The following is a 72,089-nucleotide window of genomic DNA, read 5'->3' as shown; positions in this document are numbered from 1 at the left end:
AGATATTTCATCTCTCCTCTCTCTCCTGATTCAAGTCTAGTTCCAAAAAGTAAGCTAAACTGACCCAAAATGGTCAAAAATTGACCAAACTGATCTGGAAAATTCTAGAATCAGTCTGCTTGGTTAGAAGCTCACTTTTCCTATAAATAAAAGCCTCCCCCTTTGTAGAAGCTTAATAGTGTTTTATGCACTGTTACTCTACTACTCCACTCGAGAGCCAAAAACAGTGAATTTATTGATAATTCATTAGTTTTTGACCTTTCCCTCTTCAAAAGAATTGGTGGCCACTCTTGTTGCAAACAAGAGTAGATCCCTCAAACCATCAAGCCAAAGGAAAGCTCACAAAAATTCAAGTAAGCTAGAAATTCTACTTTTTCTTTATTCCTTTTATTTAATGGTTTTCTAATTTTTGTTTACTTTAAAATGAAAAAATGATGTCATGCCTTGTTGGAAAGGCTTTCCCCCTCTCTTCATTCTTAAATTCAGGCTTTCTTTATCCTAGATAAGTTATCAAAAGTAAGATTTAAACTTTTCATATTGTTTCTCTTTTAAAAGTGGAACTTGATTAGTTTAGAATGCTTTAAACCATTTGGGATAATTTTTAAGTAACTTGAGGATAGAAAAAATTAAAAAATGGTCAGCCATACAAATTGTTAGATTTAAACTTTTCATATTGTTTCTCTTTTAAAAGTGGAATTTGATTAGTTTAGAATGCTTTAAACCATTTGGGATAATTTTTAAGTAACTTGAGGATAGAAAAAATTGAAAAATGGTCAGCCATACAAAGGAGGTTATGGCAAAATTTTCTTAAATTTTGTAAAATAAGTTTTATCTTTTATTATTCAAAAAGAGTAATCCCCACCATTTGTGTATTCTAAAAGTGTTATTTTCATTCTAGACATAGAAAAATGCATAGTAGAAATATTTTATTATAAAAGTGTTATTTCCATTAAAATTTAAATTCTATGCATAGAAAGATGCATATGGGTTATTTTTTTATTATAAAAGAGATTTTGATTAGATTTAAATTCTATGCATAGAAAGATGTATATTGGTTATTTTATTATTATTATAAAAGAGTGATTTTCAATAGATTTAAATTCTATTCATAGAAAGATGCATATTGGTTATTTTTTTTATTATAAAAGAGTGATTTCCATTAAAATTTAAATTCTATGCATAGAAAGATGCATATTGGTTATTTTTTTATTTATAAAAGAGTGATATTCATTATATTTAAATTCTATGCATAGAAAGACACATATTGGATATTTTGTTAATATAAGAGAGTGATTTTCATTAGATTTAAATTCTATGCATATAGAAAGATGCATATTGGTTTTTTTTTAAATTATAAAAGAGTGATTTTCATTATATTTAAATTCTATGCATACAAAGATGCATATTGAAATTTTTTTATTATTATAAAAGTGTTACTTTCATCAATATTGATTTTTATGCATAAAATGATGCATGAAAGAATTTTTTTATAATAAAGTGTTACTTTCACCAATATTGATTTTTATGCATAAAATGATGCATAAAAGAATTTTTTTATTATAGAAGTGTTACTTTCATCAATATTGTTTTTTATACATACAATGATAGTGTTACTTTTATTCTATGCATAGAAAAATGCATATTAGAAATTATTTTATAATAAAAGTGTTATTTTCATTAGAATTAATTTCTATGCATATAAAGATGCATATTGGGAATATTTTGATTATAAAAGTGTTACTTTCATCAAAATTTATTTTTTATGCATAAATAGATACATAAAAGAATTTTTTTATCATAAAAGTGTTACTTTCATCAAAATTGATTTTTATGCATAAATGGATGCATAAAAGATTTTTTTATTATGAAAGTGTTACTTTCATCAAAATGGATTTTTATGCATAAATAGATGCATAAAAGAATACTTTTACTATAAAAATTTTACTTTCATCAAAATTGATTTTTATGCATAAATAGATGCATAAAAGAAATTTTAAATTATAAAAGCGTTACTTTCATCAAAATTGATTTTTATGCATAAATCGATGCATAAAAGAATTTTTTTATTATAAAAGTGTTACTTTCATTAAAATTGAGTTTATGCATAGAAAGATGCATAAAAGATTTTTTTTTTCGAAAGTGTTATTCTCCTTAAAATTGAATTTATGCATAAAAAGATGCATAAACGGATTTTTATAAAAGTGTTATTTCCCACTGAAGTTGTTCTTATGCATAAATAGATGTGTAAAGAATTTTTATATCAAAAATAATAATTCTCTTATATTCTATAAAAAGATATGATATGAATAAGATATATGGGAATAAATGGATGGATGCGATGAGAATAAGAGTAACGAGAATGTGAGGTGAATAGATGTGATGAGATGTAATGCGAATCAGATAGATGGGAAAGAATGGATGGATGGATGTGATGAGAATAGAAGTGATGAGAATGAGAAGTAAATAGATGTGATGATATGTGATGCGAATCAGATAGATGGGAATGAATGGATGGATGGATGTGATGAGAATGAGAGGTAAATACATGTGATGAGATGGGATGCGAATCAGATGGATGGGAATGAATGGATGGATGGATGTGATGAGAATAGTGACTGGCCTTCCTACTCTCTAGTCCAACGCACTAAATACTCACTAAAACAGTGAATGCGTCCTAAATAACAACCACACACAGCCCTAGAAACACACACCGAAAAGACATCTTTTTGTATGAGATAATTTATAATGTTTTATTTACACACACCCACACAGACACACAAATGGAAAAGAACAAACTACTATGACCCAACAAATCATCAAGACACAACTTCACCATTCTAAACTGAATAAAGAAATTTAATGTCAAATTGGTTTTGTGTAAATTGTTTCCAAGAATTTAATGAAAAAGAACCGATATTTCCAACACTTCCACGTTTCAGTCAATCTGCAACAGCATCACTGCATTCAACATTTGGCTAATCTTCACTTCACTCCACTCTTCACTCTCTCTCTTTCACACTTCAAAACTCTTTCTTTCTTTCTTCTCTCTCTCTCTTTCATATAAAAATTTGGCGACATCCAATGCCCTATCCGTTTTCAAAGGTTTAGCTTCAACCCACTTGGTCACATAATCCGTGCACACAAGAATGTATCGATTGGATCGATAACGAGTGGGTGGATCAATCGGACCCACAAAATCAATTCCCCATTTCTCAAAAGGTTTTAAAGCCAAGATTGGATTTAAAGGGGTCGCAAATTGTGGTGTGGGTCGACCAACCCGTTGACACTTATCACAACATTTACAATGCTCAAAAGAGTCTTTATAAATAGTGGGCCACCAATACCCTGCTAGCAATACTTTGCGAGCGGTTAATTCCCCCGCAAAATGACCTCCACATGGCTCATCATGAAGTGCACGTAAGATAGAAGGTATCTCATCCTCTCGCACACAACGACGATACACCCCCTCCCTAGGGAAATAACGATACAAATAACCACCAAAGAGGGTGTAGTGGCGAAATTGCAATAAAATTTTCTTTTTTTCATACTTGGTGGCGCCTCCTGGATAATGAGCAGTGCTCAAGAAATTTGCAATATCCGCAAACCAAGGAAGTGTACAATCGGTCAAAAATAATGCTGCATCAGGCAATTCATCATCCACTCCCTCCTCAATATCCTCAGTCAAAAGCTGAGAAAGATGATCCGCCAATACATGAGATTTTCCAAGACGAGTAACCACCTCAAAATATCACTCTTGAAAAAGTAACATCCATCGAATTACTCGCCCCGCAAGATCTGTCTTGTTCAAAAGGTATCTTAGTGCTTGATGATCCACATAAATTGTAAAAAACTTGCCCAATAAATAATGTCGATATTTATTCACGGCAAATACCATGGATAAACATTCCTTCTCCGTTGTGTAATTTCTCTCTGTCTCTGTCAAATTGCGACTCGCATAATAAATCGGATGGTCTACCTTCTTATCGTCTGCTTGACAAAGAACTGCTCCTACAGCTGTGTGGGAAGCGTTTGCATGAATATGAAAAGGTTTAGACCAATCTGGGGGTATCAAAACTGGTGCTTTTATCAATCGATCTTTGATCGTATCAAAACCCTCCTCACAATCTTGTGACCATTCAAAGGGTACATCCTTCCGAAGAAGAGTAATTAAAGGGTTTACCACCGAAGCAAAATTCAATATGAATCAGCGATAATAATTAGCATGTCCCAAAAACCCTCATAATTGCTTCATGGTTGTAGGAGCAGGCAGATCACGTATCTTATTGATTTTACTATCATCCACAGTAATGCCCACAGATGAAATCACGTGACCTAACAAGATTCCTTTCTTAATGCCAAAAACACATTTCTCCGGATTCAAGGAAATACCGGTTTGCTGACAATGATCAAAGACCTTAGCCAACTTCTCAGGCATATCCTCCTCATCCCCTTGAACTGAAAAATCGTCCAAAAAGATTTCCATCCACTTTTGTAAAAACTCTTGAAATGAAGCCATCATCACCCGTTGGAAAGTAGATGGAGCATTACATAATCCAAATGGCATCACTCGATAAGCATAAGTTCCCCATTCTATTGTAAAAGTGGTTTTTGGTTGATCATCTGGGTGGATTTGTATTTGATTATAACCGCTTAAACCATCTAAGAAGGAATACAATTTATGCCCTGCTACTCGGTCTAGAACTTGATCAGTGGTGAAAGGCAATGGAAAGTGATCCTTCTTAGTCTTATCATTTAGCTTTCCATAATCCACACAAATTCTAATCTTACGATTTTTCTTTGGAACAATTACAATTGGGGAAACCCACTCACTGTATGCCACAGGATAAATGAAACCCGCATCTAACAACTTTGTTATTTCTGCTTTCACAAGCTCTGCATAGACAGGGTTTGTGCGCCTTTGACGTTGGCATACCGGCCTAACGTTTGGCTCTAAATCAATGTAATGCTGGCATATCTCAGGTTTCACTCCCTGTAAGTCTTTATAGGACCAAGCAAAGACATGTTTGTATGTTTGTAGAACCTCTCTCAATCTAGTTAAGGTTTGTTCTTGCAATTGACTCCCCAATGTAAAGCATTTTCCCTCTTCAACTTCCCATCACTGAGTAATTTCTAATGCATCCGAAACAAAGGCTGATGGTCGACGAGATCTAGCTTGTATAGGTGGATGGTCTCTCACTTTGAAACAAACATTTTCTAGAAACTTTTGTTTGGTGTTACACTCCTCCTCCTCTTCGTGCAAAGAATGAGCACTTACAAGACTTTCATGGGTATGAGGTATCACCATTAAAGGGTCTATTTCCTCTTCATCATTGATAGGCTCCTCAATTTGGACCATAAAAGCATCCCTCACTACCTCAATCATCTTGGAATCAGTCCAATCATTGAACTCTCCTCCATCACCTCCTATTGTTTCATTGTATTGTGCTTTCAAGAACTCTCTGGAAAATGACTTATTTTTCCTTCTACTCATCTTTTGCAACGACGAGCCATCCTCACTCTTGTTATCTTTTTGCTTATATCTCTCACGATCTTTTTCTCGAAATAAGGCTTCCCAAGAAGTTTCTTCTTCATGACGGCACTCTTCAAGTTGCAAGGTCAAGCAAATGTCTAATTTTTATCTCAGCTCATCCCTTATCTTCCTCTAGCAGCTTCACCTTCCTTAATAATGCGTCCATCGACTCACTAGAAAAAACTCGTTCTAGCTCTAACTGCTCTTGCAATTTCTCAATAAGGGCATATAGCTCTTGGTGCCTTGCCTTATCCCCATCGTCTGCTCTCCTCTGCTTGATTGTATCCATGCAAAAGCAATCCACTACACACTCCTCTGGTAATGACAACCAATCCGTAATGTCATTGTCAGAGTCATTCTCCGAAGAAAAATGCACTCTATATTCTCCCATACCGGCATCCAAAGCAAAGTTAGAGCACTCTCTCTTTTGCATTATAGGCTCATCCGTATCAACCATTTGCATTTGATACCCATTTTGAATAAAATAAGCATACTTATCTTTATTTAATGCAAAGCGTTCTTGGACTACTTCCTCACCAACGGATGTATCACTTCCATATCCCGTCATTTCTTCGGTTGTAGAAGGTGGTTTAGTGAACTCCCTCAAGAATTCTTTAGACACAACCCTCAATTGAACTCTATCCGTGCGTGGACCTATGGTTATTATCCCTTTATGCCACTTTTGAACACATCAAGCTTGTAGTAACCAAGGTCGTCCTACCAAGATTGGAAACGCTGCACCATAGGAATGCGGTCGCACTACTAGATAGGTTACGCAAAACTCCAATCTAGCTATTATAGTCTTTACTCCTTGAAGAAGACCTAATGGTTACACTCGACGTTGATCTGCTACTCGCAACATGATATTTGTGGGCTCTAAACCCTTTAGCCCCAACTCTTCCATTGTGTGTTCAGTCATGAGATTCACCGCAGCTCCTCCATCTAGCTGTACCCCCATGACCTGATGATGTCCAATTTCTACCGTAATAGTCGGAGCCTTAGAATCCATAAACATATCAATTACTTGCACTCCTATTTCCAAAGGTTCTTGAGGGGTCACTCCTTTTCTCACCTGCAAACGTCGACGTGCAAGTCGTTGATACATCTACTTTCGACATATTAGAGAGATCTCCGCTAATGTAGGTAGACTAATAGACACCTCACACCGTTCCAATATATCCCATAAATCAAATTGAGGTTTTGGATCAACTTTAGCACCTATCCCGACCTTCTTAGCACGTGGTACTTTTAATCTATCAGGGAAAGGTGTTACACCAAGTTGGAAATGAGGGCCTTTTCCTACGCGTGCTATGGGAGGTTGATCAGACGATTGCTCATCCGACACTGGCTCTTGACTCTCTGCAACTTCCTCTAAAGATGCCTCCTTAAGCATGCTTACTTTTCCTCCTTCTAATTGGGTTGATTTCGGCACGCTTTCCGCAGTCCTTTGCACTTTCCCCTAGGATCTAGTGACAACTCCCACCATTGGATGATTATGAGAAAATGTCACCTTTCTTGTTATGAGAATATATTTTAAGTCGTCTAGAAAAATATTATTTATCCCCTCTTGAGTAATTTGGGGACGCCTAGATTACTCTTGCGTCATGCCGGCTAGGTTAATATCATGGGTGACACCACTATAAATATTAATACGTGCGATATATGACGTATGTTTGAGGCCACCTATGATTATTTCAGTTAGGTTTGTATGGCAGGGTGATTCCTGGGGTACTTACGCCTGGTAGTCATGAGTTGGTGATGATTTGTGCCTGTTTAATATTTGTGGGATTAATTTAATAATTAATTGGGCTTATATTTTCAGGTGATGAAGACTATGGGAATTGAAGAGTTTATTTTGAAAGAAATGTCTTGGCTCATCACATTTCATTTTTGGCAAGCATAGTAGCTTGTAACCTTATCAAATGATTTTTCCATTTTGAACTTTAGGAAAGATACATTTATTTATGTGGAATTTATTAAAGCCTATGGCTTTACCCTAGTCCCAATTTGACACTCTATTTTTGTTAAAGAAGAGTGCCGTGCTCTCTAAAAAGCACATCTTGTATTTTGGGGACTATGGCCTAATTTTGGTGAAAAAGAAAGCTAATAAAGAAATACTCTTGTGTGGGGAGAGGGCACGCACAAGAGGAGGGAAGATTGCACCCAATATGGTCTTTTTGGAGCTAAGTATTTTTGTTTAAGTGTTTAATTTTTCAATTGATTTGATTTAGTTGAAGCTTACTAGCAATGGTTTTTATGATTGAATTAATTCTCTACTTTTCCACAACCAATTCCTAGAATAAGATTCCGGTTGCAGTGGTATCAGAGCTTGGGCTAGGAGATTTGTGGAGAAGGTAGGAAAGGGCTTCAACTTCTCAAAAATCAAAAAAGTGCAGGAATTTATCCAGTGGATAGAAAGGTGTTTTGTAGGTCTTTACCCAAAGGTCAAAGATTCAAAACTAGATCTACTCTCAAACCCACTCACCACCCTGCAAAACCATCCCTCTCTATCAAAAAGTGGTTTTTCCAAATACTCAGTGAAATCAAAATCTGACCGTATGGATGAAATCCTCATAGCCAAAAACCTCACGGGTATCTCTTAGAAATTAGAAAGCTTCAAGGATGAACAAATCTATAATGGATGGAGCAGATTAAGCATGTAAAAAGCCATTAAATAAATCACACAAAGAAATTCCAAGGAGGAAGTGCACGGCGGCAGCCTGCCGGCGCAAAAACGCATGGGGAGGAGAATTTAAAAAAAAAATCCCAAAGAGCTTAGTCTCCATAAGCTAATCAACTCCCTAATCCAAAAGTTATTCAAGCTTACTTTTCCCAATCCCTATGCAAGTCACATCACTTTTTGAACCTTTACTTCTTCTATTTTCAAATTTGAAGAGAAATTCAAAGGTTTCCAATTCTGAAAATTTTTGGGTGTAGAAAAGTGATTTACAGGTTTTAAAAGGCTTGAAAATTGCCTAGAAAAGACCAAAAAATTTCGAAATCGCTTCTGAAAATTTCTAAAAATTTCAGAAAAATATTACAGAGATTGGGCAAGGTTTACAAGATTGTTTTAGAAAGTTTCAAAGTGCAGAAAAATTATTTCATCAACAATTCGACTAGCCCAAGACTCTTGAATCACGCGGAATCGTTCGGGATTTGTTTGAGGCGACGAGAATTCAATTCAGCCATTGAACAACGTCTTGTTCAGCTTCAACCAAGATCAAATTATGGGAGAAAAACAAGATAAGTACTCATTTTTGCTTTATTTATTTACATGAAATAAGGTAAAATTTTATTTATCTACATCATTTGCACAAGCACTATGGCAGATTTGCCTATCTCACCATCAATTCAAGAGCAACTCCTTTCTTTACAACATCAAATTGTAGAAGAAAGAGAGAAGCGTGTTGAATTGGAGAGACAGCTCTCGAGTCGTAGACGCAAGCGTGACTCTTCGCTATCTTTTGATGACGAAGATGACACTATTCAAAGGGCTGTAAATGCTACATTGCAAGCACAAAGGTCACAAAAAGAATCCAAGATTAGTCCGAAAGCTTTCACATTTCAAAATTATGATGGAAAGAAGGATGCTAGGGTCATTTTAGCTTGGCTTAGTCAACTAGATGACTATTTTTCTGGAGAAAAATTTTCAGAGAGTGATAAGATTAAATGTGCAGTCAATCATTTGGTAGACAGTGTAGCTTTATGGTGGAGTGTAATAAAGCAAGGTCGTGACAAGCCAGATTCTTGGAAAAGATTTCAACGGCTGGTTAAAAAGCACTTTTTACCCTCACAATTCAAGTCCAAAGTTAGGCACCAATGGGACACTTTGCATCAATTGGAAAAGGAAACTATGTCACAGTATGTAGAAAAGTTTTGGAATACTTTATTACAGGTGCAGGTTGTGGATAGAGTCAACGAGAAGGATCAAAAAAGGAAGTTCATATCGGGCCTTAGATCTACCATTAGGGCCGATGTGAATATGTTTCGACCTCATTCACTATCTTCTGCAATATCTTTGGCAACTAATTTAGAACGTAAAAATGGTTTTCCTAAAGAGATTAAAGCACATGAGGGTACTTCTTCTAAACCATTTACTAAATCTTTTTATGCTTCAAAGAAGATGTATAAACCAGGTTATGACAAAGGCAAGGACGAGGCTAAAGGCAACATGAGTACCAATAAGAAAGTTAATGGTGGAAAACCGAAGACATCTCCTATCAAATGTTTCAAGTGCCACAAAGAAGGTCACATCGCACCGAATTGTCCGGAGCGTACCAAGAATCCAGCAGCAACAGCTCGAGTCAACATGATTGAAGAAGACGACAATGAAGAAGAATCATTCGAGCAAGAGGGTAATTCCGATCCAGATTACTCAGAACAAGAAGGTAAATCTCATGTTCATTCTTTGCTTAAAATAAAAGGAACGATAAATGGACATGAAGTTCTTATTTTGCATGATGATGGTAGTACACATGATTTCATTTCTGAAAAGGTACTTAGAGTATTAAATCTTCATTCTTTACCTACGCACTATAAAGTCAAAGCAGCATTTACTGGAACAAAGTATAATTGCATGCAAGAGGTGAAAGATTTGGATCTATGCATCAAACCTTTAACAGAAAAGAGGGATTTCTTAGTTGCACCTTTACAAGGGGTAGATATAATTTTGGGTATGCCTTGGAGACACAAATACAATCCTATTATAGACTATGACACTCATAGCATTTCTCTAAGGAAGGAAAATGAAAATATTATCCTCCAGTGTCAAGTCAAAGGAGAAATGAGTCCTTTGTTGAGTCACACTCAAGCAAAGAGAGCTCTAAGAAAAAGAGACAAGACTTATATGGTATGGGTTAACCAGCTTGATGCTGAGTTGGACACATCCAAAAGACCAAAGTTTGATCTTTTTATCTCCAAATTTAGTGACTGTTTCATGGAAGATCTGCCTCCAGGATTACCTAAGTCTAGGCCTGAGGATCATAGTATTGACTTATTGCCTGGAAATTCCTCGCCTTGTAAAGCTCCCTATAGAGTCAACAATTTAGAGCAAAAAGAAATCCAAAGACAAATAGAAGACTTGCTAGAGAGAGGCCTTATTCGACCTAGTAGTTCACCTTTTGGAGCTCCAGTACTTCTTGTTAAGAAGAAGAACGGAACTTACCGAATGTGTGTAGACTATCGTGCATTGAATAAGATTACTGTCAAGAACAGATATCCTTTTCCTAGGGTAGATGATCTTCTTGATAAGCTTAGAGGATCAAAGGTTTTTAGCAAGATTGACCTAAAGTCTGGGTATCATCAAGTTCGTATGACTCAATCTGACATTTTCAAGACAGCTTTTAGAACCCAAACTGGTCATTATGAGTTTTTGGTTATGCCATTTGGTTTGACCAATGCTCCAGCTACTTTTAGCCGTACGATGAATCACATATTCCTTAAGTTTCAAAGTTTTGTTATAGTGTTCTTTGATGACATTCTTGTTTTCAGCAAGGATCGACAAGAACATGAACAACACTTGGAACAAGTGTTCAATCTTTTGAGAGGAAATGAATTGTATGTCAATCCTGAAAAGAGTTCTTTCTTTCAAGAGGAGATTGAATACTTAGGTCATATAGTATCGGCTGAAGGGATTCGTGTAGATCCTAAGAAAATTGAGTGTATACCTTCTTGGCCTACGCCTAGAAACATACATGATCTTAGATCTTTTCTTGGCTTATGTAGTTATTATAGGAAAATCGTCAAGAATTTTGCTTGTATTGCTCATCCTTTGACCGAACTCCTTAAGAAAGCTACAAATTTTAATTGGACAAAAAAGCAAGATAAATCTTTTGCAACACTCAAGAATGCTTTAACACAAGCACCAGTTTTAACACTACCTGATTTTCAAAGACCATTCTTTATAGTAGTGAGACTGATGCTAGTGGCAAAGGATTTGGAGCTGTTCTTATGCAAGACAACCATCCTATTGCTTATCAAAGTAGAAAGCTTAAGCCTGCAGAGCAAAATTATAGCACTTATGACAAGGAATTAGCAGCAGTAGTGCATGCTTTGAAAATCTGGAAGCATTACCTAATGGGCTCTGAATTTCTTATCAAGACAGATCAACAAAGCATTAAGCATTTGCTTACGCAACCTCTCATTTCAGATAGGCATATCAAATGGGCAGCTTTCATTCAAAGTTTCCAACCTATGATTCAATATCAACCTGCAAAAGAAAATGTTGTTGCCGATGCTTTGAGTCGAAGACCAAATATCAACAACATTTCTATAGTTGAAAGTGAACCATTTGTACTCATGAAAGAAACTTACGAAGTTGATCCAGATTTTTTTGAAATATGGATCAAATTGCGTGAAAACAATTGGACACCTCAAGGAAGTTATTCTCATAATGATGGCTATCTTTTCTTTGAGAAGAGATTGTGTGTTACTCAACCTTACAGACAGCTTGTCTTGGAAGAGATGCACCAACCACCATTTGTGGAACATAGAGGAGTTTCCGCAACACTTCAAGTAGTTTCTCGAGAATTCTATTGGCCTCATTTTAAGAATGATGTAGCTAAATTTGTAGCTGAATGTAACATTTGTCAAACAATTAAAAGCTACAAAGGCAAAGCTTTAGGATTTCTTATGCCTCTACCTATTCCTGATAGACCATGGGAACAAGTGTCTATGGACTTCATTACTGGCTTCCCTACTACTTCCAGTCACCATGACATGATTTGGACAATAGTGGACAGATTTAGTAAGCAAGCCTATTTTATTCCATGTAAAAAGACACTAACTTCTCAGCAAGCCGCGAACATATTTGTCAAGCAAATTTTTGCTCATCATGGACTGCCCAAAGTGATAGTTTCTGATAGAGATTCTAAATTTTGTAGTCGTTTTTGGGTTGCTCTTTTCTCAAACTTAAGCACTAAGTTAGATTTTTCCACGACTTTCCATCCGGAATCGAATGGACAAACCGAAGTCACAAATAGCACTATCTTAGATATGCGTAGAGCCTATGTTTCCCAGCAACCTAGTGCATGGGATAAGTACATACACCTACTCCAATTTGCTTATAATAATACTCCTCATACTGCTATTGGTCGAGCACCATTTGAGATCATCTATGGTAGAGCATTGCCTATTCCGGCTACTAGGCTCTCTCATAAGATTGAAGCTGCCGACCAATATGTTAGAGACTTTGATCGCATTCTATCTGAAGTGCGTGATTGTATTGCAAGATCTCAAGAGAAGTATACATCTCAAGCAAATAGGAAGCGCAAAGATTTTTCATTTCAAGAAGGTGATTATGTTCTTTTGAGAATTGAAAAGCGTCGATTAAAGAGTGTGGAAAAATTCCCAGCAATGAAGCTAGCGCCTAGATATTATGGGCCATTTAAAATCCTTCAAAAGATTAATGATGTGGCCTATAGACTAGAGCTTCCATCTAATTGGAATATCCACAATTCTTTTCATATCCATCTCTTGAAACCTTTTCAAGGAACACTTCCTACTCACCCAACATATGAGGAACCACCTCTTATTCAAGGAGAGAAAGAAGTACAAGTTCCTGATGCAATCATTGACCAAGAGATAACAACAACAAGGACATGTAATCAATACTTTAAGTATCTTTTGACTTTCAAGAATCATCCACAAGAAGATGCTAAATGGATGCCTGAGAAATTTTTCCGAGTTTACCCTGAAATTCTTCATTCTTTTCAAACCCAGCAAATCCGCAATTGAGGACAATTGCAAACTCAAGCAAGAGGGATGTTATGAGAATATATTTTAAGTCATCTAGAAAAATATTATTTATCCCATCTTGAGTAATTTGGGGACGCCTAGATTACTCTTGCATCATGCCGGCTAGGTTAATATCGTGGGTGACACCACTATAAATATTAATACGTGCGGTATATGACGTATGTTTGAGGCCACCTATGATTATTTCAGTTAGGTTTGTATGGCAGGGTGATTCCTGGGGTACTTACGCCAGGTAGTCATGAGTTGGTGATGATTTGTGCCTGTTTAATATTTGTGGGATTAATTTAATAATTAATTGGGCTTATATTTTCAGGTGATGAAGACTATGGAAATTGAAGAGTTTACTTTGGAAGAAATGTCTTGGTTCATCACATTTCATTTTTGGCAAGCATAGTAGCTTGTAACCTTATCAAATGATTTTTCCGTTTTGAACTTTAGGAAAGATACATTTATTTATGTGGAATTTATTAAAGCCTATGGCTTTACCCTAGTCCCAATTTGACACTCTATTTTTGTTAAAGAAGAGTGCCGTGCTCTCTAAAAAGCACATCTTGTATTTTGGTGGGGGCTATGGCCTAATTTTGGTGAAAAAGAAAGCTAATAAAGAAATACTCTTGTGTGGGGAGAGGGCACGCACAAGAGGGGGGAAGATTGCACCCAATATGGTCTTTTTGGAGCTAAGTATTTTTGTTTAAGTGTTTAATTTTTCAATTGATTTGATTTACTTGAATCTTACAAGCAATGGTTTTTATGATTGAATTAATTCTCTACTTTTCCACAACCAATTCCTAGAATAAGATTTCGGTTGCATGTCTAGATTTTTTGTCTGCCGATTCTTTCCTAGCACCTACTATAGGGACTACTTCCACTAAATTTGCTGAAGTACTTGGACCCTCATCTACAATTTGCTTCCCTTTGTCCCCTATTAATTTTGCATTACTTTTAGGGCAATCTTTCTCCTCGTGGCCCTCCTCACTGCATTGCTTGCATAAAGGAACATAATCTTGGTGTGCCCTTGCATTCGGGCAATATGCAGCAATGTGGCCTTCTTGGTGGCAGTTCCAACAAATCACTGTTCCTTGGGTAATTGTATTAGGACTTCCATATCTTTGATAACCCCGGCCAAAATATGGCCGATATGGTGACCCTGGCCTTTGTCCCCTCATTCCACCTTGCCCTCGCCCTCGTGGAAATGGAGGTCGGGCTTGTGCGGGTAATCCTTGCTGCAATTGTTGCTTATAGGGTTCTGGGATTCCTCTTTGCATGAAAGGTCAAGGTGGAGGTCCAATTTCATAAGTAATATTATTCTTATCCATGCAATTAAAATTAGTGTTCATCCCCTGCGCTTGCCTTCTCTCATGTGCTTGCTTAATGAAGCAATTTTCCTCTGTATGATTGTTTTTCAAAGCAATAAGTACAAAACAAGATTCGTGGTTGATCAGGTACGACTCGAGATACAGTAGGACACTCTGTAGCCAAGTGGCCATAGCCATGACATTTCCCACACCATATATTCGATTGGGGTGGACTTTGCGCACTAGCTTGCATAACAGCTGTGGCTCTATAGCCATAACATCCCTTACTGGAGCTCGCACAGCACTTAAGATCTCCTCTTTAAATTTTCCCAACACACTTGTCACAATGTCCCCCACCCTTGCCTCGCCCACTAAAGGTGGTGGTGGTGTTCCGGTCTGAAGCATGTATGCCGATGCAATCATATATGGGTTTGGAGGCATGTATGATGCTGGATTTGTATTAACAACCACTTGTGGTTGTGAGGGACCGGCAATTGTTGAGACCTCCTGGGGTCTCATAGAGCTAACCATAGGTGATGTCCCCATAGGGCCATAAAGTAATTCCCTCCGTCGTTGCTGTCCCAGCTGTACCTCTTCCCAGTTTCTAGCTTCTTGTTTGGCCGCGTTCAAATCAACAGGCCGACGAAGCCCAACATACTTCTGAGCCTCTGGATCCCTTAGAACATCAATCAAACGATGCTTTTGTGTGTCATCATTAGGGGCTGCTACTCCCATCTTCCTCACAATGGTCTCCATGCATTGTATGTAATGGTCAATGCTCTCGTTCACTCCTTGCAACAAGTAGTCTAATTGCTGGGCTAATCTATCTTGAAAACCTTGCCTTCTAAATTTGGCCAAAAAAGATGTTGATAGATTTTGGTACGTGGCCTTGGAGGCTGCATCCAAGTTGCCATACCAACTTGTTGCTTTCTCTTTAAAAGTTGTCGGAAAGATATGCAATTTTTAATCTTGATCAATTATCTCGTTAGCAACACATGTCACCTCAAACTTTTGTAAATGCGCATCAGGATCCTCGTCCCAAAGTCCTGCAAACTGCACAAAGTCGGCTAATCGGATTGTTGCTCTTTGTGCTGGAACAGCCATTTGGAAAAATGGTAATACCTCAAAAGTTGGATCGTCCCAGAAATTTAAAGCTCTAGGTCTTACCCTAGGTAATCGCGGATAGCTTCTAATAAGTCCTCTAGGCACACTACTGCTAGTGCCTGAAATAGTCTCTCTTTCTTCTCTTGCTGGGCTATCAACTTGTACAGGTCGATTGCTGACTCCTAAATCCCTTATTGTTTGGTCATCACACGAAAGATCTTCCTTGTGTCCTGTTCAGTTCTTGCTCTCTCAACAATAGGTTCACTAACTCTAATTGCACAGCGAGACGGATTTCAGATCGTTCAGCCCTCCTTTTCCTCCTTTCTTCCCTTGCTTGTCTTGGGTCAATTGTTCGACCCTGAGTAGACTCACTCATGCACTTCTTACTTCCTGAGGTTCTTCGTGATTCTCTGGATTATCTAGCTTGATGGACCTTAAAATTGCCTTGATAAACCACTTCCACCAAATTGGTGCATGGAACAAACCAAAGGGCTCTATGGATCTAAGATAATCCTTACAGTATGTGGCCTTGATCTTACGTATCACATCACTGGGAAACCGTGGGTAATATTCTTGAATGAATATGTCCTCCCACTCGTCCTTCTTCTTCGTATGGAACCCAGTTAGAAAACTCTCCAAAAAATCACATGTGTTTACCAATGCCCCTCTCTCATTTGACCCCTCGAGGCCACTCCTAAGTCCTTCTGAACCTAGGAGTCGTGTCGTTTTTTTTTTTGAACTCCTAAACCCTGGTTCTTACACGCAAAATATATGCGCCGAGATATCCCGTAGCTACTAACTAGCTAGTGATCTCCTGGCGAACGCACCAAAAAATGACTGCTTCCTACTCTCTAGTCCAACGCACTAAATACTCACTAAAACAGTGAATGCGTCCTAAATAACAACCACACACAGCCTAAATCCTCGAAACACACACCGAAAAGACATCTTTTTGTATGAGATAATTTACAATGTTTTATTTACACACACCCACACAGACACACAAATGGAAAAGAACAAACTACTATGACCCAACAGATCATCAAGACACAACTTCACCATTCTAAACTGAATAAAGAAATTTAATGTCAAAATGGTTTTGTGTAAATTGTTTCCAAGAATTTAATGAAAAAGAACCGATATTTCCAACACTTCCACGTTTCAGTCAATCTGCCAACAGCATCACTGCATTCAACATTTGGCTAATCTTCACTTCACTCCACTCTTCACTCTCTCTCTTTCACACTTCAAAACTCTCTTTCTTTCTTCTCTCTCTCTCTACTCACTATTCTCGTGAACTCTCTTCTTCTTCTTCTTTCTTTCTCTTCCTCCTCCTGAAACACAAACACAAGAATAATGCACACAATCTAATACATTCTCTCACACTCTCATGCTTTTACTTTTAAGTATGCACCATGTCAAAGTGATCAAATCTCTTTCTCTCTCCTATTTTGCATGTACACACATAGCGCATCCATATTGCCCTCTCTTTTCTTTCCTTTTTCTTCTACCCACACACAATGTCTCCTCTACTTGCTATGGTTCCCCACCTTCTCTCTCCTCATTTTAGCTTGAGAGCATGGAGACCTCCCACATGCACACACACACACACAAGGTACACATGACCTTGCAATTTCTTAACTCCCTCTCCATTATGCTATGAGTACTCTCATTTTCTACTTCCTAAATCTAATATTTCTCCAGTTTTTTACTATCATACGATGAGGCAGTGACCTCACCAAGGTTGAAAGACAAGTGTTGATTTGGATATACACGTAGAAGGTGGTCAAACTTGATCTTTACAACAAATCTCAAAGCGAAGGTTGAGAGACATGTGTTGATTTGGTAGAAGGTTTGATCTCTACAACAAATCTCAAAGCGTAGAAGGGTAATGACCGATAGAATTTGCATCGACCGAATGAGTGCCATTTTAAGCCCACACAGCCACCTTAGCATCATGCAAGGAGGCAAATGGTAAACTGTTTAATGGGGTTGAAAGTACTGCATACATTGTATATGGTTGAAGCAGCGAACAGACCACATCAATCAAAATATGCAGATCCACGATAAAAAAACACACACACACGCACTGTTAAGCGGCAGATCTACACTGTGAGGAGGCCTACTTGGGCCTGGCAAATTCAACAAGAGGAGAAGACGATGACCGCCAGAAGGTGCCGGCTAGAACTCGTAGGCCTTCTTCTTGTTGAGGAGGCCGCTTGGTAGGGTTCTGGAAGCGCCAAAATTAGGTCATGGGTTTCCTCCTGCCATGGCTGGCTGTATATGAACTGCTCATCTCATGGACGTGGTTCGCTTCGCACTCACCAAAACAGAAAGGGAAGCGGCACCTCAAAGGGTTTATTGCGCGCCCTTGTGGCTGGAGCGAGAGCGAACAAAGAAACCTCTGCTCCCCTCTCTCTCTCTCTTATATGCTTCTCAAGAGGTTGGCGGGTACCAACGGGTGCTACAACTACCCACCCTTCCATTTTTAATTTGAAAATTTTCATTTGTAACCACATTAAGGTCTCCAAACTTGCGTTCCCACCTAACCATCCTCAAAGCTTGAATTCGAAACTCATCATACTAACCCTCATTCTCTTCCCCTCGATCTCTCTCTTCTCTCTTCACTCTTACATACAACCTCCTCTTTATGTACAGTACAATGTTAATCGTCACCATTCCCGAGCAATGTTAACCCTTACCCTTTATCTTTTATCATGAAGGAGATGAAAGGCAAGAGGCTATATGAAAACTGAGGTTTCATGCAAAGAGAGGGAAGTGCAGTTTTTATGGTCTAATACTCAAATTTCAATTGGTAATTACTCATCACTCCGGTATTGGTTTCTAAAATTGATTATATGGCTAGGGATCTCTTTATATGATCTTTCCACTCATATAACTAATTTCTTATTCCTTTACTTCATTGATGATCAAAATTTCTCCCAAAGTTGCTAACTTTTAGGTGAATTTTGGCAGTTTTATAGTCTTGTAGTAAAATGCTCATAACTTTTTGCTCGGTTGCCCATTTTTGAACGTTTTTATATAGACATGAAGCTCTTTTCAAGATCTATGTACCTATGTAATCCTCTTATGTACACTCTATAAGAATTTAAAACTGCAATTATCTATGTATCTCTGTTTTTATAGACTTTTGGCCATTATTTCTTCTTAATAATAATTAATTCCTCTTAATCTCTTATCAAATCCCATGTATCTTATTCTCTTGTAAGCGATTGCTATATTCTTTTACTTTAAGATGTTACTTTAATATATCAAATTTTTTGTACTTTAATCATCTATAAAATAGCTATGTTTATACAATGCTTAATTTTTTGACTATTACACAAATAGCATCTTCTAAAGAGGAAAATTTCTTATGCTAAGACCAAGAGTATTTGATTCCCATTATCATGATAATTGTTTAACTTGATTTTTGTTGTCTACCACGATGCCAAAAGTATCATCACCATAAATCTATCCCTTATCACTTAAAAAGTTTGTAAGGAGAGTGCCAGTCACTCTCACATAGAGCAGTTCTTGGATCAACCCCTACTTTAGGTACGGTTTTTGTAGACACACCTTTCACATGTCCTTCTGTTGAACCCACGTGATACTTACATATTTATACGAGTGACCCCCCCGAGCTCAAGCTCAAGTCCAAGCTCAAGTCCATCTCTAGGACTCCAACCATAGTCCGGAATCTATGAAGCTTCCCTGCTCTTAGGGCTTTCATGAAAATGTCAGTAACCTTCTCCTCTAAGCTAACATACATGAGATCAATATCTCCTACTAAGACCCTCTCTGTGATCAAGTGATGATAGTAGACCTCTATCCACGAATGAAAGTTGGGTTCCTCTCGCCAACTATATACTAATAAGGTTGTCACAATAGATGACAACCTATATGTTAACATGTAGCCCCCAAAATCACCAAGTACCTTGCACAACCAAGCTATCTCACATGCTACCATTGTAGCAACCCTATACTCTGCCTCCGTATCAACAAGGCAACTTTTGGCTGTTTCTTTCTACTCCATGTCATAGCACAAACCCCAAAGGAAAACATAAATCCATTGGTAGATCTCCTATCTATGATACTACCAGCCCAATCTGCATCAGTGTATCCAAACACGTGTAGCTCTATACTAGCCTCATAAAAGAGATCATAGTCTATTGTAGACTTAACATAGTGTAGTGTGCACCTCAGTCCTTCGAAGTGTGTTTTCCGAGGAGCCTGCATAAACTAACTCTACAATCCAGCTATATAGTTCAAATATGGCATGGTGATTGTCATGTAGATCAAGCTATCCACTATCTTCCTATACTTTGTGGGGTTCTCCAAAATCTCACCTGCACCTGCACTTAGCTTACCATTTGAATCTAATGGCATAGAAATTGTCTTACAACCAACCATACCATATTTGGATAGCATGTCCAATGCATATTGCCTTTATGACAGCCATATGACCTTGGCCATCTTAATAGCCTCAATGCCAAGAAAGTACCTTAGCTCACCCAAATTTTTTATATCAAATTTCTACTTCAGGAGACATTTTGCTCTCTCAACTTCCTCCCACTATCAACCCCAACAATAAGGTTATCCACATAGATTGTGATGACCATAAGGCCCTTATCACTCTTTCGTACATAGATTGACATGGTGATAAGATATTCTAGCCAATTGTGATAAGATAGTGCTATCTTATCATGCCATGCTCTTCGTGTCTATTTTAAGCTAGATAAATCTTTTTACACTTTCCATATGAAATTAGGATGACCCACATCTTCATAACCTCGTGGTGGCTGATCCATATACACTTCTTCTTATGCAAATCTATTGAGAGGTGTACTCGTAGTGTTGTGTGTATGTGGGAAAGAACCCTAGAGGTGCAAGATATTTTGGTAAGATAAGAATGCCACATGTGATATTCTATGGTGTGTGAGTGTTGACCAAAATAGTGGAAAAGGGAGTGCCACAAGGATGATGATGTGTAAAGTGGGATAAGGCTAGAAAGCCTATATCATTGTATACTGTATTCTGATATGCAATAGAATTGAGTGTTGAGTGTGCAATCTCTCTCTCTCTCATGAATTTTTTTGTGTGGTATAACCCACCTTAATCTTATGCTTAATCTTGTGTCTATTACCATGATCAATCCCGTATTAGGATTTTTAACATGGTATCAGAGTTAGGGTGGGCTCTTGGTCATGGTGGTGGTGAATATTTATGGATAGATTCTTGGTTATGTGTTTATTTGATTAAGCATTTCATTATGTATTAGCATCTTGATTGAGGGAAAAAAATTATGCACACTCCTATTATCATTTATATTTGCATTTTTGAGGATTTAAAAGAGATTTTCATTAGAAGATGGATACTAGGAGCTGCCATTATCAAGTCTGAGAGGAGTTTTACAACATGAGGGGGTTGCAATGTAGCTACTAATGAAGGGTGAAAGCAAAGGTCTTGCATCATGGAATGTCCATCGTCAATGGAATTGCCTTCAAGAAGATAATAAACTATTGAAGGTTGGTTTTTGATGATTTTGCCTTTGATTTGGTGTTTGAGCATGGAAGAATGCTTAAGTTTGAGAAGGGTTGTTGTTATGTGTGGGATTTGTGAATCCCATGGCTCTTGAATTTGGGTAAGGAGTGTATATTGAAGGTGCGTGCTTGTCAGCTTTGGAACAACAAGTGGTGATGGGATGATTTGAAACTCATGTTGGAGCATGTAGTAAATGGCATGGCTTGTGGAATCCCTCATAAAAGATGGGCAAGTGGTGGTGGAAGCAACTAGGGCTTTCACATAAGTGTTTTGCACCTTGGAGGTTTCTTGGAATAGAGAAGTAAATGGAAAGAACCCTTGGTTGCATGAAAAAGAAGAGCATGCATATTGGAGCTCACTGGTGAGCTCATGTGGCCATGTCAATGGCTATGTGGAAAACCTCAACTTGGAGGTTAAGGAAAACTTTACTATTGGCAACAAGGAGAGCTGCGATTTGGATCTCACAAAGGTCATGATGATGGCCACGAAAAACCTCGTGATGGAGGTTTGTTAATTGAGGCAAAGAAGTTGCATGCACACATTGGAGAGCTCACTCAAGGGGTTGCAATGGAAGAAAACCTCGTGATGGAGGTTTGTTAATTGAGACAAAGAAGTTGCATGCACACATTGGAGAGCATGCAATTTTGGAGCTCAATGAGAGCTTACTCAAGGGGTTGCAATGGAAGAAAATGGCAAAAACATGAATATGAAGGTGTGAGAATAGAGAAGGGTCTACAACAAGAGTCTATGTGAAGCTTTGATTGAAGCAGCTAAAGGTCATCAAAACTTTGGACATGGCAGGAAAATCAAAGAGAAATTCAGTAGCAGTAGTTTAAAAGGCAGCAAGACCAATAGTATGAAGAAGAACCAAGTGGAGAGTTGAAGCTCAATCAAGCTATAATTGAAGCAGGAAGAAGGTAATCTAGTCTAGTGCATAGTCATGAGACTAATAAAGGCAACACACACACACACACACACACACACACACACACACACACACACACACACACACACTGGTGTACACGAGATGAAGTGGCAAATTGGAGCAGCCACTTTCAAGGCTATGGCAATTAATAGGAGCACTCAAATGGCTGCAATCATTGATGCTAAAAGGTGTGAAAGGGAGAGAGCCATATGCATTGTGGAGTCAAAGGACCCAATTAAATCTCAAAGGAGACTTTGCACAGAACTTGGTGAGGAAGGAGTTGACCTAGGTGGGGTCGAGTCTACAAAAAGGAGTTGATGGCAATTAATAGGAGCACTCAAATGGCTGCAATCATTGATGCTAAAAGGTGTGAAAGGGAGAGAGCCATATGAATTGTGGAGTCAAAGGACCCAATTAAATCTCAAAGGAGACTTTGCACAGAACTTGGTGAGGAAGGAGTTGACCTAGGTGGGGTCGAGTCTACAAAAAGAGAAGGTGCAAGCCAAAACCATAGGTATAGCTCAGAGAAGAAGGCTTAAAACTTGGAGCTCGGCATGATAGCATGGAGGATTTCTCACAAAGAACCATGAGGAAGAAGAAGACCAAAGTGGGTCCTCTACAGCAAAAAAGACCAAATTGCACAGAACAATTTACAAGTAAATTATGGCATGTTCTGCAGAGAAGCCACGTAGACAGGTGCAAAGAAGGATAGTTGATTTTGGGACATTATGGGCTACTACAAGCTCCCACGTTCATATTCAGCAACGTAAAAGAATTTAATTGTTGAAATATTGAGTTTTTAAAGCTTTTAACGAAGCATCCATTCAGACAAGAGTGTGGGCTAAAGCTTGTTCACACAGATGGATTCGCTGCCCAACTTGGCCAAAAGGCATTGTATTTGTTTCACCCATGTATACAAGGGAAACCGTGCTCGAGCCTGTGTGCTGAAAACGAGATGTGTATTCACCCATTGGTATGAGGGTTGCCCTGCCCAAGCTTACCATTAAGCTCAAACTGGTTTTCTAATAGTGTGCATAGGCGATGCACATACAAGGTGCATGTGCATGGGTTGGTTCCCACCTCAGGGGGTTCACCTCAAAAAATGTTAGTGTACCACGTGAGTTCAGCAGGAGGGGTTTTTTAATTAGATACATTGACAAAAATGAACAGGATTACATTAAACAGAAAGGGTTTTTTAATTCAACTTTAAAAATTTCCGTTAGTTCATAAGTAAAGATGGGTTGATTTATTGGGGGAAAAGTTTTAGTTAAGGGGTTTTTAAAATACCTCTTGAATGCATGTGTACCAAAAGTTTTCTAGTAGTGCACCCCCGAGATTCCCACCCAAACTTCCATGTTCAAATCGGACTCAGTTGGTTTTGCTGTGAGCGAGTTGGCTCAAAATGGACTCGGTGTCGAAGATGATAGACATGCGCACACATGTTCATTTTCACATTGAGGGGGAGTGTTGACTGAGAGATGCATTGCATTTGGCAATGCTACATTGATATGGGTGATCGGCGACGACGGTGAGTTGTAGAACACCTTGATTAAGAGGGGTTGTTGAGAGATGTAATCGTAGTGTTGTGTGTATGTGTGAAAGCACCCTAGAGTTGCAAGATATTGTGTTAAGAATGCCACATGTGATATTGTATGGTGTGTGAGTGTTGACCAAAAGAGTGGAAAAGGGAGTGCCATGTGGATGCTATGAGTGTTGACCAAAAGAGTGGAAAAGGGAGTGCCATGTGGATGATGATGTGTAAAGTGGGATAAGACTAGAAAGTGTGGAAAAGGGAGTGCCATGTGGATGATGATGTGTAAAGTGGGATAAGACTAGAAAACCTGGAAAAGGGAGTGCCATGTGGATGATGATGCGTAAAGTGGGATAAGGCTAGAAAGAATGGAAAATGGAGTGCCATGTGGATGATGATGTGTAAAGTGGGATAAGGCTAGAAAGCCTATATCATTGTATGGTTCATGTTGTGATATGCAATGGAATTGAGTGTTAAGTGTGTAATCTCTCTCTCTCTCTCTCTCATGGAGTTTTTAGTGTGGTAAAACCCACCTTAATCTTATGCTTAATCTTGTGTCTATCACATAACCAATCCCATATTAGGATTCTTAACAAAATCACCATGCAAGAATGTAATCTTAACATCCATTTGATGTAAAACCCATACTTTTGATGCAGCCATGCAATAATAGCTCTCATGGTGGTTGCCATCTTGGCAACAGGGCTAAATGTCTCCTCATAATCAATGCCATAATCTTGAGCATAACCTTTGGTAACCAATCTGCTTTATACCTGCTAATACTTCCATCTGAGTTGTGCTTTTTTTTTGTACACTAACTTTCATCCAATAGCCTTATTGCTCTCAGGCACACTGGCACCAACACTATTACAGTACTGATGTAAGATTCCTCCCCCAACCCCCTTTTGATGTCAAGTATCTTCCCCTGTAATCAATCCCTCTTCAGAAATATAAAGACCTTGTTTCTAACTCTCTTAACCTAGAGAGAGAAAATATTCTAGAGAGAGAATATTCAGATTATGAATATTTTTGGATAGAAAAATAACTCATCTTATTAAAATAAGTTCCCCTGAAACAGAAATTCAAAAAGAACTTTCCAATGTGCAATTGGAATTAATTGGAACTGGGTATAAAGGACCTTAGCCTAAGGGTCTAGATTTTCAGAAATTTTTGGATTATGGTCCAATTAAGGTTCCTATGGGCCAATAGCATCAATCCATGTGTAGGGAAGAGATAAATCCAATTTGTAAAAGAAGATACCCAAAAATGAGTAAATGCTCACATAAGATGAAGAGTTGAAAATGTACAAGGTTTATTAGTAAAAAACTATGAACAATATTAAAAATATGAGATATTTTGGGTATCCAAAAATGAGTAAATGCTCACATAAGATGAAGAGTTGAAAATGTACAAGGTTTATTAGTAAAAAACTATGAGCAATATTAAAATGATTCCATTATGACACATATGTAAGGAAGGGGAGTTCTTTAAAGGAGGTGCATATTTCACATAAGATGAAGAGTTGAAAATGTACAAGGTTAATTAGTAAAAAACTATGAGCAATATTAAAATGATTCCATTATGACGCATATGTAAGGAAGGGGAGTTCTTTAAAGGAGGTGCATATTTCACATGCTTGAATGAGTTTTAAACTCATAAAAATTGAGATATTTAATCTCTCCTGTAAGATCCCTGTTCCCACCGAGCAACGGATTCGGGGTACTGGCAGCGGAAGTAGCGCTCCTCGCGCGGGACAGGGGTCCCACACTCGGGGCCTTGCCCACGGATATCCGGATAAGAGACTAGTCCGTCGGTTGTTCCAAAACCGAACCCGGAAAAACTTCCTTTACCGGAAAGCACGGGCGATTCCACCAGGATAACTTTTTACTCTAACGTAGTCAAGATCATTTCTGATCGAGATGATCCAGTTACATCTATAAGGTACTTAGTCAGTTCAAGGAAGAAACTTGCACTTGGATCATTGGGATCAACGCTTTTTTCCCCATTCAAGAGGCACAGCCGTTGATTCCTATCCATAGAACAGTTACTATCCGGGATTTATTTTTTTTCTATCGTAAAAACAAAAGTTTGAGTCTCGATTTACGGATCCATCAGTCCAGCCTAACCCCATCCGATCCCATGGGTTAGCCAACCGCCCAACCACTGTAGTGATGGGATCCAATTAAAAATTTGGTTAGGTTTTGTCCCGGGTACCAAGGAAAAGAGTTCCAAGGCCCCCTAGCCGGATGTTCATGCAAAATAAAACTAGTCACGCCACTCACACACCCAATATGAAATTGCCCTTTTTCAATCAGATTCAACCAGTTTAAAACAATCCTTTAATAAAACCATAGTATCATTGATCACCATCTTCCAATTTATCCAATTGATTCTTAATTTCCCATCATTCCTTCATCAGAGTATCTATGGCATCATTGGCAACTAGAACGCTCAGGAGCCGTTTCGATAGTTCCTAGTCCATAATACTTGGCAATATAATCACTTAACAAGATGGACTCTCGTTGAAGATCAGCAAGATCAACCAACAGATCCATATAAGGAGCCATGGACTCATCCATTGAAGACCAGCAAGGTCAATCAACCAGATCCATGCTCGATTTCAGAAAACAACTCCAACTCTGTTCCAATATCTTCCTCGACGCACGCGTGGGTATCCTAGGCAACCCAGAGCCCGAGCACCGTATGGTCAGCACCCTCTAGGATCCTTCGCAGGTAACCTAGCGCTTCACGCATAGGCCGCTTCCTTGGCCCCTCATCCACCGTACCGGAAGCTCACCATTTTAATCGCACCGAGGCTGGTCAAGACCTCGGCCGACCTTGCTACGCGAGACGTCCTTCATTGACTCCCCGTCAGCAGTTGCAACTTTACCATCACGACTTTAATCACAAGACGGTCAAAATGCTCCCCCCAGCATTCTTGACATAAAACAATCATTTACAAACAGCATTTACAAACAGTTTACAGCACAATTTCTATTTTAACTTTAATTTTTCCACATTATCCCTCATCAATCTACATTACTTATTCCATATTCCATTTATATGTATACTCATCCCATCACATCATTTCTATCTCATCACTTCAGATTCCCTCACATCGCATATCGTATATTCACATCCATACATCCACATCTATATGCGTACATTCACATCTACATGCATACATCTACATCTCTATGCATACATCCACATCCACATTCACATTCACCTCCATACATCTACATCTACATGCATACATCCACATCTCCATTCACATCTACATTTATACATCTACATCTACATGCATCCATCCACCTCCACATCCACATCTACATCTATACATCTACATCTACATGCATACATCCATATCTCCATTCCCATCTACATCTATACATCTACATCTACATGCATCCATCTACCTCCACATCCACATCTACATCTATACATCTACATCTACAAGCATCCATCCACCTCCACATCCACATCTACATCTATACATCTACATCTACATGCATACATCCATATTTCCATTCCCATCTACATCTATACATCTACATCTACATGCATCCATCTACCTCCACATCCACATCTACATCTATACATCTACATCTACATGTATACATCCACCTCCACATCCACATCCGTATCTATACATCTACATCTACATGTATACATCCACATCCACATCTATACATCTACATCTACATGCATACATCCACATCTCTATTCACATCTACATCTATACATCTACATCTACATGCATCCATCCACCTCCACATCCACATCTACATCTATACATCTACATCTACATGCATACATCCATATCTCCATTCCCATCTACATCTATACATCTACATCTACATGCATCCATCTACCTCCACATCCACATCTACATCTATACATCTACATCTACATGCATCCATCCACATCTCCATTCACATCTACATCTATACCTTTACATCTACATGCATCCATCCACATCTCCATTTACATCCTCATCTACACATCTATTTCTACATGCATACATCCACGTCCCATGCATACATCCACCTCTACATTCACACTCACATCCATACATCTACATCTACATGCAACATTCACATCTCCATGCATAATAAAATTCTTTTAATTAATCTAGGATGATAGTTCCTAGAATATGGTAGGAATTCCTCTTTTTATGCTTTGAATGAATTTATTTTATGCGTAATTTTTATAAAAATTTTGCCATAGCTCCGCTACTATGACTGATAAATCTCAATTTTTTTCTAAGGGATAAAGCTCATTATTAAAGAAATAATTAGAATGGTCTCTAATTGGATCATCAATCCATAATGGTCTCTAATTGGATCATTAAGAAAACAATTAGAATGGTCTCTAATTGGGCCATCAATCCATAATGGATTGAATCATCAATGTGCATAAACTAAAAGCATAGCAAAAAGCCATTAATTTGGCCTCAAGCATAGCTTAATCTTGGATTAAGGAAAAGCTTTATGAAAAGCTTTATTTGGATTGAGAATGGTTCATGAGTATGACCATTTCTTGAGTGAGAGAGAGAAATTACATAAAAACCATTAGAATTTTAAACATAAATGGAAATTAACTTCTATAGCATTTATTAAATTATGTAACTCTTCACTACTATTCACCAATTAACTTCAATAGCATTTAAAAAACCATACTAATTAAACTTCTCAAGCTTGAGAGGGGTTGAGAAGAGAGAATCATTGAGAAATTATAGAAAGATCAAAATTCAATATACTTACCTTATAATTTGCTTGATTCTTTAGTCACGGTAGAGGCCCCCAACCAATCAATTGGTTTAGTATGTTGATGGAGCCACCAATGGGGATTGAAGAAAGAGAGAAGTATCAAAAACTAGTGAATTATTAAAGAATTCACAACTCTTGGCTTAGGTAGAGTAGAGTAACAATGCATAGACACTCTATATTTTGGCTTAGGTGGAGTAGAGTAACTAGCATAAGACTCTATCTAATTTGGCTTAGGTGGAGTAGAGTAACAAAGCATAAGAGACTATATTTTGGCTTAGGTGGAGTAGAGTAACAAAGCATAAGAGACTATATTTTGGCTTAGGTGGAGTAGAGTAACAAAGCATAAGAGACTATATTTTGGCTTAGGTGGAGTAGAGTAACAATGCATAAGACATTATATTTTTTTCAACAAGGGGAGGCTTCTATTTATAGGAAAATTTGAGCTCCTAACCAAACAAACTGATTCTAGAATTTTCCAAGTCAGTTTGGTTAAATTTGGACTAGATTTGGACCTAGTTTGGTTATTTTTTGATTCGGTTTGGTTCCATTTTGATTTGGTTTGGTTCAAGAGAGATGAGAGATAAAAATATCACATTATTTTTGAGTTTAAAACTCATTCAAGCATGTGAAATATGCACCTCCTTTAAAGAATTCCCCTTCCTTACATATGTGTCAAAATTTTATTGCTCATAGTTTTTTACTAATAAACCTTGTACATTTTCAACTCTTCATCTTATGTGAATTATGCACCTCCTTTAAAGAACTCCTCTTCCTTACATATGTGTCATAGTTTTTTAACTAATAAACCTTGTACATTTTCAACTCTTCATCTTATGTGAAATATGCACCTCCTTTAAAGAACTCCCCTTCCTTACATATGTGTTTATTTACTAATAAACCTTGTACATTTTCAACTCTTCATCTTATGTGAAATATGCACCTCCTTTAAAGAACTCCTCTTCCTTACATATGTGTTTATTTACTAATAAACCTTGTACATTTTCAACTCTTCATCTTATGTGAGCATTTACTCATTTTTGGGTATCTTCTTTTACAAATTGGATTTATCTCCTCCCTACACATGGATTGATGCTATTGGCCCATAGGAACCTTAATTGGACCATAGTCTAAAGATTTATGAAAATCTAGACCCTTAGGCTAAGGTTCTTTATACCTCTTTCCAATTAATTCCAATTGCACATTGGAAAATTCTTTTTAAATTTCTGTTTCAGGGGAACTCATCTGAATTATAAGAGATATTTTTCTATCCAAAAATATTCAAAATCTGAATATTCTCTCTCTAGAATATTTTCTCTCTCTAGGTTAAAACAGTCACAAACAAGATCTCTTATATTTCAGAAAAGGAATTGATTACAGGGGAATATACTAGACATCAAAAAGGGGTTGGGGGAGGAATCTTACATTCTACCCCACTTAAAAAACGCGAGATGTCCTCATCTCGCAACTTGGAATAATTTCGCAAGATGCACGAATATGAGACTTAGAGAAAAATTTTAATCATGATTAACCACCAAGAAAAGTCTTAAAGAGAGCAAGATTCAAAATAAGAACAAGATTTAAACTTTATTCATTCACGGGACTTATATAGTGAAGATAGAAGAACTCTTTACACTTCCATAAGCCCGTCCATCATATGGTCACAAAAGCAATCCTCACAAGCTGCACAAGTATAGGGTAACTCATCTATGGGAATGATTCTGCTGGTTATTGCCGCACCTATCTCAGTGGTATGAGGTGATCTAACAAAAGGACCTCTGAGAGGTAAGCCAAAAACGGGGTAAAGGCATATCTTCTCATGAGGAAGAAAACACGCCAGTAAGAAGACCCGCTCAGAAAACCCAAGATGCCTTGATCTCATGACGCAGTAGTATCGGGGACCCAAACCCAAGGCTTCGATAACCATGGCCAAGCGGACATTGTTACGAAAGTGCTGCTGTCCCCAGGGTGTTACCCTAGTTATGTTTTGATAGGTCCGCCATTTGGTCTGCGCTACAGAAGTTCCTAGGTGAGGAAAAAGTGAGCGCTCATACTGTTCTATAAAGTCTTTCTTCACAGACTCTCTTGCGTCTTGAAGGTGAGAAATCATCAGGGATAAAACTAATTCCTGTTGCCAAGCCATGAAGGAGATTAAGAAATAAAGGAGATTGATGGGAGTAAGATTACTGTGAGCGACAAGTAAAAGTTACGACTTATATAAAGGAAGGAGCTAGCGTAACTTAGAAGCCAACGGTAACTTGCCACTGAAGTTTTACCGTCTTTCCATGATTTGGGTTTGACACATTTTTCTATAGAAAGCATTAAGAATTTTGAGATGAGGAGATAAAAGAAGCTTGTAGGCTAAGTCACCTACTTTCATTGAATTCAGATATAAGGCTCACAATATCTGGGGGATAACTTCTTATACTTCCCAAGAGATAAAGAACTTCTTTTGGGCTGTACTCGAATGAAAAACCAAAACCTTGGTATCCAAAACACCGATTCTCACTTCTAAACTCATTGTTCTAAATCCTTAAAACAGGCGTGACTCCTGAGAAATATTCTAGGAAAAGGGTCTTCCTTTTTTAAACAGAAATTTTCTTTTATTTTAGAGAGGGAATAATTATAAGATCAGAAAGGAAGATTCGTACTCCAGTATACCTCGAAGGTTGGGGAGGAATCTTACATTCTACCCCACTTAAAAAAAATGCGAGATGTCCTCATCTCGCCAAGTAGAGGACAACTCTTTTTCTTAAGATCCAATTTATTCTGGGGTTCCTTATATTCTGGTCAACCCAACAGAACACTGGGATAAATATCCCTTATATAGAACTCATTATTAAATAACAATTCATTCAGATCATATCATTCATATCTTTAACATGATAATGGTCCATTAGACCGAAAAGTTTCCTTCGAAACATTCCTCCACGGAAATTTCAGTCAAGCAAGTTCTCAATTTGACATCCCTTAACTTGATCTACCGGTCAAATATTAACAGTAGCAATCTAACAGCACACCCATTAACCTCATAGTGATTTGCTGAATTCATTATCATCATTCTAGTTATGAATATCATTATAGGGATTCGTCCCATTCCCCCTCATTGTGGTTTCATTATATTTCAACTAATTTTTTAAAAATCAACATTTTTCAATCAGCATTTTCAATCAGAATCCAAATCAATTCATCCATTCTCAAACAGAATTAAAAATCATATCAATCACATGCAAAATCATCATCTGGATAGCATTAACGCTTATAATTTCAAGTCTTAGATTTACTCGTATATACTGTCAGTAAAGAGCTGCAGTATACTCTCGGTATATACGGGTAGTCACGGCCCCTGGAATTATAAGGTAAATACTATCATGTCTAGGCCTCAAGCAAGTCGGGGTTTCTATATAATTGCGGTACTTCCATCTGAAGAACCAATTACCAAATTATGAATTTCAGTTTGAATATCAAATTGTATGAGTTATATCACACAATCATAACCTTTTTGTGCTTCTTGATAAATTTTTGACATATTTGTCTTCTCAGTTGATCTTTATTAACCAAATGCTCTGATACCAACTGTAAGATCCCTGTTCCCACCGAGCAACGGATTCGGGGTACTGGCAGCGGAAGTAGCGCTCCTCGCGCGGGACAGGGGTCCCACACTCGGGGCCTTGCCCACGGATATCCGGATAAGAGACTAGTCCGTCGGTTGTTCCAAAACCGAACCCGGAAAAACTTCCTTTACCGGAAAGCACGGGCGATTCCACCAGGATAACTTTTTACTCTAACGTAGTCAAGATCATTTCTGATCGAGATGATCCAGTTACATCTATAAGGTACTTAGTCAGTTCAAGGAAGAAACTTGCACTTGGATCATTGGGATCAACGCTTTTTTCCCCATTCAAGAGGCACAGCCGTTGATTCCTATCCATAGAACAGTTACTATCCGGGATTTATTTTTTTTCTATCGTAAAAACAAAAGTTTGAGTCTCGATTTACGGATCCATCAGTCCAGCCTAACCCCATCCGATCCCATGGGTTAGCCAACCGCCCAACCACTGTAGTGATGGGATCCAATTAAAAATTTGGTTAGGTTTTGTCCCGGGTACCAAGGAAAAGAGTTCCAAGGCCCCCTAGCCGGATGTTCATGCAAAATAAAACTAGTCACGCCACTCACACACCCAATATGAAATTGCCCTTTTTCAATCAGATTCAACCAGTTTAAAACAATCCTTTAATAAAACCATAGTATCATTGATCACCATCTTCCAATTTATCCAATTGATTCTTAATTTCCCATCATTCCTTCATCAGAGTATCTATGGCATCATTGGCAACTAGAACGCTCAGGAGCCGTTTCGATAGTTCCTAGCCCATAATACTTGGCAATATAATCACTTAACAAGATGGACTCTCGTTGAAGATCAGCAAGATCAACCAACAGATCCATATAAGGAGCCATGGACTCATCCATTGAAGACCAGCAAGGTCAATCAACCAGATCCATGCTCGATTTCAGAAAACAACTCCAACTCTGTTCCAATATCTTCCTCGACGCACGCGTGGGTATCCTAGGCAACCCAGAGCCCGAGCACCGTATGGTCAGCACCCTCTAGGATCCTTCGCAGGTAACCTAGCGCTTCACGCATAGGCCGCTTCCTTGGCCCCTCATCCACCGTACCGGAAGCTCACCATTTTAATCGCACCGAGGCTGGTCAAGACCTCGGCCGACCTTGCTACGCGAGACGTCCTTCATTGACTCCCCGTCAGCAGTTGCAACTTTACCATCACGACTTTAATCACAAGACGGTCAAAATGCTCCCCCCAGCATTCTTGACATAAAACAATCATTTACAAACAGCATTTACAAACAGTTTACAGCACAATTTCTATTTTAACTTTAATTTTTCCACATTATCCCTCATCAATCTACATTACTTATTCCATATTCCATTTATATGTATACTCATCCCATCACATCATTTCTATCTCATCACTTCAGATTCCCTCACATCGCATATCGTATATTCACATCCATACATCCACATCTATATGCGTACATTCACATCTACATGCATACATCTACATCTCTATGCATACATCCACATCCACATTCACATTCACCTCCATACATCTACATCTACATGCATACATCCACATCTCCATTCACATCTACATTTATACATCTACATCTACATGCATCCATCCACCTCCACATCCACATCTACATCTATACATCTACATCTACATGCATACATCCATATCTCCATTCCCATCTACATCTATACATCTACATCTACATGCATCCATCTACCTCCACATCCACATCTACATCTATACATCTACATCTACAAGCATCCATCCACCTCCACATCCACATCTACATCTATACATCTACATCTACATGCATACATCCATATTTCCATTCCCATCTACATCTATACATCTACATCTACATGCATCCATCTACCTCCACATCCACATCTACATCTATACATCTACATCTACATGTATACATCCACCTCCACATCCACATCCGTATCTATACATCTACATCTACATGTATACATCCACATCCACATCTATACATCTACATCTACATGCATACATCCACATCTCTATTCACATCTACATCTATACATCTACATCTACATGCATCCATCCACCTCCACATCCACATCTACATCTATACATCTACATCTACATGCATACATCCATATCTCCATTCCCATCTACATCTATACATCTACATCTACATGCATCCATCTACCTCCACATCCACATCTACATCTATACATCTACATCTACATGCATCCATCCACATCTCCATTCACATCTACATCTATACCTTTACATCTACATGCATCCATCCACATCTCCATTTACATCCTCATCTACACATCTATTTCTACATGCATACATCCACGTCCCATGCATACATCCACCTCTACATTCACACTCACATCCATACATCTACATCTACATGCAACATTCACATCTCCATGCATAATAAAATTCTTTTAATTAATCTAGGATGATAGTTCCTAGAATATGGTAGGAATTCCTCTTTTTATGCTTTGAATGAATTTATTTTATGCGTAATTTTTATAAAAATTTTGCCATAGCTCCGCTACTATGACTGATAAATCTCAATTTTTTTCTAAGGGATAAAGCTCATTATTAAAGAAATAATTAGAATGGTCTCTAATTGGATCATCAATCCATAATGGTCTCTAATTGGATCATTAAGAAAACAATTAGAATGGTCTCTAATTGGGCCATCAATCCATAATGGATTGAATCATCAATGTGCATAAACTAAAAGCATAGCAAAAAGCCATTAATTTGGCCTCAAGCATAGCTTAATCTTGGATTAAGGAAAAGCTTTATGAAAAGCTTTATTTGGATTGAGAATGGTTCATGAGTATGACCATTTCTTGAGTGAGAGAGAGAAATTACATAAAAACCATTAGAATTTTAAACATAAATGGAAATTAACTTCTATAGCATTTATTAAATTATGTAACTCTTCACTACTATTCACCAATTAACTTCAATAGCATTTAAAAAACCATACTAATTAAACTTCTCAAGCTTGAGAGGGGTTGAGAAGAGAGAATCATTGAGAAATTATAGAAAGATCAAAATTCAATATACTTACCTTATAATTTGCTTGATTCTTTAGTCACGATAGAGGCCCCCAACCAATCAATTGGTTTAGTATGTTGATGGAGCCACCAATGGGGATTGAAGAAAGAGAGAAGTATCAAAAACTAGTGAATTATTAAAGAATTCACAACTCTTGGCTTAGGTAGAGTAGAGTAACAATGCATAGACACTCTATATTTTGGCTTAGGTGGAGTAGAGTAACTAGCATAAGACTCTATCTAATTTGGCTTAGGTGGAGTAGAGTAACAAAGCATAAGAGACTATATTTTGGCTTAGGTGGAGTAGAGTAACAAAGCATAAGAGACTATATTTTGGCTTAGGTGGAGTAGAGTAACAATGCATAAGACATTATATTTTTTTCAACAAGGGGAGGCTTCTATTTATAGGAAAATTTGAGCTCCTAACCAAACAAACTGATTCTAGAATTTTCCAAGTCAGTTTGGTTAAATTTGGACTAGATTTGGACCTAGTTTGGTTATTTTTTGATTCGGTTTGGTTCCATTTTGATTTGGTTTGGTTCAAGAGAGATGAGAGATAAAAATATCACATTATTTTTGAGTTTAAAACTCATTCAAGCATGTGAAATATGCACCTCCTTTAAAGAATTCCCCTTCCTTACATATGTGTCAAAATTTTATTGCTCATAGTTTTTTACTAATAAACCTTGTACATTTTCAACTCTTCATCTTATGTGAATTATGCACCTCCTTTAAAGAACTCCTCTTCCTTACATATGTGTCATAGTTTTTTAACTAATAAACCTTGTACATTTTCAACTCTTCATCTTATGTGAAATATGCACCTCCTTTAAAGAACTCCCCTTCCTTACATATGTGTTTATTTACTAATAAACCTTGTACATTTTCAACTCTTCATCTTATGTGAAATATGCACCTCCTTTAAAGAACTCCTCTTCCTTACATATGTGTTTATTTACTAATAAACCTTGTACATTTTCAACTCTTCATCTTATGTGAGCATTTACTCATTTTTGGGTATCTTCTTTTACAAATTGGATTTATCTCCTCCCTACACATGGATTGATGCTATTGGCCCATAGGAACCTTAATTGGACCATAGTCTAAAGATTTATGAAAATCTAGACCCTTAGGCTAAGGTTCTTTATACCTCTTTCCAATTAATTCCAATTGCACATTGGAAAATTCTTTTTAAATTTCTGTTTCAGGGGAACTCATCTGAATTATAAGAGATATTTTTCTATCCAAAAATATTCAAAATCTGAATATTCTCTCTCTAGAATATTTTCTCTCTCTAGGTTAAAACAGTCACAAACAAGATCTCTTATATTTCAGAAAAGGAATTGATTACAGGGGAATATACTAGACATCAAAAAGGGGTTGGGGGAGGAATCTTACATCTCCTCTCTCCTCATTCAAGTCTAGTTCCAAAAAGTTAGCTTAACTGACCTAAAAATGGTCAAATATTGACCAAACTGATTTAGAAAATTCTAGAATCAGTTTGTTTGGTTAGGAGCTCAATTTTTCCTATAAATAGAAGCCTCCCCCTTGTTGAAAAAAACATAGTGTTTATGCATCGTTACTCTACTCCACCTAAGCCAAGAACTGTGAATTCATTTAATAATTCACTAGTTTTTGGAGCTTCCCTCTTTCTTCAATCCCCATTAGTGGCTCCATCAACATACTTAACCAATTGATTAGTTGGGGGCCTCTACCGTGAACAAAGAATCAAGCAATTTGTAAGGTAATTAGTGAATATTGATATTTTCTATAATTTCTCAATGTTTCTCTCTTCTCAACCCCTCTCAAGCTTGAGAAGCTTAATTGGTATGGTTTTTTTTTTAATGCTATTGAAGTGAATTGATAATGTTAGTGAAGAGTTACATAATTTAATAAATGCTATTGAAGTTAATTTTCATTTATGTTTAAATTCTAATAGTTTTTATGTAATTTCTCTCTCTCAATCAAGAAATGGTCATACTCATGACCCATTCTCAATCCAAATCAAGCTTTTCATAAAGCTTTTCCTTAACCCAAGATTAAGCTATGCTTGAGGCCAAATTAATAGCTTTTTTCTATGCTTTTAGTTTATGTATATTGATGATTCAATCCATTATGGATGAATGATCCAATTAGAGATCATTTTAATTATTTCCTTAATGATAAGCTTTATCTCTTAGAAAAATTGAGATTTATCAGTCATAGCAGCGGAGCTATGGCAAAATTTTTATAAAAATTATGCATAAAATAATTTCATTCAAAGCATAAAAAGAGGACTTCCTACCATATTCTAGGAATTATCATCCTAGATTAATTGAAAGATATTCATTGTAATCATAGAGAAATTGATTTTTATATTATGCATAATTGATTTTCATGCATAGAAGTATGCATAAAAGATAATTTTTTTATATTAAAAGTGTTACTTTTATCATTTTTAATTTTCATGCATAGAAGTATGCATAAAGGAAAAAATTTTATATCAAAAGTGTTATTTTTACCATTTTTATTTCATGCATAGAAGTATGCATAATGGTTAAATTTTTATATCAAAAGTGTTACTTTTACCATTTTTATTTTCATGCATAGAAGTATGCATAATGGATAAATTTTTATATCAAAAGTGTTATTTTTATCATTTTTATTTTCATGCATAGAAGTATGCATAAAGGATAAATTTTTATATCAAAAGTGTTACTTTTATCATTTTTATTTCATGCATAGAAGTATACATAATGGATAAATTTTTATATCAAAAGTGTTACTTTTATCATATTTGAATTTCATGCATAAAGGTATGCATAAAAGTTGATTATTTTATTATAAAAGTGTGTCTTTTATTATATTGAATTTCATGCATAGAGGTATGCATAAAGGTTGATTATTTTATTATAAAAGTGTGACTTTTATCATAATTGAATTTCATGCATAGAGGTATGCATAAAAAGTTGATTATTTTATTGTAAGAGTGTTACTTTTATCATATTGGATTTCATGCATTGAGGTATGCATAAAAGATATTCTTTTTAAACTAAAAGTGTGATTTTTCTCATAAATGGATTTTACGCATAACTTAGATGCATAAGAGAAATTCTTTTATTCTAAAAGTGTAATTCCTACTAAATTGAATTTATGCATAAGAAGATGCATAAAAAATTGATTTTTAATTAAAAAGTGTCATTCTCATCTAAATTGAATTTATGCATAGGAAGATGCATAAAAGATTGAATTTTAATTCAAAAGTGTCATTTTCATTTAAAATGAATTTATGCATAGGAAGATGCATAAAAGATTGATTTTACTTCGGAAGTATTAATCTCCTTAAATGGAATTTATGGATAAGTAAATGTGTAAAGAAATCTTATATCAAATATAAGAATTCTCTTGTATTCCATAAAAAGATATGAGATGTGATAGGATGTGATAAGAGGTGTATAAGAGGTGATAAGAGGTGATAAGATGAATTAAGATGTGATAAGATGTGTATGGGATGAGGTAAGAAGTGTATGTGATAGGATAAGATGTATATGGGTTGTGATAGGGCAAGAATGGATGTGATGTAAAAGATTAGATGTGAAGGCATATGGGGTTATATGAATGGGAATGTGGAAATGGATGTATGTATGTGGATGTGTGGATGTGGAGATGGGAGTATGGATGTATGAATGTGAAAATGGATGTATGCATGAAGATGTATATGCATAGATGTGAATGTGGATGTAGATGTGGATGTATAGATGTGAATGGGAATGTGGATGTGAATGTGGATGTAGATGTGGATGTATGGATGTGAATGGAAATGTGGATGTGGATGTATGTATGTATGTATGTGGATGTATGTATGTATGTATGTATGTGGATGTATGTATGTATGTGGATGTAGATGTGGATGTATAGATGTGAATGGGAATGTGGATATGGATGTATGTGAATGTGGATGTAGATGTGGATGTATAGATGTGAATGGGAATGTGGATGTGGATGTATGAATGAGGACGTGATAATGGATGTATGCATGTAGATGTGGATATATGGATATGAATGTGGATGTGGATGTATGAATGAGGACGTGATAATGGATGTATGAATGAGGACGTGATAATGGATGTATGCATGTAAATGTGGATATATGGATGTGAATATGAATGTGGATGTGGATGTGGATGTATGGATGTCGATATGGATGTGTATGTATGAATGTAGATATGGGATATGGATGTATAAATGAGGATGTGAAAATGGAGGTATACATGTAGATATGGATGTATGGATGTGAATGTGGATGTATGGATGTGAATGTGGATATGGATGTGGATGTATGGATGTGGATATTGATGTGTATGTATGAATGTGGATATGGGATGTGGATGTATAAATGAGGATGTGAAAATGGATGTATGCATGTAAATGTGGATGTATGGATGTGAATGTGAATGTGTATGTGAATTAATGTGTCGTCGATATGAGGAAATGGATGAGAATGAGTACACATTGAATGGAATGTGGAAATAGTAATGTGGACTAAGGAGGGATAATGTGGAAAGACGAGAGTTCGATTTAGAAACTGTATTTTGTGACTATTTGTAAATGACTGTTTTATGTCAAGAATGCTGGGGAAGCATTTTGACCATCTTGTGGATTAAGGTCATGGAGACCTAACTGTTAAAGTTGCAACTGCTGACGGAGAGTCAATGGAGGACGTCTCGCGTAGCAAGGTCGACCGAGGTCTTGACCAGCCTCGGTTCGATTTAAATGGTGAGCTTCCGGTACGGTGGATGAGGGACCAAGGAAGCGGCCTATGAGTGAAGCGCTAGGTCACCTGCGAAGGATCCTAGAGGGTGCTGACCATACGGTGCTCGGGCTCTGGGTCACCCAGGATACCCACGCGTGCGTCGAGGAAGATATTGGAACAAGGTGTAAGAGTTGTTTTGTGAAACCGGGCATGGATCTGGTTGATTGACCTTGCTGGTCTTCAATGGATGAGTCCATGGCTCTTTATATGGATCTGTTGGTTGATCTTGCTGATCTTCAACGAGAGTCCATCTTGAATTTTTATAAGTGATTATATTGCCGAGTATTATGGGCTAGGAACTATTGAAAAGGCCCCTGTGTGGACAGGTGGTGAGCGTTCTAGTTGCCAATGATGCCATAGATACTCTGATGAAGGAATGATGGAAAATTATGAATCAACCGGATAAATTGGAAGATTCTGATCAGTGGTACTATGGTTTCATTAAAGGATTGTTTTAAAGTTAGCTGATGCTAAGAAAAAGGCAATTTCATATTGGGTGTGTAAGTGGTGTGGCTAGTTTTATGTTTGCATGAACTTCCGGCTAGGGGGCCTTGGAACTCTTTTCCTTGGTACCCGGGACAAAACCTAACCAAATTCCAAATTGGATCCCATCACTACAGTGGTTGGGCGGTTGGCTAACCCATGGGATCGGATGGGGTTAGGCTGGACTGATGGATCCATAAATCGAGATTTAATTTCTATTATTACGATAGATGTAAATCCCGGATAGAAATTGTTCTATGGATAGGAATCAACGGCTGTGCCTCTTGATGGGGAAAAAAGCGTTGATCCCAATGATCCAAGTGCAAGTTTCTTCCTTGAATTGACCAAGTACCGTTAAAGGTGCAGTCAGATCAGTTGATCCGTAATGATCTTGACTACGTTAGAGTAAAGAGTTATCCTGGTGGAATCGCCCATACTTTCCGGGTAAAGGAAGTTTTTCCAGTTTCGGTTTTGGACAAACCGACGGATTAGTCTCTTGTCCGGATATCCGTGGGCGAGGCCCCGAGTGTGAGACCCCTACCCGCGCATGATGTGTTACTTTCGCTGCCAGTATCCTGAATCCGTTGCTCGGTGGGAACTGGGATCTCACAGTTGGTATCAGAGCATTTGGTTAATAAAGTTTAACTGAGAAGACAAATATGTCAAAAATTTATCAAGAAACACAAAAAGGTTGTAATTGTGTGATATAAGTCATACAATTTGATATTCAAACTAAAATTCGTAATTTGGTAATTGGGTCTTCAGATGGAAGTACCACAATTATATAGAATCCCTGACTTGCTTGAGGCCTAGACATGATGGTATTTACCTTATAATTCCAAGGTCCGTGACTACCCATATATACCGAGAGTATACTGCAGCTCTTTACTGACAGTATATACGAGTAAATCTAAGACTTGAAATTATAAGCATTAATGCTATCCAGAGGATGATTTCGAATGTGGTTGATATGATTTTTAATTCTGTTTGAGAATTGATGAATTGATTTGGATTCTGATTGAAAAGTGATGATCCTTGAAATTTGGTTGAAATGTAATAAGCTGAGCGAAACCTCAATGAGGATGAATGGGACGAGTCCCTGTGATGATATTCATAACTGGAATGATGATAATGATTTCAGCAAATCACTATGAGATTAGTGGATTGTGCTGTCACATTGCTACTATTAATACTTAACCGTTAGATCAAGTTAAGGGATGACAAATTGAGAACTTACTTGACTAAAATTCCCGTGGAGGAATGTTCAGAAGGAAATTTTTCTGTCTAATGGACCATTATCATGTTAGAGATATGAATGATATGATCTGAATGAATTGTTGATGAGTTCTAAGGGATATTTATCCCAGTATTCTGTTGGGTTGACCAGAATATAAGGAACCCCAGAATAAAATTGGATCTTAAGAAAAAGAGTTATCCTCTACCTTGCGAGATGAGGACATCTCGCACTTTTTTAAGTGGGGTAGAATGTAAGATTCCTCCCCAACCTTCGAGGTATATAGGAGTAAGAATCTCCCTTTTGATCTTATAATTATTCCCTCTCTAAAATAAAAGAAAGATTCTGTAAAAAAAAAAGAAAAAAAAAAGAAGATCCTTTTCCTAGAATACTTCTCAGGAGTCCTACCTGTTTTAAGGATTCAGAACAATGAGTTCAGAAGTGAAATCGGTGTTTTGGATACCATGGTTTTGGTTTTCATTTGAGTACAGCCCAAAAAGAAGTTCTTTATCTCTTGGGGAGTATAAGAAGTTATCCCCCAGATATTGTGAACCTTATCTGAATTCAATGAAAGTAGGTGACTTAGCCTACAAGCTTCTTTTATCTCCTCATCTCAAAGTTCTTAACGCCTTCTATAGAAAAATGTGCCAAACCCAAATCATGGAAAGACGGTAAAACTTCAGTGGCAAGTTACCGTTGGCTTCTAGGTTACGCTAGCTCCTTCCTTTATATAAGTCGTAACTTTTACTTGTCGCTCACAGTAATCTTACTTCCATCGATCTCCCTTCTTCTTAATCTCCTTCATGGCTTGGCAACAAGAATTAGTTTTATCCATGATGATTTCTCACCTTCAAGACGCAAGCGAGTCTGTGAAGAAAGATTTTATAAAACAGTATGAGCGCTCACTTTTCCCTCACTTGGGAACTTCTGTAGCTCAGACCAAATGGCGGACCTATCAAAACATAACTAGGGTAACACCCTGGGGTCAGCAGCACTTTCGTAACAATGTCCGCTTGGCCATGGTTATTGAAGCTTTGGGTTTGGGTCCCCGATACTACTGCGTCATGAGATCAAGACATCTTGGGTTTTCTGAGCGGGTCTTCTTACTGGCGTGTTTTCTTCCTCATGAGAATATATGCCTTTATCCCGTTTTTGGCTTACCTCTCAGAGGTCCTTTTGTTAGATCACCTCATACCACTGAGATAGGTGCGGCAATAACCAGCAGAATCATTCCCATAGATGAGTTACCCTATACTTGCGCAGCTTGTGAGTGCTGCTTTTGTGATCATGTGATGGACGGGCTTATGGAAGTGTAAAGAGTTCTTCTATCCTTACTGTATAAGTTCCGAGAATGAATAAAGTTTAAATCTTGTTCTTATTTTGAATCTTGCTCTCTTTAAGACTTTTCTTGGTGGTTAACCTTGATTAAAATTTTTCTCTAAGTCTCATATTCGTGCATCTTGCAAAATTATCCCAGTTTGCGAGATGAGGACATCTCGCATTTTTTAAGTGGGGTAGAATGTAAGATTCCTCCCCCAACCCCCTTTTGATGTCAAGTATCTTCCCCTGTAATCAATCCCTCTTCAGAAATATAAAGACCTTGTTTCTAACTGTTTTAACCTAGAGAGAGAAAATATTCTAGAGAGAGAATATTCAGATTATGAATATTTTTGGATAGAAAAATAACTCATCTTATTAAAATAAGTTCCCCTGAAACAGAAATTCAAAAAGAACTTTCCAATGTGCAATCGGAATTAATTGGAACTGGGTATAAAGGACCTTAGCCTAAGGGTCTAGATTTTCAGAAATTTTTGGATTATGGTCCAATTAAGGTTCCTGTGGGCCAATAGCATCAATCCATGTGTAGGGAAGAGATAAATCCAATTTGTAAAAGAAGATACCCAAAAATGAGTAAATGCTCACATAAGATGAAGAGTTGAAAATGTACAAGGTTTATTAGTAAAAAACTATGAGCAATATTAAAAATATGAGATATTTTGGGTATCCAAAAATGAGTAAATGCTCACATAAGATGAAGAGTTGAAAATGTACAAGGTTTATTAGTAAAAAACTATGAGCAATATTAAAATGATTCCATTATGACACATATGTAAGGAAGGGGAGTTCTTTAAAGGAGGTGCATATTTCACATAAGATGAAGAGTTGAAAATGTACAAGGTTTATTAGTAAAAAACTATGAGCAATATTAAAATGATTCCATTATGACGCATATGTAAGGAAGGGGAGTTCTTTAAAGGAGGTGCATATTTCACATGCTTGAATGAGTTTTAAACTCATAAAAATTGAGATATTTAATCTCTCCTCTCTCCTCATTCAAGTCTAGTTCCAAAAAGTTAGCTTAACTGACCTAAAAATGGTCAAATATTGACCAAACTGATTTAGAAAATTCTAGAATCAGTTTGTTTGGTTAGGAGCTCAATTTTTCCTATAAATAGAAGCCTCCCCCTTGTTGAAAAAAACATAGTGTTTATGCATCGTTACTCTACTCCACCTAAGCCAAGAACTGTGAATTCATTTAATAATTCACTAGTTTTTGGAGCTTCCCTCTTTCTTCAATCCCCATTAGTGGCTCCATCAACATACTTAACCAATTGATTGGTCGGGGGCCTCTACCGTGAACAAAGAATCAAGCAATTTGTAAGGTAATTAGTGAATATTGATATTTTCTATAATTTCTCAATGTTTCTCTCATCTTAACCCCTCTCAAGCTTGAGAAGCTTAATTGGTATGGTTTTTTTTTTAATGCTATTGAAGTGAATTGATAATGTTAGTGAAGAGTTACATAATTTAATAAATGCTATTGAAGTTAATTTCCATTTATGTTTAAATTCTAATAGTTTTTATGTAATTTCTCTCTCTCAATCAAGAAATGGTCATACTCATGACCCATTCTCAATCCAAATCAAGCTTTTCATAAAGCTTTTCCTTAACCCAAGATTAAGCTATGCTTGAGGCCAAATTAATGGCTTTTTTCTATGCTTTTAGTTTATGTATATTGATGATTCAATCCATTATGGATGAATGATCCAATTAGAGATCATTTTAATTATTTCCTTAATGATAAGCTTTATCCCTTAGAAAAATTGAGATTTATCAGTCATAGCAGCGGAGCTATGGCAAAATTTTTATAAAAATTATGCATAAAATAATTTCATTCAAAGCATAAAAAGAGGACTTCCTACCATATTCTAGGAATTATCATCCTAGATTAATTGAAAGATATTCATTGTAATCATAGAGAAATTGATTTTTATATTATGCATAATTGATTTTCATGCATAGAAGTATGCATAAAAGATAATTTTTTTATATTAAAAGTGTTACTTTTATCATTTTTAATTTTCATGCATAGAAGTATGCATAAAGGAAAAAATTTTATATCAAAAGTGTTATTTTTACCATTTTTATTTCATGCATAGAAGTATGCATAATGGTTAAATTTTTATATCAAAAGTGTTACTTTTACCATTTTTATTTTCATGCATAGAAGTATGCATAATGGATAAATTTTTATATCAAAAGTGTTATTTTTATCATTTTTATTTTCATGCATAGAAGTATGCATAAAGGATAAATTTTTATATCAAAAGTGTTACTTTTATCATTTTTATTTCATGCATAGAAGTATACATAATGGATAAATTTTTATATCAAAAGTGTTACTTTTATCATATTTGAATTTCATGCATAAAGGTATGCATAAAAGTTGATTATTTTATTATAAAAGTGTGTCTTTTATTATATTGAATTTCATGCATAGAGGTATGCATAAAGGTTGATTATTTTATTATAAAAGTGTGACTTTTATCATAATTGAATTTCATGCATAGAGGTATGCATAAAAAGTTGATTATTTTATTGTAAGAGTGTTACTTTTATCATATTGGATTTCATGCATAGAGGTATGCATAAAAGATATTATTTTTAAACTAAAAGTGTGATTTTTCTCATAAATGGATTTTACGCATAACTTAGATGCATAAGAGAAATTCTTTTATTCTAAAAGTGTAATTCCTACTAAATTGAATTTATGCATAAGAAGATGTATAAAAAATTGATTTTTAATTAAAAAGTGTCATTCTCATCTAAATTGAATTTATGCATAGGAAGATGCATAAAAGATTGAATTTTAATTCAAAAGTGTCATTTTCATTTAAAATGAATTTATGCATAGGAAGATGCATAAAAGATTGATTTTACTTCGGAAGTATTAATCTCCTTAAATGGAATTTATGGATAAGTAAATGTGTAAAGAAATCTTTTATCAAATATAAGAATTCTCTTGTATTCCATAAAAAGATATGAGATGTGATAGGATGTGATAAGAGGTGATAAGATGAATTAAGATGTGATAAGATGTGTATGGGATGAGGTAAGAAGTGTATGTGATAGGATAAGATGTATATGGGTTGTGATAGGGCAAGAATGGATGTGATGTAAAAGATTAGATGTGAAGGCATATGGGGTTATATGAATGGGAATGTGGAAATGGATGTATGTATGTGGATGTGTGGATGTGGAGATGGGAGTATGGATGTATGAATGTGAAAATGGATGTATGCATGAAGATGTATATGCATAGATGTGAATGTGGATGTAGATGTGGATGTATGCATGAAGATGTATATGCATAGATGTGAATGTGGATGTAGATGTGGATGTATAGATGTGAATGGGAATGTGGATGTGAATGTGGATGTAGATGTGGATGTATGGATGTGAATGGGAATGTGGATGTGGATGTATGTATGTATGTATGTGGATGTATGTATGTATGTATGTATGTGGATGTATGTATGTATGTGAATGTAGATGTGGATGTATAGATGTGAATGGGAATGTGGATATGGATGTATGTGAATGTGGATGTAGATGTGGATGTATAGATGTGAATGGGAATGGGGATGTGGATGTATGAATGAGGACGTGATAATGGATGTATGCATGTAGATGTGGATATATGGATATGAATGTGGATGTGGATGTATGAATGAGGACGTGATAATGGATGTATGCATGTAAATGTGGATATATGGATGTGAATATGAATGTGGATGTGGATGTGGATGTATGGATGTCGATATGGATGTGTATGTATGAATGTAGATATGGGATATGGATGTATAAATGAGGATGTGAAAATGGAGGTATACATGTAGATATGGATGTATGGATGTGAATGTGGATGTATGGATGTGAATGTGGATATGGATGTGGATGTATGGATGTGGATATGGATGTGTATGTATGAATGTGGATATGGGATGTGGATGTATAAATGAGGATGTGAAAATGGATGTATGCATGTAAATGTGGATGTATGGATGTGAATGTGAATGTGTATGTGAATTAATGTGTCGTCGATATGAGGAAATGGATGAGAATGAGTACACATTGAATGGAATGTGGAAATAGTAATGTGGACTAAGGAGGGATAATGTGGAAAGACGAGAGTTCGATTTAGAAACTATATTTTGTGACTGTTTGTAAATGACTGTTTTATGTCAAGAATGCTGGGGAAGCATTTTGACCATCTTGTGGATTAAGGTCATGGAGACCTAACTGTTAAAGTTGCAACTGCTGACGGAGAGTCAATGGAGGACGTCTCGCGTAGCAAGGTCGACCGAGGTCTTGACCAGCCTCGGTTCGATTTAAATGGTGAGCTTCCGGTACGGTGGATGAGGGACCAAGGAAGCGGCCTATGAGTGAAGCGCTAGGTCACCTGCGAAGGATCCTAGAGGGTGCTGACCATACGGTGCTCGGGCTCTGGGTCACCCAGGATACCCACGCATGCGTCGAGGAAGATATTGGAACAAGGTGTAAGAGTTGTTTTGTGAAACCGGGCATGGATCTGGTTGATTGACCTTGCTGGTCTTCAATGGATGAGTCCGTGGCTCTTTATATGGATCTGTTGGTTGATCTTGCTGATCTTCAACGAGAGTCCATCTTGAATTTTTATAAGTGATTATATTGCCGAGTATTATGGGCTAGGAACTATTGAAAAGGCCCCTGTGTGGACAGGTGGTGAGCGTTCTAGTTGCCAATGATGCCATAGATACTCTGATGAAGGAATGATGGAAAATTATGAATCAACCGGATAAATTGGAAGATTCTGATCAGTGGTACTATGGTTTCATTAAAGGATTGTTTTAAAGTTAGCTGATGCTAAGAAAAAGGCAATTTCATATTGGGTGTGTAAGTGGTGTGGCTAGTTTTATGTTTGCATGAACTTCCGGCTAGGGGGCCTTGGAACTCTTTTCCTTGGTACCCGGGACAAAACCTAACCAAATTCCAAATTGGATCCCATCACTACAGTGGTTGGGCGGTTGGCTAACCCATGGGATCGGATGGGGTTAGGCTGGACTGATGGATCCGTAAATCGAGATTTAATTTCTATTATTACGATAGATGAAGTAAATCCCAAATAGAAATTGTTCTATGGATAGGAATCAACGGCTGTGCCTCTTGATGGGGAAAAAAGCGTTGATCCCAATGATCCAAGTGCAAGTTTCTTCCTTGAATTGACCAAGTACCGTTAAAGGTGCAGTCAGATCAGTTGATCCGCAATGATCTTGACTACGTTAGAGTAAAGAGTTATCCTGGTGGAATCGCCCATACTTTCCGGGTAAAGGAAGTTTTTCCAGTTTCGGTTTTGGACAAACCGACGGATTAGTCTCTTGTCCGGATATCCGTGGGCGAGGCCCCGACGAGTGTGAGACCCCTACCCGCGCATGATGTGTTACTTTTGCTGCCAGTATCCTGAATCCGTTGCTCGATGGGAACTGGGATCTCACAACTGATTTTTGACTTTTTTGACGGATTTGGACATGTAAAAATTCCCGGAAAGCATCGATATACACGTTGAAAAAAATCGTCAAAATGGAACCATCAATATGCGTGTCAAAATTTACCTCGATATTATACGTGTCGAAATACATGACTTATGAATGTGAAAAGTAAAAGTTATGTATCAACTGCTCTTTATTGGGACGCTAGTTTTGACTCTCACAACGATATTGCGACTATATTTTGACGCTCACAAACAACACTTTTTGCGACTATTTTGATGATTATCGACGGATGTAGATTTATTTATTTATTTTTTAAATAATGATACATTTAGGTGCAGTCCTGCACCTAGGTGTACCACTATACCAGTTTTACAAAGTACATCCCTGTTCTCTATTGAAAGGACATGAAACTTAAATTTTTATTAAGTGAAAAATTTTACAGAGCTCAAAATGGAGCTAACAAAAGTACACAAAAGAGGCATAGAGCCGACAAAAAGAAGTACACAAAAGAAGCTCGACTCCTATACATAAAACCTAATCATCATCTTTTCCCTCGGGGTTTGGTACAAAAAAAAGTGAGTGATGGTATTATTAACACTTACAAAGTAGGTGTGGAAAACATCCCAGCCACCACAGCTTCCAACATGGGAGCTCCCTATGCTCTCCATTCGCTTTGTTGCGGCCTCCTCCTATTGCTTTTACATTTGGGGATTTGCATGGTGCTTTCTACACTCCTCTTCCAAATCTCGTGTGATATTCCAAGGCTTTTATCACGTTCACTGTGTGATATTTTATCCATCTAGGATAGACATCTTCACTACCCGGTGTTGCCATATACTCATTTTTTATTTGATTCATAACTCGTTGCTTCTTGGTTCTATCATGTTTTTGCCATGTAGTCATGTAGTCGTGGTGGGCAAAGGCTACATGGTATAACTCGCAGAGATTGGAGACATCATCTTGGTGCCAGCATCATCCATGACCACATTTTCATACACTACTAGGAACAAGCCGGATTGGGGGTAGAGAGATTTGTGTCAAAGCGACGAAATGAGCATGAGTGTGGTGTCTCCTCACAACGCACAATGGGTGGGCGCTTGTAGCACTTAGGGGAAGAAGCGTGTATGGAATCACCACCTGGCAACAACCCATCAAATGATCTCATCTTCTATTATTGGAAGTAGTCAAATGAGCCGTGGGTGAATATGGTTAACACTAAAAGATTACATAAATAAGAGAGCTTACCTTGACAATGTCAAGCGGAAGGAGAGGACAACAATGCAAGACCTACAAAACATATCATTAAAAAAAGTTATTAGTAGCACATTCATGAGAAAATCTCTATGTATGATCTATATGCATACATGCATGGTGCCTAAGTATTATCTAATGTGTGAGAGGATCCATCCATTCATAGCATAGAAACTTAACACATTTAAACTCCATACATGAATAGCACTCCACATCAAAAAAGAATGAACTTTTTACATAAGCTTAATCCTCATTAGGGAAGGTTGAGGTCTATAGGGGCCCTTTAAGCTGCCATATTATGATTTTAATGACTTTTTGTTAAAATATTAAGGTTCTTTGACTTTAGATACCTTCTTATTCTTCAAATGGCTAGAAGTTTGAATTTCAAAGTTTCCCGCCAAAATTGAATTTAAAATTGAGTGGGCAAAACCATATCATGTGACATATCTATGCAAAGAGCTCAGCGAGTAGATTCTGGATCTCTAATCTCTGACAAATTTTGAGCTCATATGTAGAAGTTATGGATGTCCAAAATTTCAAAAACTTTTCCCCCCACTTTTTGGGAATGAAAAGTACAAAAAGGCATCTTCTAGAGAATTTGTTGACCACCTTTAAGCACCCAACATTTTTGTATACATGGCATCACATGATTGTCCCTTTTCCTTAATAACCTTTTAATCATATGGCATCTTAAAGGGTCCCTATAGACCTCAACCTTCCCCTAATGTATATGCATAAGCTTACAGCTTCAATCTCTTTGCATAATCTTGAAGCTCTATGCATAAGCTTTAATCTCTTTGCCTAAGCTTAAGCCTTATGCATAGATCTAGAGTAGAATGCTTAAACTTATGCATAAGCCTTAAGCATAGGCTTACCCATAAACCTGAAGTATAGGAATTATGCATAAGCCTTAAGCATAGGCTTGTCCATAAACCTGAAGTATTGGCATTATGCATAAGCCTTAAGCATAGACCTAATCATAGAGCTAGATGTATTAATCATGCATGCAAGCTCTAGATGCAATCTTGAGCATGATGGATAGATCCTACATAGAGCTAGATGCAAGAGCTTGATGCATAGATCCTACATAGAGCTAGATGCAAGAGCTAGATGCAAGAGCCTGCATAGAGCTAAATGCAAGAGCTAGATGCATTAAGCATACATGCAAGAAGAACACATAGAGCATGTATAGAGGAAGACCTAATCATGAGGCTTCACAAGCTTCTTACAATGGCTATGCATAGGCTTCTTGCAAGCTTTCATGAAGCTTATGCAAGCTCTATGCATAATCTTTATGTAAGCTTGCAAACAAGAAGCCTATGCATAGAGCTTGCAAGAATCCTAGAAGCTCGATGCATGAGCTTCATGCAAGCTTGCAAGAAGCCTATGCAAGCTCTATGCATAAGCTTCTTGCATAAACTATATACAAGGAAAAAAGCCTATATAGCATGCTTTATCTACCCAACTCCCCATCTTGGATCCTCTTGTATATAAGTAAAAAAAAGAGAAAAAACAACAAAGGCAGCAAGGATTTACGATCCATACCTGGAAGTGAAGAGATTGTGTAAAGATAGGCTGACTTGCAGATACACACAATACAAGCAAACCAACAAGCAAATCAGACCATTAATAGAGCTAGGGAAGGTAAAGGAAACAAAGGACCTTGTATAAGCTTGAAGCTTCAATCTCTTTCTCTAAGCTTAAGCCTCATGCATAGAGCTTTAGCGTAATGCTTAAGCTTGTGCATAAGCCTTAAGTATAATGCTTAAGATTATGCGTAAGCCTTAAGCATAGGCTTATCCATAAGCCTTAAGCATAGGCTTATGCATAAGCCTTAAGCATATGCTTATGCATAGATTAAGACCTATGCATAGAGCTTAATGCATACATTTAGCTCTATGCATAGATATTAATGCATGCATTAAGCTCTATGCATAGATTAAGATCTATGCATAGAGCTTAATGCATAGATTAAGCTCTAAAAGGGTGAACCAAGTAATCAAAGATATACTTTGGTCATGCTATGGTAGGGAGCCCAAGAAGTGGCTAAGCTATTTTCACCTTGTCGAGTTTGCCTACAATGCTTCTTATCACCGAAGCATCGGGATGAGCCCTTTCAAAGCTCTGTGTGGACAAGACTGCCTAACACCATTAACTTGGTCTGACCCATTGATTAGGATCGAGATGTCCAGAGAGATGCTTGACACGACATAGAGCAACAAATGCAATAAATTTGCAAAGATTTAGGAACTTCCCCCAAGACAGACAAAAGTAGATGCAGATAAGAAGAGGCCAGACAGAAAATTCGAAGAAGCAGATATGGTCTTCATTCGAGTACACCCCAAAAGAAGTTCTTTATCTTTTGGGAAGTACAAGAAGTTATCCCCTAGATATTGTGGGCCATATCTGATTTACAAAGAAAGTAGGTGACTTAGTCTATGAACTTCTTATGCCTCCTCATCTCAATGTACATAACGTATTTCATGTCAGCCTACTTAAAAAGTATGTACCGAGCCCGAATCATGTGCTTAATGATGAACTCTTAACTTCTTTAACCCAAGGGCTACTGGACCTCCAACTTGAAGAAATCCTTGATGTTTGAGATAAGGTTCTTAGGAACAGAATTCTAAGAGAATTATTAGTCAAATGGAAGTTCTATCCTTTTGAAGACGCCACCTAGGAGAAAGAAGCTGAACTGATGCGGGATTACCCCTAGTTTGCAAGATGAGGACATCTCACGTTTTTCAAGTGGGAGAGAATGTAAGATTCCTCCCCAGCCCCTCAAGATGTCTAGTTTGCTCCCCTATAATCAATCCCCTTTTCAGAATAATAAAAGATCTTGTTTCTACCTGTTTTGGCTTAGAGAGAGATAACTCAGTTTTTAGATATCTTTTGATGGAAAAATATCCTTTTTTATTAAACTAAATTCCCTCAAAATAGAAATTTAAAAAGAATTTCCTAAGGTGCATTAGAAATAAATTATAATCTACTCAAAAGACCTTAGCCTAAGGGTCCAGATTTTCTGAAAATTTTGGATTAAGGTTCTGAATAAGGGACCAATAAGATTAATCCAAATGTAGTGAGGAGATATATTGAAGAAATAAAGAAACCCCCCCCCCCAAAATGAGTAAATACTCACATAAGATGAAGAGTGGACTAATGACCAAAGGAAACATTAAAAAATGCATTTTTGAAACCTCAGAATGGGGATTCCCCCTCATGAAGGAGGTGCCTTTTTCTCATCATTGCTTCCCAATTTTAAATCAATAAAATGAGATATTTTATCTCTCCTCTCTCCTATTTTAAGTCTAGCTCCAAAAAGTAAGCTGAACTAACCCAAAAATGGTTAAAAATTGACCAAACTGATCTGGAAAATTCTAGAAACAGTTTGCTTGGTTTGAGGCTCACTTTTTTCTATAAATAGAGACATCCCCCTTTGTAAAAGCTTAATAGTTTTTATGCACTGTTACTTTACTTCTACCCAGAGCCAAATACATTGAACTCACTTGATAATTCAATTGTTTTTTACTAAATCCTCTACAAAGAAATTGGTGGCCACTCTTGATCCAAATAAGAGTAGAACCCTCAATCCCTCAAGCCAAAGGAAAGCTCACAAAACTCCATAAAAGCTAAAAATTCTACTTTTTAACTTTCTAATCTATGGTTTTCTGATTTCTTTGCTTTTTTTTAGTTGATTAAAGTGAATCTTGATGTTATGCCCTAATGAAAAGGCCACCCCCTTCTCTTCCTTAAGAATTCAGCCTTTCTTTATCCTAAAATGAGTAACAAATAAATTGATTTAAACTTTTCTTATTGTTTACTCTTTAGAAAGTGAAAATTGAGTAGATTAGAGTACTTTACTTCAAATTGGGATTAGTTTTAAATTGATATTAGAATGTAAAAATTTAGAAATGGTTAGCCGTACAAAGGAGGCTATGGTAAAATTTTCTTGAATTTTGTGGAAAATAAAGTTTATTTTTATGTTATTCTAAAAAAGTAATCCCCACCGTTTGTGCATTCTAAAAGAAATATTTTTATTTACTCCATGTACATATTCATCTATGAATATGCATGGATATCATTGATATTAATTATTGAAGTTAATTTCTATTTATGGAAAGATGCATAATGGATTAATTTTTTAAATATGAAAGTGTTGTTTTCATTGAATTCAATTTCTATGCATAGAAAGATGCATATTAGAAATTTTTTTATTATAAAAGTGTTGTTTCCATTGAAATCAATTTCTATGCATGGAAAGATGCATAATGGAAAATTTTTATTATTATTAAAGTGTTATTCTCATTGAATTCAATTTCTATGCATGGAAAGATGCATAATAGAAATTGTTTTTATTATAAAAGTGATATTTTCATTGAATTCAATTTCTATGCATGGAAAGATGCATAATAGTTTTTTTATTATAAAAGTGTTATTTTCATTAAATTCAATTTCTATTCATGGAAAGATGCATAATGAAATTTTTTTAATTATAAAAGTGTTATTTTCATTGGATTTAAATTAAATGCATGGAAAGATGCATAATAGAATTTTTTAATTATAAAAGTGTTATTTTTATTGAATTTAAATTCTATGCATGGAAAGATGCATAATATAAATTTTTATTATAAAAGTGTTATTTTCATTGAACTTAAATTTTATGCATAGAAAGATGCATAAAGGAAATTTTGTTATAAAAGCGTTATTCTTGTAAAATTGATTTTATGCATAAATATATGTATAAAGATTTTTTTATCAAAATTAGAATTCTCTTTAATTCTATGTTTAATTTCTATGAGTATTTGATAAGTGAGTAAGTAAATACTCTGAGAGAGAAATTTCTATCTTTTCATATTTACTCTGATTGTAAAGAGAAAATTTAAAAAATCTATCGAAGTCAGAATTTCAGATAAATGATTAATTTATTCCTCATCAGAAACTCGTTATTAATTTAGAAATTAGTTAAATGAATATTCAATGAATGAAATTCAGTAAAATAGTAATTGAAATATCACCCCCTTTTAGAGAAAGATAGTTCAAGAAGAACCTTATCAGACTCGAACCCAGAATCAGACTATGACCAAGACCAAACTCTTTCGTCAATTTCGAGGAAAGAAGATGTGACCAGTTAATGAAAATACACTCAAGTCTCCCACCAAATCTGAAACTAAGTTAAGACCCTTCGAATTGATCTGAGGATCAAGGTTATAGAATTCGAGGAATTTTGTTTTGAAATTCAGTATTACGAGTATGAAGTTTTAGGGATACTAATTTAAGATATACTCATTGTATTCAAAAGAAAATCAAAACTGAAAACTTGCATAGAAACCTTGTTTTCTTAAAGGATTGTCTTACGCCGCCAGAATGCTGGAGGGAGCATTTGGTATGTGTTTTTCTAAGGGAATTTCGGTTGCAACAGCTAGCGACGGGGAGTGTTCAAAGGATAGCTCACGCGGCAAAACTTGCCCAGGTCTTGACCAGCATCAGTACGGTTAGTGCTTCCGATACGATGAACGAGGGCCAACGAAGTGGTCCCTGAGTGAAGTGCCAGGATACCTAAGGAGGATCCTAGAGGGTTCTGACCAAGCGATGCACGGGCTCGAGGTGCCTCTAGGACACCCATGCATATGTCGTGAAAGATCTCTATGATGGACCAATGATTATTGTAATCTGTTACTAGATCTCATTTTGCTGACCAGCTGGTCTTAACGAAGAGTCCAAAGTGATATATTTTTTTTAGAAACAAGGATTGGATGGAAATTTTGAGTTATGACATCTGTAACCAATAATTGTTTGTCAATGGATTGTTTTATAAGTTAAAGTTTAAAGAGGAGTGTGTGCGTATCTGTATTCGTCGAAAGTAAAAGTTAAGAAAGGCATTCAATTATGGGTGGGTGAGTAATTGTCTGGTTCTAATTCCAGTGGTTGGGCGGTGGCTAATCCATGGGCCGGATAGGGTTAGGTTGGAATCAGTAGAGTTAATAATAAAATTGAACAATAGGAATACGCTTAGAACTCGAGTAGTTAATTAAAAACCTAAAGACTTCTCAAATTAATAGATCAATGGTTGTGCCTGATTCAGTTAGGAAAAAAGCGTTGATTTCTTCAAGTTAAGTTTGTAATAGTTTTCCTTCTATCTGGTTTAATTAGGTGAAGGTTAGTTTACTCTCTTGACCCCGTTAGAAAATTCGTTAAGGAAATCAAAAAGGTAGAATCGTCCTTGTTTTCTGGGCAAGGGAAATTTTCTCGGTTTTGGTTTCGGAATGACCACCAGATTAGTCTCGTGTCCGGACACTCGAGGACGAGGCCCCAAATGGGAAACCCTACCCCACGGAAGAAGAAGCTACTTCCACTACTAGCAACCGGGAATCCGGTGCACGGAGGGGGAAGTGGGATCTCACAAAGGCAATGCCAAAACATTTATACGTATAAAAATCATATATTCTGAAGTATACAATGCATAGAACCTAGTTAATTAAAATAATTTAAGCCCACATAATTAAACACAACTTTACACATAGAAATAAGCAAATTTTAAATGGAAAAACATAAGAATCTTACAATTTAATATGAATAAATTTTATGCACACAAAAGAGGTACAATTTTTTGAGATGTCAAGCTTAACACGAGCTGACACTTATGATATGCCTGGGTGACCGTTTTTGCCACTTACATTACTGGTGTGTTTGGTAGGATGTTGATATGAATGATCTTCACCAATGATTCTACAACTAGACTACACCAGCTCTACTACACCACCATTGAGTTATGGCATACTTATCTTGCTAGCTCACTCGCTTAGCATGTTCACATTATGGACCACATGCACATAGTACTTTAATACTTATGTTGTATTTCCATTATCTTTTGGGAAAGAACCCTTTTGTTGTTGTTGTGAAGAAGAAGAGAAAATTTTCAGCTTTTCATCTTGTGTTCTCTTCTAGGGTTTGTGCAAGTGTGTGTGCTTTTGCAAGATTGAAGAGCGGTTCTCTCTACCGTGCAATATAGTGCTCATAGAGTACTACCAATCAACAAATGTGTAGAGAAACACAATGTCAATCCGAGGACTCGACCCGATTAGTGCATGAAGGCTTATCCCTTGCGAGAGAGCTCACATACACGAACCACCACTTGACGATTCAACCATTCAGCACCTCAATCAATCTCTCAATCCCTTAAACCCACTACACTAATCAAGAGAACAAGAAATTCATGGCAATATCTTAATCCCATTCAAACATTGATTAAATCTTAGCTTTCCCTAATGCCAGCAAATCTATAAGCGTGCATCTACTAACCCACAAGCTTAAGCAAGCATAGAATGTAACATTCACAAACCCACAAGCTCATAGAGAGAGTCTATTCATGAATAACTCATTGTTGCCAATGAAGTGGGCAAGAGCTTGCATCAATGGAGACTACACACACACACACTACAAGCATGCAGCATACACAAGAGAAAGAAAGAAGCATTTAACTAATCATAGATTAATCTACTTCAATGATGCTAAAACAGATTAAGAGAATGAAGTGGAGCTATACTCATTGGAGCTTGATGCTCATTAGAGTACAATAGAGAGAGAGTTAGAGAGTTGCCATAGCTTGAGAGCTCAAGAGCTTCACTCAATAGCTTATGAGAATGGCCAAAAATGTACTCTTTCTTTAGCTAGCATCTCTTTTATAGAGATGGCACTAACCCTAACCCTAGGCCTCTTTCACACATGGGTGGACAACCCCATAAGTGAGCCTTGCTTAATACACTTAGAACTCTCATTTAGAACCCACATTGGCCTAAAACGATTTACATTGCACTTTGGCACAAAAATATGAAAAAATTATGTGCGTCTTTATGTTCCCATGGCTACAATCCCGCTCTCTCGCATTAATTACTTCCGGCCTCCTTCCATAATCCGTGTTCCCGTGAGTGTTCCCGTGGAACATTCCCCCCTTTTCTAAATCGCGCACGTCCTCGGGCGCGGTAGAAACAAAAGCTACAAAAAACAATGAAAGACAAGTAAAGCCTTTTATTGAAAAAAAAACCAGAAATGACAATCTCTCATGTGAGCATGCAAGTGAAAGACCGATTAGAGTTTTAAAGAGTGCTAAAAGAAGTGAGTAAAGACTAGTCAAAGTGAGACTAAGTGGTGGTAGATAGTGAGATGCAAAGGCAAGTGTGTTTGTACACCGCAGGTTATGACCGCAGTCTCAATGTCCTACAAGTGTTTAAGTTATTCCTAAGTGGCAACCCTACTCCTAAATATAAGCCATGGTGATTGGACCTTTCTTTCTTTCTTTTTTGTTTTTCTCTTTTTTATTTTTTTATTTTTTTTATTTTTTATTTTTTTGTGTGTAAAGAGCATAAGATTAAAGAGAATTATTATTTTTAGCTTGATAAAGAGGAAGGTTCCATCCCAATGAGACCCAAGCAATGGCCAAGAGACCTCCGCCAAGAGAATCTAAAGGCCGCTAAGTATCTCAAGGGCGACAGACCCTTTTCTTTCTTTTTGACAAGAGTACCCCATGAAGATGAGGGCATCGGTCTCGAGGGCCCATAATGTATCCAAGAGTCCTACCAGCATCTATCAAGGCGATAAAGTCCTTGTAGGTCTTCTTCCTAATCTTTTAGACGTCAGTGTACACCCCATGGAAACCAAGGCATCGGCCCCAAGGTGCTAAAACAAAGATCCTACCAAGCATTCCACATGGCCGTAGACACGTCATGTCTCAAGTCACTTCTATATATTTTTTAGGGCATGTGTTTCATAAATTTTTGTTTATCGTAGCACCTAGCCCATACCTAAGAGGTAGCTACCACTAGGGATAACTAATATACTTCTAGAGCTTAAGAACTTGGCATATTCCGTTGGTATATGTCTTACACCGTCTTCAAATAGAAATACCTTCTACTAAGTCCTCTAAGAATCTAGAAATCACTCGCCAATAATAATAACTAAATTAAAACTTAAACCAGCCAACTGTGTGTGAACATGCAAACAATATATGCAAAAGTGAAAAGCATATAAAGAACAAAAGATTATGATTTGAATACACCTGTTGCAGTGCTCGTTGATGTGGCGCGTTTGTCTTGATGCATTGTGATGTGCAGATTGCTTCTCTTTGCTCTTTGTAGGCATTGCATGTCTCCCCCCTTCCTAATTTGTGTGCACGATAGGTGGACTGTTGGAGCGTGTTTGTATGCTCTTGTTTTACCGAGATCTCTGCAAAATGTCTTATTAACAAACAAGAAAAGAAAAGAATAAAATTTGTTATTGGTGCCAATCACCGACACGAATATAGCCGAGGGAAAAAACCCAGTGGGAGAAAAGTGCCCTGGCTTGTTGATCTTATTGTGGAGTTGATGTGCTTATCCTTGCACTTGTGGTGGATCCGTGTCCACTTCTACTGGAAAGATGGTATCAATCACTTCAGGATGCAAGGACAACCTTGTACAAAAGCCGGCCTCTGGAGAAGGTGGTAGAGGAAGGAGTGCTTCCTCGCTAAAATATGGCATTGGTTCTATGGGAAGGTTAAGCAGACAATTTTGATTTTGGAATTGCTCAATATAGGTACTCATAGTGATCCAAAATTGACATGTTGAGGCTGGGGGAAGGAGGGCTTGCAAGATAGGTCGTTGCAAGTCATTTATGCATGTATCCCTCCATTGTTGTGCTTGAACCTCCTCAGGTAATCTACGTTGATTTGGTCCTCGGTCTGGTACTCTCACATCAAGAAGGTTATGGTGTTGGGGTGTAATTCCCACAATTTGTTTCATTAAGCCCGTGCCATATCGTCGAAAGTAAGAGCGGCATAGCCAACAAATGTGTGAAGCTTCTCCTAATACGAGTCATGCACACTCTTGACAATGGAAATGGATGATGCTGTTGATAGAATAAAGTGACAAAGTGATGCCCACAGCAAATTTCACCTAAGGGAGCATAAAAGTACCTAGAATGAGTTTGAAAAGGAGGAGCACTATAAGCCCCGCGATGTTCAGGTTGAGTACGATCAGGGTCAATGCATGGTGGACATGTATCTCACCAAGTATCCATCAGGAGGTATCTGGGCGTAGAACAATGAAATTTAGAAACTTCAAACTTTATACACTCATATCCATCATTACAATCCCTATCAAAAACAATGTAGATAAGATCATCTCAAAAAGAACACAATCTTGTAAAGGCATAAGGAACCACATTAGTAAAAGTAAGACTATTCAAACACTGAAGAGCTTCAATTGTAGTGTTAATGCCTTACCTTTGGTTTTGGGTATGTCCTTCTTAAGAGGTGGGAAGGTTAGGAATTGTCGAGGAATTTGAGCAAGATAAGGGGATTTAGGCAGTGAAGTGCTAGAATCTATGCTCAAAGGAGACTCATGTAAAGTTGGATTTGTCTTAGGTACACAAGTTGATGGTGGAAGTGTATAACAAGGAGAAGTTAGGACAACTAGTGATTCAATACATGTTTTGGGAAGGTCAACACAAGGAGATTTGTAGGTGCTATCACAACCTATCTTGAAGAGGTTGTGTTGATTTCCTTTGCACCCACTGATATGAAAAACCAAGAGTGGCTTTTGGAATCTTATTGATACACTCTATTGGCTCTAGCAACCCATGGCATTTGGGAAGCCAAAGTGCTGTTGCACCCTCATAATAGCCTTGTGCTTTAAGAACATGCTTTGGGACCCAATGAGTGACAATCTGAGGCTTAGGCTTGGAAAAGATATTCTTTTTAGGAGGTTTAGCAACTAGGCTAGATGGTACAAGTTTGTACGCATCTTTGGGTAGCCAAATTGACGATTCCTTCTTGCCTGGCCATATTTGAGTAGTGACTAGAGTAGTTGGAACATGCCAGCCATGGCCCTCACTTGAGGACTCATCGATTATCCACATCATTTGTCTTGGAGCTTGAAGAGCAGATGTTGAAAGTGGGTTGTGTAAGGTAGAACTACCACCCTTTTGACATGATAAAACTCGTGGAGCAGTAGATCCCAAGATGCAATCAAAATCAATTTACAATTTGTATTGTCTATTCTTTTAATCTAATGAACAATTGGTAGCACTTAACCATGATCGACCAAGAACAACCTCTGCCTTCAACTTACTAGCCACATAAAAGGGAACTGACATCTGGTGATCTTGAATGGATATCATAATGACACATTTTCTCTCTATAGGGTTATCTTCACCTGAGAAGCTTCGTAAGTCAGTAGGAATGTAATCTGCACCAGAGTCAATTAAGACAGAGACAAAGTAGGTAGTCTCATGAAGATGAAGACACATGTGAATATTGAAAGGATTGACATATTGTTCATCATCAGTAGAGCCAACTGTAAGGTCAAAACAGAAGCCTTGTGACGCTCCTTGGCTTTTGCAACTCTAGCTTTAGCTTCTTCTTGAGCCTGACGTTTAAGTAGGTCATGTGCTTCTTTCCGTGTGTGGGCAGCATGCATTTGTTGAAGCATGGCTTCAGTTAATGGTTCATTGTATTTCTTGAGACGACTTCCATTAATGAAGTTAGGCATTTGCTCACCTTCTAATGAAGTTACACCTTCTAGTGTCTCTAAACGCACTGCACCACTTGGAGTAAGCTCATTAATCATAAACGGTCCTAGGCCACGTTTCTTGAGCTTTCTCTTATGTTTCTTAAGTGTGTACAAGAGCACAAGGTCCCCTTTTTTGAATCGGCCAGTTGTTACATTTCAATCATACCATTGCTTTTGTCTCCTTTTCTTGGCATACTACATCCCCATTATCGCCAATAAGCGGGTCTCATCAAGCTTTTCTAATTTATCAATGCATTGAGAAAGCTCATGACCAGTCCACTCCAATTGTTTAGCAACTCGTAGAGTAGGTACAAGAAATTCAATGGGAAGAATTGCATCTAGCCCAAAAGCAAGCTCAAATGGGGTTGTGCTACCCACAGATGTTTTATAGGCTGTTCTATATGCCCAAAGAACCGAGTGCAACTTTTTCTCCCAATCAGTCCTATGTCCCTCAACAATCTTTGTGAGTGTTGTGCAGAGAAATCTTGTTTTAGTACTCTCAGCTTGACCATTGGTCTGGGGATGATAGGGTGCAGAACGCTTGTGAATTACCATAAATTCTTGAAGTAAAAACTCTATGACCTCATTCACAAAGTGCACACCTTGATCACTAACGATTTCAATAGGTAAGCCACAGCGTGTAAACACGTACTCATACAAGAACTTAGCTGTGGTTCTGGCATCATTTTTGACTGTAGCCTTTGCTTCTACCCATTTGGTCAAATAGTCAATTGTTGTTGCGACCGTAATATATTCTGCATGCGTGTGACGAGCTGGAGGTTTAATGGGACCGACAAAATCAATACCCCATTTGGCAAACGCACATGTGCTTAACATAGGCCGCAATGGCATATTGTCCTTTGTGATGGGAGGTTTGGTTCTTTGACAATCGTCACAACATTTCACATATTCTTCGACATCCATTTGTAAGGTTGGCCACCAAAACCCAGACCACCTAATCAACTTAGCTGTGGTACTGCCCAAAAAGTGTCCACCCCCAACACCTGCATGTGCATGAGTCAATATTTTCAAGTAGTCAGCTTCACATACACACATACGCAAGCTGCCATCCTTGCCCCTCTTGTAGAGTTGTCCCTCTATCAGAATATAGTTGGCCGCTTCAACTTCAATAGCATGCTTTCAATATTTAGGAATTGTTCGATCAGTATGACCATGCTGAAGATAGTCCACAATATACTTGCTCCAACTTGGTGTAGTTGAAATCTGGAATAATGTGACATTATGAATTGGTTGTTGAATTTGACATGAAGCACAGTTACGAATAAATTTTTCAGCATCCCCATGCATGGTAGGCCACCATTGCCCACCATCCTGAGCTATACGTCGCACACAAGTAGTAGCTGATGCATGGATTCCACCAATACCCTCATGTGCCCATTCGAAGATCTCCTCATATTGGTCAGGGTTAGGTATAAGCCGCAACACTCCATCATTACCCTAACAATATAATCTCCCTGAGATTAATGTGAATGGTCACCATAGGTCCACATTAGGACCCGCTAGTTGTATCTGTCCACTTGTCAAAATTTCTAAGATGGGTTCAGACCATTTAGGAGATGTCTCTACAAGGAAACGTGTTGAATCTAACATATCATCATCCACACCCATAGGAGCTTCTCTAGAGGTGATTCGAGACAAGTGATCTACCCTAAGATGAGTTGTCCCTTTTTGGACTGCCAATTCTCAAAATCAAACTCAAGAAGGATGACAAACCACCTCACAATCCTTCCAGTTGCACAAGCCTTATTCACCAAATATAGCAGTGCTTGATGGTCCACAAAAAAATATAAATTTGTTTGCCCTAATGGCAAAACTTTTTCACTGCATATATCATGGACAAACCTTCTCTTTCTGTTGTGGTATAATTCTTCTCAGCATTGTTCAACTGTTGACTAGCATATGAGATTGGGAAATCCTTATTATGTTCTCCCGATTGAGCCAAAATACATCCAATTGCAAAGTTTGAATGTAAGATCCCTGTTCCCACCGAGCAACGGATTCGGGGACTGGCAGCGGAAGTAGCGCTTCTCGCGCGAGACAGGGGTCCCACACTCGGGGCCTTGCCCACGGATATCCGGATAAGAGACTAATCCGTCGGTTATTCCAAAACCGAACCCGGAAAAACTTTCTTAACCGGAAGCACGGGAGATTCCACCAAGATAACTTTTTACTCTAACGTAGACAAGACCATTTCTGATCGAGATGATCCAATTACATCTATAAGATACTTAGTCAGTTCAAGGAAGAAACTTGCACTTGGATCATTGGGATCAACGCTTTTTTCCCCATTCAAGAGGCACAGCCATTGATTCCTATCCATAGAACAGTTACTGTCCGGAATTTTTTTTTCTATCGTAAAAACAAAAGTTTGAGTCTCGATTTACGGATCCATCAGTCCAGCCTAACCCCATCCAGTCCCATGGGTTAGCCAACCGCCCAACCACTGTAGTGATGGGATCCAATTAATAATTTGGTTAGGTTTTGTCCCGGGTACCAAGGAAAAGAGTTCCAAGGCCCCCTAGCCGGATGTTCATGCAAAATAAAACTAGACACACCACTCACACACCCAATATGAAATTGCCTTTTTCACAGATTCAACCAGTTTAAAACAATCCTTTAATAAAACCATAGTATTACTGATCACCATCTTCCAATTTATCCAGTTGATTCTTAATTTTTCCATCATTCCTTCATCAAAGTATCTATGGCATCATTGGCAACTAGGACGCTCACCACCTGTCCACTCAGGGGCCGTTTCTTAGTTCCTAGCCCTTAATACTCGGCAATATAATCACTTATCAAGATGGACTCTCGTTGAAGATCAGCAAGATCAACCAACGGATCCATATAAGGAGCCATGGACTCATCCATTGAAGACCAGCAAGGTCAATCAACCAGATCCATGCTCGATTTCAGAAAACAACTCCAACTCTGTTCCAATATCTTCCTCGACGCACGCGTGGGTATCCTAGGCGACCCAGAGCCCGAGCACCGTATGGGCAGCACCCTCTAGGATCCTTCGCAGGTGACCTAGCGCTTCACTCATAGGCCGCTTCCTTGGCCCCTCATCCACCGTACCGGAAGCTCACCATTTTAATCGCACCGAGGTTGGTCAAGACCTCGGCCGACCTTGCTACGCGAGACGTCCTTCATTGACTCTCCGTCAGCAGTTGCAACATTATCAGTTAGGTCTCACGACCTTAATCACAAGATAGTCACAATGCTCCCCCAGCAATCTTGACATAAAACAGTCATTTACAAACAGCATTTACAAACAGTTTACAATACAGTTTCTATTTTTACTTTCATTTTTCCACATTATCCCTCATCAATCCACATTCCTTATTCCATATTCCATTTATATGTATACTCATCCCCTCACATCATTTTCCATCTCAACACTTCATATTCCTTCACATCACATATCGTATATTCACATTCATACATATATTCACATCTCCACATCCACATCCACATTCACATCCACACATCCACATCTACATCCATACATCTATTTTCACATCCACATCTACATGCACATTCATGCATCCACATCCATACATCCATATCTACATGCACATTCACATCCATACATCTACATCTATATGCGTACATTCTCATCTACATGCATACATCCACATCTCTATGCATACATCCACATCCACATCCACATTCACATTCTCCTCATACATCTACATCTACATGCATACATCCACCTCCACATTCACATCCACATCTATACATCTACATCTACATGCATACATCCATCTCCACATCCACATCCACATCTACATCTACATGCATACATCCACCTCCACATCCACATCCATATCTATACATCTACATCTACATGCATAAATCCACATTCACATCTATACATCTACATCTACATGCCTACATCTACATCTCCATTCACATCCACATCTATACATCTACCTCTACATGCATCCATCCACATCTCTATTTACATCCTCATCTATACATCTACTTCTACATGCATACATCCACATCTCCATGCATACATCCACCTCCACATTCACACTCACATCCATACATCTACATCTACATGCAAACATCCACATCTCCATGCATAATAAAATTCTTTTAATTAATCTAGGATGATAGTTCCTAGAATATGGTAGGAAGTCCTCTTTTTATGCTTTGAATGAATTTATTTTATGCATAATTTCTATAAAAATTTTGCCATAGCTCCGCTACTATGACTGATAAATCTCAATTTTTTTCTAAGGGATAAAGCTTATCATTAAGGAAATAATTAGAATGGTCTCTAATTGGGTCATCAATCCATAATGGATTGAATCATCAATGTGCATAAACTAAAAGCATAGCAAAAAGCCATTAATTTGGCCTCAAGAATAGCTTAATCTTGGATTAAAGAAAGCTTTATAAAAAGCTTCATTTGGATTGAGAATGGGTCATGAGTATGACCATTTCTTGAGTGAGAGAGAGAAATTACATAAAAACCATTAGAATTTAAACATAAATGGAAATTAACTTCAATAGCATTTATTAAATTATGTAACTCTTCACTACTATTCACCAATTAACTTCAATAGCATTTAAAAAACCATACCAATTAAACTTCTCAAGCTTGAGAGGGGTTGAGAAGAGAGAATCATTGAGAAATTATAGAAAGATCAAAATTCAATATACTTACCTTATAATTTGCTTGGTTCTTTATTCACGGTAGAGGCCCCCAACCAATCAATTGGTTTAGTATGTTGAGCCACCAATGGGGATTGAAGAAAGAGAGAAGTATCAAAAACTAGTGAATTATTAAAGAATTCACAGCTCTTGGCTTAGATAGAGTAGAGTAACAATGCATAAGACACTCTATATTTTGGCTTAGGTGGAGTAGAGTAACAAGGCATAAGACACTATATATTTTGGCTTAGGTGGAGTAGAGTAACAATGCATAAGACACTCTATATTTTGGCTTAGGTGGAGTAGAGTAACAAAGCATAAGACACTCTCTATTTTGGCTTAGGTGGAGTAGAGTAACAAAGCATAAGACACTCTCTATTTTGGCTTAGGTGGAGTAGAGTAACAAAGCATAAGACACTATATATTTTGGCTTAGGTGGAGTAGAGTAACAAAGCATAAGACACTATGTCCTTTTTCAACAAGGGGAGGCTTCTATTTATAAGAAAATTTGAGCTCCTAACCAAACAAACCGATTCTAGAATTTTCCAAGTCAGTTTGGTCACTTTTTGACCATTTTTAGGTCAGTTAAGCTAACTTTTTGGAACTAGACTTGAATGAGGAGAGAGGAGAGATAAAATATCTCAATTTTTATGAGTTTAAAATTTATTCAAGCATGTGAAATATGCAGCTCCTTTAAAGAATTCCCCTTCCTTACATATGTGTCATAATGGAATCATTTTAATATTGCTCATAGTTTTTTACTAATAAGCCTTGTACATTTTCAACTCTTCATCTTATGTGAGCATTTAAGGGACTCCCCTTCCTTACATATGTGTCATAATAAAATCATTATTCCCAAAATATCTCATATTTTTAATATAGTTTTTTTTTACTAATAAACCTTGTACATTTTCAACTCTTCACCTCATGTGAGCATTTACTCATTTTTGGGTATTTTCTTTTTACAATTTGGATTTATCTCCTCCCTACACATGGATTGATGCTATTGGCCCATAGGAACCTTAATTGGACCATAGTCTAAAGATTTATGAAAATCTAGACCCTTAGGCTAAGGTTCTTTATACCTATTTCCAATTAATTCCAATTGCACATTGGAAAATTCTTTTTAAATTTCTGTTTCAGGGGAACTCATCTGAATTATAAGAGATATTTTTCTATCCAGAAATATTCAAAATCTGAATATTCTCTCTCTAGAATATTTTCTCTCTCTAGGTTAAAACAGTCACAAACAAGATCTCTTATATTTCAGAAAAGGAATTGATTACAGGGGAATATACTAGACATCAAAAAGGGGTTGGGGGAGGAATCTTACATTCTACCCCACTTAAAAAACGCGAGATGTCCTCATCTCGCAACTTGGAATAATTTCGCAAGATGCACGAATATGAGACTTAGAGAAAAATTTTAATCACGATTAACCACCAAGAAAAGTCTTAAAGAGAGCAAGATTCAAAATAAGAACAAGATTTAAACTTTATTCATTCTCGGAACTTATACAGTAAAGATGGAGAAACTCTTTACACTTCCATAAGCCCGTCCATCATATGGTCACAAAAGCAGTTCTCACAAGCTGCACAAGTATAGGTTAACTCATCTATGGGAATGATTCTGCTGGTTATTGCCGCACCTATCTCAGTGGTATGAGGTGATCTAACAAAAGGACCTCTGAGAGGCAAGCCAAAAACGGGGTAAAGGCATATCTTCTCATGAGGAAGAAAACATGCCAGTAAGAAGACCCGCTCAGAAAACCCAAGATGCCTTGATCTCATGACGCAGTAGTATCGGGGACCCAAACCCAAAGCTTCAATAACCATGGCCAAGCGGACATTGTTACGAAAGTGCTGCTGACCCCAGGGTGTTACCCTAGTTATGTTTTGATAGGTCCACTATTTGGTCTGCGCTACAGAAGTTCCTAGGTGAGGAAAAAGTGAGTGCTCATACTGTTCTATAAAGTCTTTCTTCACAGACTCTCTTGCGTCTTGAAGGTGAGAAATCATCAGGGATAAAACTAATTCCTGTTGCCAAGCCATGAAGGAGATTAAGAAAGAAAGGAGATTGATGGGAGTAAGATTACTGTGAGCGACAAGTAAAAGTTACAACTTATATAAAGGAAGGAGCTAGCGTAACCTAGAAGCCAACGGTAACTTGCCACGGAAGTTTTTCCGTCTTTCCATGATTTGAGTTTGACACATTTTTCTATAGAAGGCATTATGAATTTTGAGATGAGGAGATAAAAGAAACTTGTAGGCTAAGTCACCTACTTTCATGGAATTCAGATATAAGGTCACAATATCTGGGGGATAACTTCTTATACTCCCCAAGAGATAAAGAACTTCTTTTGGGCCGTACTCGAATGAAAACCAAAACCTTGGTATCCAAAACACCGATTCTCACTTCTGAACTCATTGTTCTAAATCCTTAAAACAAGTGAGACTCCTGAGAAGTATTCTAGGAAAAAGGGTCTTCCTTTTTTAAACAGAAACTTTCTTTTATTTTAGAGAGGAAATAATTATAAGATCAGAAAGGGAGATTCTTACTCCTGTATACCTCGAAGGCTGGGGAGGAATCTTACATTCTACCCCACTTAAAAAGTGCGAGATGTCCTCATCTCGCAAGGTAGAGGATAGCTCTTTTTCTTAAGATCCAATTTTATTCTGGGGTTCCTTATATTCTGGTCAACCCAACAGAACACTGGGATAAATATCCCTTATATAGAACTCATCATTAAATAACAGTTCATTCAGATCATATCATTCATATCTTTAACATGATAAAGGTCCATTAGACCGAAAAGTTTCCTTCGAAACATTCCTCCCCACGGAAATTTCAGTCAAGCAAGTTCTCAATTTGACATCCCTTAACTTGATCTACCGGTCAAGTATTAACAGTAGCAATCTGACAGCACAATCCACTAATCTCATAGTGATTTGCTGAATTCGTTATCATCATTCTAGTTATGAATATCATCACAGGGACTCGTCCCATTCCCCCTCATTGTGGTTTCATTATATTTCAACTAATTTTTAAAAATCAACATTTTTTTTTCAATCAGTATTTTCAATCAGCATTTTCAATCAGAATCCAAATCAATTCATCAATTCTCAAACAGAATTAAAAATCATATCAATCACATTCGAAATCATCATCTGGATAGCATTAACGCTTATAATTTCAAGTCTTAGATTTACTCGTATATACTGTCAGTAAAGAGCTGCAGTATACTCTCGGTATATACACGTAGTCACGGCCCTTGGGATTATAAGGTAAATACTATCATGTCTAGGCCTCAAGCAAGTCAGGGATTCTATATAATTGCGGTACTTCCATCTGAAGAACCGATTACCAAATTATGAATTTCAGTTTGAATATCAAATTGTATGAATTATATCACACAATTATAACCTTTTGGTGTTTCTTGATAATTTTTTGACATATTTGTCTTCTCAGTTGATCTTTATTAACCAAATGCTCTGATACCAACTGTAAGATCCCTGTTCCCACCGAGCAACGGATTCGGGGACTGGCAGCGGAAGTAGCGCTTCTCGCGCGGGACAGGGGTCCCACACTCGGGGCCTCGCCCACGGATATCCGGATAAGAGACTAATCCGTCGGTTATTCCAAAACCGAACCCGGAAAAACTTTCTTAACCGGAAGCACGGGCGATTCCACCAGGATAACTTTTTACTCTAACGTAGACAAGATCATTTCTGATCGAGATGATCCAATTACATCTATAAGATACTTAGTCAGCTCAAGGAAGAAACTTGCACTTGGATCATTGGGATCAACGCTTTTTTCCCCATTCAAGAGGCACAGCTGTTGATTCCTATCCATAGAACAGTTAATGTCCGGGATTTTTTTTTCCTATCGTAAAAACAAAAGTTTGAGTCTCGATTTATGGATCCATCAGTCCAGCCTAACCCCATCCAGTCCCATGGGTTAGCCAACCGCCCAACCACTATAGTGATGGGATCCAATTAATAATTTGGTTAGGTTTTGTCCCGGGTACCAAGGAAAAGAGTTCCAAGGCCCCCTAGCTGGATGTTCATGCAAAATAAAACTAGACACACCACTCACACACCCAATATGAAATTGCCTTTTTCATAGATTCAACCAGTTTAAAACAATCCTTTAATAAAACCATAGTATTACTGATCACCATCTTCCAATTTATCCAGTTGATTCTTAATTTTTTCATCATTCCTTCATCAGAGTATCTATGGCATCATTGGCAACTAGGACGCTCACCACCTGTCCACTCAGGGGCCGTTTCTTAGTTCCTAGCCCTTAATACTCGGCAATATAATCACTTATCAAGATGGACTCTCGTTGAAGATCAGCAAGATCAACCAACGGATCCATATAAGGAGCCATGGACTCATCCATTGAAGACCAGCAAGGTCAATCAACCAGATCCATGCTCGATTTCAGAAAACAACTCCAACTCTGTTCCAATATCTTCCTCGACGCACGCGTGGGTATCCTAGGCGACCCAGAGCCCGAGCACTGTATGGTCAGCACCCTCTAGGCTCCTTCACAGGTGACCTAGCACTTCACTCATAGGCCGCTTCCTTGGCCCCTCATCCACCGTACCGGAAGCTCACCATTTTAATCGCACCGAGGCTGGTCAAGACCTCGGCCAACTTTGCTACGCGAGATGTCCTTCATTGACTCTCCGTCAGCACTTGCAACATTATCAGTTAGGTCTCACGACCTTAATCACAAGATAGTCACAATGCTCCCCCAGCAATCTTGACATAAAACAGTCATTTACAAACAGCATTTACAAACAGTTTACAATACAGTTTCTATTTTTACTTTCATTTTTCCACATTATCCCTCATCAATCTACATTACTTATTCCATATTCCATTTATATGTATACTCATCCCCTCACATCATTTTCCATCTCAACACTTCATATTCCTTCACATCACATATCGTATATTCACATTCATACATATATTCACATCTCCACATCCACATCCACATTCACATCCACACATCCACATCTACATCCATACATCTATTTTCACATCCACATCTACATGCACATTCATGCATCCACATCCATACATCCATATCTATATGCACATTCACATCCATACATCTACATCTATATGCGTACATTCTCATCTACATGCATACATCCACATCTCTATGCATACATCCACATCCACATCCACATTCACATTCTCCTCATACATCTACATCTACATGCATACATCCACCTCCACATTCACATCCACATCTATACATCTACATCTACATGCATACATCCATCTCCACATCCACATCCACATCTACATCTACATGCATACATCCACCTCCACATCCACATCCATATCTATACATCTACATCTACATGCATACATCCACATTCACATCTATACATCTACATCTACATGCCTACATCTACATCTCCATTCACATCCACATCTATACATCTACCTCTACATGCATCCATCCACATCTCTATTTACATCCTCATCTATACATCTACTTCTACATGCATACATCCACATCTCCATGCATACATCCACCTCCACATTCACACTCACATCCATACATCTACATCTACATACAAACATCCACATCTCCATGCATAATAAAATTCTTTTAATTAATCTAGGATGATAGTTCCTAGAATATGGTAGGAAGTCCTCTTTTTATGCTTTGAATGAATTTATTTTATGCGTAATTTCTATAAAAATTTTGCCATAGCTCCGCTACTATGACTGATAAATCTCAATTTTTTTCTAAGGGATAAAGCTTATCATTAAGGAAATAATTAGAATGGTCTCTAATTGGGTCATCAATCCATAATGGATTGAATCATCAATGTGCATAAACTAAAAGCATAGCAAAAAGCCATTAATTTGGTCTCAAGCATAGCTTAATCTTGGATTAAAGAAAGCTTTATGAAAAGCTTCATTTGGATTGAGAATGGGTCATGAGTATGACCATTTCTTGAGTGAGAGAGAGAAATTACATAAAAACCATTAGAATTTAAACATAAATGGAAATTAACTTCAATAGCATTTATTAAATTATGTAACTCTTCACTACTATTCACCAATTAACTTCAATAGCATTTAAAAAACCATACCAATTAAACTTCTCAAGCTTGAGAGGGGTTGAGAAGAGAGAATCATTGAGAAATTATA

The sequence above is a fragment of the Cibotium barometz genome, chromosome 15 (assembly GCF_041138505.1).
Source record: "Cibotium barometz isolate CiBa-2024 chromosome 15, ASM4113850v1, whole genome shotgun sequence".
In the NCBI taxonomy this organism is placed as follows: Eukaryota; Viridiplantae; Streptophyta; class Polypodiopsida; order Cyatheales; family Cibotiaceae; genus Cibotium; species Cibotium barometz.
The sequence above is the reverse complement of the archived record's forward strand: the minus strand, read 5'-3'. Positions refer to the sequence as shown.